Source organism: Musca autumnalis, unplaced genomic scaffold, assembly GCF_047663935.1.
Source record: "Musca autumnalis isolate F117 unplaced genomic scaffold, ASM4766393v1 scaffold_5, whole genome shotgun sequence".
In the NCBI taxonomy this organism is placed as follows: Eukaryota; Metazoa; Arthropoda; class Insecta; order Diptera; family Muscidae; genus Musca; species Musca autumnalis.
The window spans coordinates 29,090,584-29,141,588 of NW_027412088.1; the positions used below are offsets into that span (position 1 = coordinate 29,090,584).

General features: G+C 36.7%; 2 protein-coding genes across 2 annotated transcripts; both read right to left on the minus strand.

Annotated features, from left to right (window-relative positions):
- Positions 1-5,446: 5,446 nt before the first annotated feature.
- On the minus strand, positions 5,447-30,524 carry LOC141406270 (nose resistant to fluoxetine protein 6-like). The gene is made up of 10 exons (XM_073991508.1): positions 30,446-30,524; positions 29,943-30,383; positions 23,592-23,964; positions 23,311-23,476; positions 6,833-6,912; positions 6,660-6,773; positions 6,059-6,396; positions 5,767-5,915; positions 5,534-5,642; positions 5,447-5,478 (listed from the first exon to the last, which is right to left on the minus strand). Exons 1-10 carry the CDS (start codon positions 30,522-30,524, stop codon positions 5,447-5,449), a joined length of 1,881 nt encoding a protein of 626 aa, XP_073847609.1.
- A 5,703-nt stretch (positions 30,525-36,227) lies between these two features.
- Positions 36,228-50,774, minus strand: LOC141406271 (nose resistant to fluoxetine protein 6-like). The gene is made up of 11 exons (XM_073991509.1): positions 50,690-50,774; positions 50,193-50,633; positions 46,738-46,884; positions 46,301-46,673; positions 46,068-46,233; positions 37,789-37,868; positions 37,616-37,729; positions 36,983-37,320; positions 36,718-36,848; positions 36,489-36,597; positions 36,228-36,428 (listed from the first exon to the last, which is right to left on the minus strand). The coding sequence occupies exons 1-11, from the start codon at positions 50,766-50,768 to the stop codon at positions 36,400-36,402; spliced, it is 2,007 nt and encodes a 668-aa protein (XP_073847610.1). The 5' UTR covers positions 50,769-50,774; the 3' UTR covers positions 36,228-36,399.
- Between the last annotated feature and the right edge of the window lie 231 nt (positions 50,775-51,005).

Sequence of the window (51,005 nt, forward strand, 5' to 3'; positions counted from 1 at the left end):
TGTATTGGATGATATGGAATTTAGTTTTGCCAGATGTGCTACTTTTTGTATTATTTTGGGATTGGGCTTTTTTTAATGAGATTTTTAAAGTGATCGGATAGCTATTCTCTTTAAGGATTTTTCTTAATTTTTCAATGTTTTTATTAACGAAGCCGTCGTGGCTGATCACGAAAAAATAAAAGCAAACAAACCTTTTTTATACCCTCCACCATAGTATGGAGGGTATATTAAGTTTGTCATTCCGTTTGTAACACATCGAACTAATCATTTGCGACCCTATAAAGTATATATATTCTTGATCAGGATAAAATTCTAAGACGATCTGGCCATGTCCGTCTGTTGTAATCACTCTAGCGTCCGCAATAATTGAGATAGAGCGCTGAAGGTCTTTTTACCATAGGAAGGTCAAGTTCGAAGATGGGCTATATCGGTCCACTCTTTGGTATAGCCCCCATATAACGGTACCTCCGGATTTGAGGTATTTTGAGAATTTTAGCCAAAATTTGTAACCGAACTATCTGCAATTTGACATTTGAGGTTCTCAGTGGTCATGAAACATCTCCACCAAACATCGTCAACATACGTCCATGTTTTGGTATGGCCCCCTTATAACCGCAACTCCCGATTATGGGTATTTTGAGCAGTTTAGTTACAATTTTTAACCGAACTAGCTGCAATTTGACATTTGAGGTTCTCAGCGGTCATGAAACATCTCCATGAAACATCGTCAACATAGGTCCATGTTTTGGTATAGCCCCCATATATTCGTACCTCCCGATTTTCGGTATTTTCAGAAGTTTAGCTACAATTTTTAACCGAACTAGCTGTAACTTGCAATTTGAGGTTCTCAGCGGTCATGAAACATCTCCACCAAACATCGTCAACATACGTCCATGTTTTGGTATGGCCCCCTTATAACCGCAACTCCCGATTTTGGGTATTTTGAGCATTTTAGTTACAATTTTTAACCGAACTAGCTGCAATTTGACATTTGAGGTTCTCAGCGGTCATGAAACATCTCCACCATTTTAGTTACAATTTTTAACCGAACTAGCTGCAATTTGACATTTGAGGTTCTCAGCGGTCATGAAACATCTCCACGAAACATCGTCAACATAGGTCCATGTTTTGGTATAGCCCCCATATATTCGTACCTCCCGATTTTCGGTATTTTCAGAAGTTTAGCTACAATTTTTAACCGAACTAGCTGTAATTTGCAATTTGAGGTTCTCAGCGGTCATGAAACATATCCACCAAACATCGTCAACATACGTCCATGTTTTGGTATGGCCCCCTTATAACCGCAACTCCCGATTTTGGGTATTTTGAGCATTTTAGTTACAATTTTTAACCGAACTAGCTGCAATTTGACATTTGAGGTTCTCAGCGGTCATGAAACATCTCCACCAAACATCGCCAACATAGGTCCATGTTTTGGAATAGCTCCTATATAACGGTACCTCCCGATTTTCGGTATTTTGAGAATTTTAGCCACAATTTGTAACCGAACTCTCTGCAATTTGACATTTGAAGTTCACAGTGGTCATGAAACATCTCCACCAAACATAGCCAACATAGGTCCATGTTTTGGTATGGCCCCCTTATAACCGTACCTCCCGATTTTTGGTATTTTGAGCATTTTAGTTACAATTTTTAACGGAACTAGCTGCAATCTGACATTTGAGGTTCTCAGTGGTCATGAAACATATCCACGAAACATCGTCAACATAGGTCCATGTTTTGGAATTTTACCTACAATTTTTAACTGAACTAGCTGTAATTTGCCATTTGAGGTTCTCAGTGGTCATGAAACATCTCCACGAAACATCGTCAACATATGTCCCTGTTTTGGTATAGCCCCCATATATCGGTACCTCCCGATTTTCGGTATTTTGAGAATTTTAGCCACAATTTTTAACCGAACTATCTGTAATTTGACATTTGAAGTTCTCCGTGGTCAAAAAACATCTCCACGAAACATCGTCAACATATGTCCATGTTTTGGTATAGCCCCCATATATCGGTACCTCCCGATTTTCGGTATTTTGAGAATTTTAGCCACAATTTGTAGCCGAACTCTCTGCAATTTGACATTTGAGGTTCACAGTGGCCATGAAACATCTCCACCAAACATCGTCAACATAGGTCCATGTTTTGGTATGGCCCCCTTATAACCGTACCTCCCGATTTTTGGTATTTTGAGCATTTTAGTTATAATTTTTAACGGAACTAGCTGCAATTTGACATTTGAGGTTCTCAGTGGTCATGAAACATCTCCACCAAACATCGTCAACATAGGTCCATGTTTTGGTATGGCCCCCTTATAACCGTACCTCCCGATTTTTGGTATTTTGAGCATTTTAGTTACAATTTTTAACGGAACTAGCTGCAATTTGACATTTGAGGTTCTCAGTGGTCATGAAACATCTCCACCAAACATCGTCAACATAGGTCCATGTTTTGGTATGGCCCCCTTATAACCGCACCTCCCGATTTTCGGTATTTTGAGAATTTTAGCTACAATTTTTAACTGAACTAGCTGTAATTTGCAATTTGAGGTTCTCAGTGGCCATGAAACATCTCCACCAAATATCGTCAACATAGGCCCATGTTTTGGTATAGCCCCCATATATCGGTACCTCCCGATTTTCGGTATTTTGAGAATTTTAGCCACAATTTGTAGCCGAACTCTCTGCAATTTGACATTTGAGGTTCACAGTGGCCATGAAACATCTCCACCAAACATCGTCAACATAGGTCCATGTTTTGGTATGGCCCCCTTATAACCGTACCTCCCGATTTTTGGTATTTTGAGCATTTTAGTTACAATTTTTAACGGAACTAGCTGCAATTTGACATTTGAGGTTCTCAGTGGTCATGAAACATCTCCACCAAACATCGTCAACATAGGTCCATGTTTTGGTATGGCCCCCTTATAACCGTACCTCCCGATTTTTGGTATTTTGAGCATTTTAGTTACAATTTTTAACGGAACTAGCTGCAATTTGACATTTGAGGTTCTCAGTGGTCATGAAACATCTCCACCAAACATCGTCAACATAGGTCCATGTTTTGGTATGGCCCCCTTATAACCGCACCTTCCGATTTTCGGTATTTTGAGAATTTTAGCTACAATTTTTAACTGAACTAGCTGTAATTTGCAATTTGAGGTTCTCAGTGGCCATGAAACATCTCCACCAAATATCGTCAACATAGGCCCATGTTTTGGTATAGCCCCCATATATCGGTACCTCCCGATTTTCGGTATTTTGAGAATTTTAGCCACAATTTGTAGCCGAACTCTCTGCAATTTGACATTTGAGGTTCGCAGTGGCCATGAAACATCTCCACCAAACATCGTCAACATAGGTCCATGTTTTGGTATGGCCCCCTTATAACCGTACCTCCCGATTTTTGGTATTTTGAGCATTTTAGTTACAATTTTTAACGGAACTAGCTGCAATTTGACATTTGAGGTTCTCAGTGGTCATGAAACATCTCCACCAAACATCGTCAACATAGGTCCATGTTTTGGTATGGCCCCCTTATAACCGTACCTCCCGATTTTTGGTATTTTGAGCATTTTAGTTACAATTTTTAACGGAACTAGCTGCAATTTGACATTTGAGGTTCTCAGTGGTCATGAAACATCTCCACCAAACATCGTCAACATAGGTCCATGTTTTGGAATAGCCCCCATATAACGGTACATCCCGATTTTCGGTATTTTGAGAAGTTTAGCTACATTTTTTAACCGAACTACCTGTAATTTGCAATTTGAGGTTCTCAGTGGTCATGAAACATCTCCACCAAAAATCGTCATGTTTTGGTATAGCCCCCATATATCGGTACCTCCCGATTTTCGGTATTTTGAGAATTTTAGCTACAATTTTTAACTGAGCTAGCTTTAATTTGCAATTTGAGGTTCTCAAAGGTCATGAAACATCTCCACCAAACATCGTCAACATAGGTCCATGTTTTGGAATAGCCCCCATATAACGGTACCTCCCGATTTTCGGTATTTTGAGAATTTTAGCTACATTTTCTGACCGAAATAGCTGCAATTCAACATTTGAAGTTCTCAGTGGTCATAGAACATCTCCACGAAACATCGTCAACATAGGTCCATGTTTTGGTATAGCCCCCATATATCGGTACCTCCCGATTTTCGGTATTTTGAGAATTTTAGCTAAAATTTTTAACTGAACTAGCTGTAATTTGCAATTTGAGGTTCTCAAAGGTCGTGAAACATCTCCACCAAACATCGTCAACATAGGTCCATGTTTTGGAATAGCCCCCATATAACGGTACCTCCCGATTTTCGGTATTTTGAGAATTTTAGCTACAGTTTTTAACCGAAATAGCTGTAATTCAACATTTGAAGTTCTCAGTGGTCATAGAACATCTCCACGAAACATCGTCAACATAGGTCCATGTTTTGGTATAGCCCCCATATATCGGTGCCTCCCGATTTTCGGTGTTTTGAGAGTTTTAGCTAAAATTTTTAACCGAACTAGCTGTAATTTGCAATTTGAGGTTCTCAGTGGTCATGAAACATCTCCACCAAATATCGTCAACATAGGTCCATGTTTTGGTATAGCCCCCATATAACGGTACCTCCCGATTTTCGGTATTTTGAGAATTTTAGCTACAGTTTTTAACCAAAATAGCTGTAATTGGACATTTGAAGTTCTCAGCGGTCATAAAACAGCTCCAATGAAACATCGTCAACATAGGTCCATGTTTTGGTATAGCCCCCATATAACGGTATCTCCCGATTTTCGGTATTTTGAGAATTTTTGCTGCAATTTTTAACCGAACTAGATGTAATGATCGGTATTTTGAGAATTTTAGCTACAATTTTGTCTATTCAAAAATAATCGTCAATATACATATGTCCATGTTTTGGTATATCCACCCATATGACAGATCCGCCGTGAGTCGAACTTCCGCATTATGGCGTGATGAAATTTTTGTTAGAGACCCTGTGGGCCATCAGAATTAGCGTTATATCTTTGTTCACGGTTACTTAAGTGATCTACAAAAACAACAAACAAAGATATAATGCTAATTCATGATGGCTTACAGGGTCTCTTGCAAAAACTTCATCACGCCATAACGCGGAAGTTCGACTCACGGCGCATCTGTCCTTCGGGGTTTTATCTCTGCCCCAACATTTGTGTTCACAGTGTAATTTAAGCAATATTGGGAGGCAGTAGGAGTCTATCCATTGTCGAAAAGCTGTTTCACCTAAAATTGTGAAAGGACCCTAATTATTCCATTTTAATTAAGACTATTTTATGGTGGAGGGTATAAAAAGTTCGGCCCGGTCGAACTTAACGACTTTTTACTTGTTTAATTTTACACTATTTAATTAAAAAAAAAACACTGTAAAAATCATTTATTTTGGAATGTTTATATTATTTATTTACACGCTAAGGATAGGCTAGCTTGTCTTTTTCTCCAATTTTGATTTTTCTGAAAGTATGAAAGAACATTTAATTTTCGCTAATAAAAACCTTGTCTCACTTACTTTTCAGCTCGAATACGCTCAATAATTCAGCTATTGGATATTCCACCATAATGGCTATGAAAAATGATGCCATGGCCGCCAAGAAGTAAGTCTTCAGTAGTAATTTAGCCTTTAAAAAATGTGCATAAGAAATCGAAAAGCAGAAAATTAATAAATTCTCTACGTTTAGACAACATATTTTTGGAGAAATATCGGTGACTGTTTTCTAATATTTTTTTTTCAGTTTAAAACACAAATATTTTTGGACTTACCAGAAACATTATGGAAATCTTTAGGGGTTTATGAGAGCTGGTAAGTATTGAAAATAGTATGGGGAAATGCCACAGATAGACCTGATATGATATTCTTGCCAAGGGGCGAAATATAGGCCAGCTGAGAAATCCTGAAAGAAAATATTTTATTACCGTAAACCAGAAGACATATTAGATTACAAAAAGAATCTCGGAAAACAGTTTTGCTCAATACAAAGTCATGAATGATTTTTATTGTTTCAGTTTTCATATATAAAAATAAATTTTTACTTACCACCACCACAACACATGTTGTATACGATAACAATTGTGGCCACAATTGCCAACGATATGGGTTTATGAGGTATTGCATACAAGGCAGTCCATATCGATGCTTCCTTCAATACAAGACTTGAACCCAAATACCAAATAGCCAAAATAATCAACCATCCAAATGGTATGAAAAACTTAATACGATTTCCAACTATCTGCTTATAACGTTCATTTCTTAAATATTTCATATAGATTTCGCCACAGATTAGGCCAAAAAAGGAGCCACTCAAATTAGAATAGGGACTGGCATAAAGATGTTTAGTGGTTTTAAGATCTTTCAAATAAATATGACGATAATTTCTGCAAAAAAAAAAAAAAAAAAAAAAAAAAACATAGAATTGACAATAATCTAACTGTTTGAATACTTCACATGAAAGGATTGAAAATGAAGAACGAAACAAATCTGAACCTCATAGCATCCGATTGGAAAACAGTATTTAAATAAAAATTCTTTATTTTAAATAAAAATTCTTTATTTAATATTTATCTGAGATTAAACGAAGACTTGGATGTCATAAGTTGAGAGTAGTAACATTTTCAGACATAATTATAGTACAACTTACTCAGTTATAACGACACTTGTAGAATCCAGATTCAGGATATAACTGACTATACTTGGTAGAAGCGCTCCGACAGTTCCAATACCGGCATATATTGATATTTTATGTTGGGGATATCTAAAAGAACAGCGTACGAGATTAATTAAAAAATCAACAGGATTACATTTTGAACCTACTTGGCACATAGGATGAGTACGGCAAGAAATATTGCATATAGCTGGAAATCAGCTGCTATATACCAAGTATGGATCCAACACTAGAAGTAAACAAGTGAAGAAGAAGTAATTTAGTAATGGGTATCAGACGTATATAATGAGGAGGTTGATTCCCTAGAGCAAACAGTGGCTGGCCTAAAGGATGCTTTAGAGACGATCGTAAGGGTGTCTTTATACTTACTTAGCTGGCCCATTACAGAACATTTCGCTCATTTACTCAAAGAGTGACACATCTCAAAAAATCGAGTTTCGAGAAAAACTCGTTTTAAGTTGGCGATTGAAATTTGACTTCCCAACTTAAAAAGATTATTACACAACAAGTAAAAAGTCGTTAAGTTCGGCCGGGCCGAACTTTTTATACCCTCCACCATAAGATAGTCTTAAATAAAATGGAATAATTAGGGTCCTTTCACAATTTAAGGTGAAACAACTTTTCGACAATGGACGGAATCCTACTGCCTCCCACTATTGATTAAATTACACTGTGAACACAAATGTTGGGGCAGAGATATTTCCTTTGGAGTTGAAAGCCCTTGGTGACAGAAAAACCCCGAAGGACAGATGCGCCTGAGTCGAACTTCCGCGTTATGGGGTGATGAAGTTTTTGCAAGAGACCCTGTAAGCCATCATAAATTAGCATTATATCTTTGTTTGTTGTTTTTGTAGAGCACTTACGGAACAGTGAACGCTAATTCCTGATGGCCCACAGGGTCTCTAACAAAAATTTCATCACGCCATAACGCGGAAGTTCGACTCATGGCGCATCTGCCCTTCGGGGTTCATAATATACTCACCAAGGTCTTTTTTCCCCAAGAGGAATTTTCCGTGCCCCAGACTTTCACCTCCATTTTGTTGCACAGTGTTATCTAATCTAATCTAAAAAAATGTGTTCATCTAGGTGAAAGGTACCACCAACGGGGCTATATCAAAGAGTCAACCTTCTTTAAATTTATTGGCGGAAAAGTTTTAAAGCTGCAGGGAACTCCAAGAGTCAAATTGAGGGTAGTTTCATCAAAACAATGTAGACCCTCAAAAATGGACCCATGTTGACGAATTTTAGTGAAGAAATTTCGTGACCACTGAAAATTCCCGAAAATCGGGAGGTACAGTTATATGGGTGGATATACCAAAACATGGCTCTATATTGACGATTATTTTTGAATAGACAAAATTGTAGCTAAAATTCTCAAAATACCGATCATTACAGCTAGTACGGTTAAAAATTGCAGCTAAAGTTCTCAAAATACCGAAAATCGGGAGATACCGTTATATGGGGGCTATACCAAAACATGGACCTATGTGGACGATGTTCCTTTTGAGATGTTTTATGACCACTGAGAACTTTAAATGTCAAATTACAGCTAGTTCGGTTAAAAATTGCAGCTAAAATTCTCAAAATACCGAAAATCGGGATTTACTGTTATATGGTGGATATTCCAAAACATGGATCTATATTGACGATTATTTTTGAATAGACAAAATTGTAGCTAAAATTCTCAAAATACCGATCATTACAGCTAGTTCGGTTAAAAATTGCAGCTAAAATTCTCAAAATACCGAACATTGGAAGATACCGTTATATGGGGGCTATACCAAAACATGGACCTATGTGGACGATGTTCTTTTTGAGATGTTTTATGACCACTGAGAACTTCAAATGTCAAATGTCAAAAATTGCAGCTAAAATTCTCAAAATACCGAAAATCGGGAGGTACGGTTATATGGGGGCTATACCAAAATATGGACCTATGTTGACGATGTTTGGTGGAGATGTTTCATGACCACTGAGAACCTTAAATGGCAAATTACAGCTAGTTCGGTTAAAAAATGTAGCTAAAATTCTCAAAATACCGAAAATCGGGAGGTACCGATATATGGGGGCTATACCAAAACATGGACCTATGTTGACGATTATTATATATTATATTATGCGACCACTGAGAACCTCAAATGTCAAATTACAGCTAATTCGGTTAAAAATTGTAACTAAAATTCTCAAAATACCGAAAATCGGGAGGTACGGTTATAAGGGGGCCATACCAAAACATGGACCTATGTTGACGATGTTTGGTGGAGATGTTTCATGACCACTGAGAACCTCAAATGTCAAATTGCAGATAGTTCGGTCACAAATTGTGGCTAAAATTCTCAAAATACCGAAAATCGGGAGGTACCATTATATGGGGGCTATACCAAAACATGGACCTATGTTGACGATGTTTGGTGGAGATATTATGCGACCACTGAGAACCTCAAATGGCAAATTACAGCTAGTTCGGTTAAAAATTGTGGCTAAAATTCTCAAAATACCGAAAATCGGGAGGTACCGATATATGGGGGCTATACCAAAACATGGGCCTATGCCCATAGCCTTTGGGATATAAGTTTTTTGATCACTAGGAACCCTAAGTGCCAAATTATAGCTAATTCGGTCTGCAAATGTGGCGAAGAACGTCAAAATACCTAAAATCCGAGGTACCGTTATATGGGGGCTATACCAAAGGGTGGACCGATATAGCCCATCTTCGAACTTGACCTGCCTATGGAAAAAAGACCCTCGGGTGCTAAATTTCAGCACTCTATCTCAATTATTGCGGACGCTAGAGTGATTACAACAGACGGACAGACGGACATGGCTAGATCGCCTTAGAATTTTATCCTGATCAAGAATATATATACTTTATAGGGTCGCAAATGATTAGTTCGATGTGTTACAAACGGAATGACAAACTTAATATACCCTCCATACTATGGTGGAGGGTATAAAAACTAAAATCACTACTTGGACCATATTTTGCATACAGCTAGATAGATATCAGTGCTGAATTTCTGAGCAAGATCAATCATGATTTGAAGTGTTTTAGTGCTTCATAACCTCGAAAAACTTGTGTGTTGAATTATTGGAAACTCGTAGTAAATGAGCTGTAACTCGTCAAGTTTTAGAGATATCAGCATGAAAATTTGACACAAGATAAAGGAGAAGTCGCAGAAAAAATAGAAATTGCTAACTCAGAAAACACATTTTTTGAGTTATGCCACTCTTTGAGTAAATGAGCGATTTGTTCTATAGGCCGAACTAAGAAAAGATCTCCATTTCGTTCTGTCTATTGCTTCTCTTTCTGGAATACCGCGCCTTGTCGTCTCTTCATCCACTTGTTTGCGCCATCTATTCTTTGGCCTGCCAATTCTGCATGCACCGCCAAGCGGTTCGTATTTATACGTCTCTTTAGCGGGTTCATCTTCGCCCATTCTTATGATATGGCCTAGCCAACGCAACCGCTGCATCTCGATACGTTTAACTATATTGATGTCGTTGTACAGCAGATACAGCTCGTGGTTCATGCGACGTCGATATTCATCGTCAATGTAGATTCGTTCGTAGATCTTTCGAAGAATTTTTCTCTCAAACACACCAAGCACTGCCATGTCTGCTTGCGCAAGTACCCAGGCTTCGGAGCCATACATCAGCACGGGTAGTATCAGTGTTTTGTAAAGCGTTATTTTTGTTTGACGAGTTGTGTCTTTGCTTTTTAAAGTACTTACTTAAGCCAAAGTTGCATCTGTTGGTCAATACAATTCTTCTTTATACCCTCAGCCTTTAGGCTAAGGAGGGTATATACACTTTGATACGATGAAAATGTGCCTCATCGAAATAATAGTTTTAGACCCCAAGTATGTTCGGACGAAATGTGTTTCAGACAATTTGGAGTCGATCTAGCCATGTCCGTCCGTCTGTCTGTCTGTCCTGCTGGCTGGAGCGCACGATCACTCTCGAACGGATTAATCGATTCGGTCCAAAATTTGGCCTTCTTAATATTTTGTCCAAACTTAGTTTAAGTTCGAAGATGGGCGATATCGGTCCACTCCTTCAGGTACCTCCCCCACAAAAGTTCGAAAATTTTCGGAAAATTTGTGCGCACGATAACTCTTGAAGGGAGTAACCGATTTGGTCCATACTTTGTATATCGTAAATTTTCTAACAGGGTTAGATAAGGTTTCAATATGGACTCTATCGGTCCACTCCTTCGGGTACCTCCCACACAAAATTTGGGAAAAGTTCAGTTTAGGACCTGTTCACGAATCGGTTTGATTTTTGTTGTAGCAACTTGTATTCACCGCCCCCTATACGACGGTGCAAGTTTCATCTGGACAACATTCGTGTCGATATGCAGTTTAGGGTCTCTTCGAAGATGCTTTGGAATGAATGCCGATGCTGTTCATTGTGGTCCTGCTGTTTACAGTCATTTTATGTTTTCCGTGGACAAGTAAATGCTTCCTGGCATACTGGTCCAAAAGTTATAAGATGACCCACTGAAATGGCTAGTGTGCCAAATACATATCAAAAAGATATGACTCTCAAAATCACATCCACTTCATATGTCGTCTATTCCTTTAAGTAGCCCCTCCGCAAAACTTTAATCCTAATCCACATTATCGTCGGCAAGTTCAAAGGTACAAAATGGCCACAATATTCGGAAAAGACCCGAAATACATATATTCGATCTGTCCGTAGATTAATATTTCAATTCACATAGGCTGAGGGTATATCTCTGTCGGCAAAGCCGACTGATACTCTTTGTACTTGTTTTATATCACAACTGATGTCGTTTGTTGTGTTTACGGAGGTGCCGAGGTAGACGAAGTCTTTTACTACCTCAAAATGATAGGAACCAACGTCAACAGTTGGCCCGATCTGTATGGACGCATTGCGCGTCGACACCATCAACTTAGTCTTCCCGCCGTTTACCGCCAGACCCACTTTAGCAGATTCTCCTTCGACCTTAATAAAGGTATCGGTTACTTCTTTTACTGATCGTCCCCATGATGTCTATATCATCTGCATAAGCAAGAAACATGTGGCTATTGGTGTAGAGTGTACCACTTCTTTTGACGCTTGCCTCTCGTATAACCTTTTCTAGTAGGATGTTGAAAAGATCACACGAAAGGCTGTCTCCTTGTCTGAAACCTCTTTTGGTACAAAACTCTTTGGAGAGGTTCTTTCCTATTTTAACTGAGGATCTCGTGTCAGTTAATGTCATTTTACAAAGCCGAATGAGCTTTGCGGGGATACAAAATTCAGACATGACCTGGAATACCTTTGAACGTAGTGGGTTGTCGTAGGCTGCTTTATAATCGACATAAAGGTGGTAGGTGTCGATCTGCATCTCTTGGGTCTTTTCCAGGATTTGCCGCAGGGTAAATATCTGGTCAATGGTGGACTTGCCAGGTCTAAAGCCGCATTGGTATGACCCAATTATCTCGTTGACCATAGGCTTTAGTCGTTCGCACAATATCCCTGACACGATCTTATAGGAAATCGGGAGTAGACTTATGCCCCTATAGTTAGAGCATACAGTGTTATCTCCTTTCTTATGGACGGGGCACAGGATACTCAGGTTCCAATCGTCGGGTTCGCGTTCTTCCTTCCAAATGGAGCTAACCAGCTGATGCATACACCTTATCAGCGTGTCGCCTCCGGTTTTGAACAGCTCGGCTGGTAAGCCACCGGCTCCCGCTGCCTTATTATTCTCCAGCCGGTTTATTGCTGTCTTTACCTCATCTTGGCTGGGCGGTATACATTCAATACCAACTTCTGGGATTGGATCTGTGGTATCTTCGTCGTCTTCGCTGGATACCAACAGGTTTGAAAAATGCTCTTTCCATATCCTGAGCACACTATCTGTATCAGTTACCAAATTATCTTGCTGGTCTCTACAGGAGGAGGTGCCTGTACCAAAGTCATCAGTTTGATGCTTCACTCTTTGCTAGAATTTTCCGACTTCATTCTGGCTCCTGTACATCTCGATTTTTTCACACTCCCTCTTTTCCAACTCTCTCTTTTTCCTGCGAAAAAGACGTTTCTCCTCTCTCGTTTTCTCCCTGTATCTCTCTCGTGCGCTACGCGTTGCTATGGATTGTAAAGTAGCCCTATGTGCCGCATATTTCTCTTCGGTGGCAGCACGACACTCCTGATCATAGCATGGATTCCTTGGTGGAGGTCTCTGGTATCAAAGTATGGATTTTGCTGCTGTTTGCATGGAGTGGGCAATATTTTGCCATTGTGTTGTTATATTATAGGGACTAGCAAATGCCCGCTACTTCGTATGCGGAAAGGAACAAAATATATATAAAAATTTTTTAATACGGGATTGGTGAATACTGGAGATTCTGTTGTACTTAGACCTATTTTTATTACCAATATTTTTTTCGATTGTAGTCAGAATTTACTAAAAAAAAACTGCCGTATCGCATCCCTACACAACTACCATATTTTTTATTTCGAGTTTCCAAAACTACGTATCATATCACAATGGTCTCAAATCGAAATTTTCTGGCCAAAACTATTTCAACGTCCACTTTGTATTGAAATTAATTATTATTTATATTAAATGTGTACAAACAGCAATTATTATGTTTTATCAACCAAAATGACCAAAAACAGCCCAAATTTGTTGAACAGGGTGGTCCCGTTGTGTGGGGTCTAAACCAAAACATTGACCTATGTTTATAATTTTTGGTACGAAGGATTCATATCTTCCAAGAGGTCGTAATACCAAATTTCAGCCGAATCGGTCATAAAGTGTCGCTAAAATTCACAAAATATCTAAAATTGGACGGTACTTACATGTGGAGGCTATGACAAAAAATTGACCTATTTTCAAAAAACTTACACATACTTTTTGTCGACACTCTGAAACTCATAAATATGAATTTTAAGAAAAATCGGTTGATAGATGCGTGTATTATCGTTCAATTTCAATTGGATACTACGTACAGTCACAACAGGTATTTACAAAAAATTCTCCTACCTTAAAATAGAAAAATCCACTTTATTTTAACTATAGCAAATTTGAGCAAGAATTTATTTCTCAATTTATTAGTTAAGACCCTCAGCTATCTTCCAAAATCAATTTGGAGGTGGACAAACTTGGACATTTTTTTAAAAGTTTAAATATATTTTAAAAATATTTGTAAAAAATAATTTTTAATATACATACAAACAGGGATTTTACTACTCTAATTTTACAAAATTTGTAGTTCTTTTTTTAATATTATGAAAGTACTACCACCAGCTTCCCGGTTCATTATAACTTTGGTCTCACTTCTCTATATTTATGCAGCGACACAACACAACAAAAAAGTCTATTTTACACCATTTTTTTTTTTTTTTTTTTTTTTACAATTAAGTGCCGACTTTCACACTGCTCCAACTAACAGCATCTATCGGTATTTACAAAAACTAATTATTTTCAGATGACTTGATGTGTTTTTTATTATTCTGTGCAAAAAAAAATTAAAATTTCGAATCTTCAAAAATAGGGTTTTGGCCAAAAATTTCCTGATTGAAACCTATGTGCATATTGCAAAATTCAGATTTGGCTTTAACCCTTCATTAACACAGCATTCCCTTCCAGTGCGAATTTCCAGACACTAAACTTTATCTCACCCCTTCACAACAACAATCACGCACATTTACAATGCAAGGTTCTAGCTTCCGTTAAATTTTCGGCATTCAAAACGGTCATAAAAATCCACGTTTTCGTATATCCCCATATAACGGTACGGAACAACAAATCTATATTGTCCAATTCTCTTTAAATTTGGACCTTGAATACTCAGAGGATATAACAGTTTAATTTAAAAAATGTCCACTTCAATCCACGTTTATTAGAAGAGATATTTTGAAGATTTAGAGTATTTTGAAGATATTCTGCACATTTTCCAACCGAAAATCGGAATTTGTGGCATGAAAGGTTAGAAAAACTTTTTTTACAAAAAAATTGTACTGATGAGAGTATTGTTTGCCTGTTGTTTGTTGTTGAGTATTGTTTGGCTGTAGGCTTTTCATAAATAAAAATCCAATTTTCTGATTTTGAAGCTTTATTTTCCAATATTTCGATTGGACTCTCCAATCATCTTCAGGGAACTACAAATTATTTTTACAGGTTAACAACAATTTTATTTAAATATATTTCATAATTTATTTACTTGAAAGATAGTAAAATTGTACTTAATGTGCACGGGTATGTCAACCGTATATAACGGAAAATTAGTTTAGAGGCATTTCAATTTAGGTTTTTTTATTATCAGGGGGTAAACAAAACAGTTAACAAAATTGTCGCATTGGACCACGTTTTCAAATTAACATACCAAAGCGGTCAGAACAAAAAACATTTTTGAAAAGATACTCCACGTTTGACTACTTAATTTCAGTACATTATTTAGAAACGCCTTGGCGTTAACATCAAATCAATGGAACAATATTCAGTACAATTTTTCAAACTCAGAACTTTGTCTCAAATTTTTAAGTAATCTTTTTGTACAAATAGCGCATTTCCAAATTATATAATCCCAGCTTTAGTACCTTAACCGCTTACACAATACCAAAATGGTTTTGGTACCAACATGTTACCCATCTCTTCGTATACATAGGTAACGTTTAAAAAATTACTTCCTTATATCCTAATCCCAATTCACTTCTCCAGCTTTATATGTTGCCCTGAAACCCATAAGAGTACTATTTAGTACTTTTTGTATAAATAAGTACGAATGTTCAAAACCTCCTCCCTACCTCCACTCTAAACACCAATTGCTAATCTAATACCGAATTTCACAATTCTAGTTCTACCCTTTACAAAATCACAAATTGTACAAAATTCTATACCATATAGCAAATACCAAAAGGTACCATTTAGCACTTTTGGTACACGATTTTCCAAAATGTACTTTCATATCTCAGCTCTATCCGTTCACCTAAACCCAATTTATAGCCAATGTAGTTCCATTTAGCACTTTTCCATAAGTACGAATTTCCAAAACTACCTCAATCCTACACTCACGGAAATAAAAATTGTAGCGAATTCCGTACCATTTAGTACTGCTTCGTGCACATTAGTACGATTTTCCAAAGCTAACTCCATATCTCAATTCTATATTCCAACAGTAATCTTAATTCCAAATTTCAGGATTCCAGTTCTTCAAATGCAAATCTAAATCATACTAAACTCACTACTATTTAGGACTTTTCGACCTTTGGTACATCTTTCTTACTCTTCATCAGTGACCCCCAATCCAAATTTCAGGATTCTGGCCCTATTCGTTAACCCATATCCAAATTGTACTATATTTAGTACTTTTCGTATACTTTTAATTCGAATTTCCAAAAACCTTTCTTTTTTTTACTCTCCATCAGTGACCTTCATTCCAAATTTCAGGATTCCAGCTCTATCTGTTCACCCAAATCCAAACTGTACTAAATTTAGTACAATTTAGTACTTTTCGTACTCTTATAGTTCGAATTCCAGAAACCTTTCATTTTTACTCTTCATCAGTGATTCTCATTCCAAATTTCAGGATTCCAGCTCTATCCGTTCACCCAAATCCAAATTGTACTAAATTTAGTACCAATTAGAACTTTTCGTGCACTTATAGTTCGAATTTCCAAAAACCTTTCTTTGTTACTCTCCACCAGCTCTATCCATTCACCCAAATCCAAATTGTACTAAATTTAGTACCATTTAGTACTTTTCGTACCCTTATAGTTCGAATTTACAAAAACCTTTCATTGTTACTCTTCATCAGTGATCCTCATTCCAAATGTTTGTATTCCAGCTCAATCCATTCACCCAAATCCAAATTGTACTAAATTTAGTACCATTTAGTACATTTCGTACCCTTATAGTTCGAATTTCCAAAAACCTTTCATTGTTACTCTTCATTAGTGACCCTCATTCCAAATGTTTGTATTCCAGCTCTATCCGTTCACCCAAATTCAAATTGTACTAAATTTAGTACCATTTAGTACTATTCGTGCACGTATAGTTTGAATTTCCAAAAACCTTTCTTTGTTATTTTCCACAATTGACCCTAATTTTAAATTTCAGGATTCCAGCTCTATTCGTTCACACAAATCCAAATTGTACTAAATTTAGTACCATTTAGTACTTTTCGTACCCTTATAGTTCGAATTTACAAAAACCTTTCATTGTTACTCTTCATCAGTGATCCTCATTCCAAATGTTTGTATTCCAGCTCAATCCGTTCACCCAAATCAAAATTGTGCTAAATTTAGTACCATTTAGTACTTTTCGTACCCTTATAGTTCGAATTTACAAAAACCTTTTATTGTTACTCTTCATCAGTGATCCTCATTCCAAATGTTTGTATTCCAGCTCTATCCATTCACCCAAATCCAAATTGTACTAAATTTAGTACCATTTAGTACATTTCGTACCCTTATAGTTCGAATTTCTAAAAACCTTTCATTGTTACTCTTCATTAGTGACCCTCATTCCAAATGTTTGTATTCCAGCTCTATCCGTTCACCCAAATCCAAATTGTACTAAATTTAGTACCATTTAGTACTATTCGTGCACTTATAGTTTGAATTTCCAAAAACCTTTCTTTGTTATTCTCCACAATTGACCCTAATTTTAAATTTCAGGATTCCAGCTCTATTCGTTCACACAAATACAAATTGTACTAAATTTAGTACCATTTAGTACTTTTCGTGCCCTTGTAGTTCGAATTTCCAAAAACCCTTTGGTACATCTTTCTAACTTTCCATCAGCTACCCTCATTCCACATTTCAGTTCCAAAGTTCTAGCTCTACGCGTTCGCGTAATACAAAGGGTACCATATTTAGTACCTTTTGGTACTTTTCGTACCCATCCAGTTCGAATTTCGAAAAATTCAGCCTTATCTCACCCCTACACACCAACAGCAACCCACACTAAAAATTTCAAGTTTCTAGCTTCAGCCGTTTCGTCTGGGCGTTGATGAATCAGTCAATCAGTCAGTCAGTCACTCACCTCACTACTCTTTTATATATATCGATAAGGAGTGCTCTCATTAAGCAATTGGGCTAGTTGAGTGGAATATGCTGTGGCTATCTGTTGTGTTTGCAGCCTATCGATGTCTAACTTCCGCGTTGTGTCTGTTCGTGCTTTATTTGCAACGTTTAGACGGGTACGTACCTTTGCTGCAACAAGGTAGTGGTCCGAATTAATGTTTGCGCCTCGGAACGATCGTACATCCAACACGCTCGATGAATGTCTTCCATCTATCACAACGTGATCAATTTGATTTCTTGTTCTTTGATCTGGCGACAGCCAGGTGCCCTTATAAATATCGAGATGATTAAATCTGGTACTGCTAACTACCATGTTTTTTGCAGCTGCAAAGTCTATCAGCCTCATACCATTGTCAGATGTTTCACTGTGGAGACTGAATTTCCCGACTGTTGGGCCAAAGATATTCTCCTTTCCAATTTTGGTATTAAAATCGCCTAGAATAATTTTAATGCCATGGGTAGGGCAACGGTCATATGTTTCTTCTAAGCGCTCGTAAAATATATATTTGGCCTGTTCGTCCTTTTCTTCAGTGGGAGCATGAGCGCAAATAAAGCTGATGTTGAAGAATTTAGCTTTTATCCGAATTGCAGCATGTCTTTCATTCACTTGGGTGAAGCTGGAGACCAGGTGTTTTAACCTCCGACCAACTACAAATCCGCAACCAAACTCATGCTTTATGTCATGGCAGCTATAATACAGTGCGTCACCTTTAGGTGTTGTTGTGACGCCTTTCCCATTCCATCGTATTTCCTGTATGGCAGTAATGCCGGCCTTGTACTTTTCAAGTACGTCTGCCAATGCGAAGACTGCACCTTCTCTATAAAGAGTGTGAACATTCCAGGTGCAGATTTGCAGATTATGGTCCTTAAAACGTTTGCGGCGTTCGTCAACTTTAGAGGGGTTTGTTGTTCTTTTCTTTCGTTTTTCCATAGTAGGCTGTTTTTTCTAGGGGAGGGTTACTAACCCGACGCCCAAACCCAAGTTTTTTAACGTTCTTGTGGATGAATGCGCGGCTCATGTTAGCTCACTATCTTTAACGGGTGTTAAAGGCAGTTCCCCAGGTAACACCACGGGGAGGTCAGTGTCCACTTGAGATGAAAGAGGGACCAAGATAAATCCTACGCTTTGCCATGTTAAAACCGGTCAGGACCGTTCCTTGGTATCTTCCATCCCCTACATCATATATAAGTTTAATTTAGGAAATTGCAGTCATGACCTTCTTTTATAAGGAGACGATACAGTCAATGCATTGTCCCAATTTGAACTTCTATGTCTGAATAACGGTAAAACCTACGAAATTATCATTTTTATACCCTCCACCATATTATGGAGGGTATATTAAGTTTGTCATTCCGTTTGTAACACATCGAACTAATCATTTGCGACCCTATAAAGTATATATATTCTTGATCAGGATAAAATTCAAAGACGATCTAGCCATGTCCGTCTGTCCGTCTGTTGTAATCACTCTACCGTCCGCAATAATTGAGATAGAGTACTGAAATTTTGCACCCGAGGGTCTTTTTACCATAGACAGGTCAAGTTCGAAGATGGGCTATATCGGTCCACTCTTTGGTATAGCCCCCTTATAACGGTACCTCCGGATTTGAGGTATTTTGACGTTCTTCGCCACATTTGCAGACCGAATTAGCTATAATTTAGCACTTAGGTTTCCTAGTGATCAACAAACTTATATTTCAAAGGATATGGGCATAGGTCCATGTTTAGGTATAGCCCCCATATATCGGTACCTCCCGATTTTCGGTATTTTGAGAATTTTAGCCACAATTTTTAACCGAACTATCTGCAAATTGACATTTGAGGTTCTCAGTGGTCATGAAATATCTCCACGAAACATCGTCAACATAGGTCCATGTTTTGGTATAGCTCCCATATATCGGTACCTCCCGATTTTCGGTATTTTGAGAATTTTAGCTACAATTTTTAACTGAACTAGCTGTAATTTGCCATTTGAGGTTCTCAGTGGTCATGAAATATCTCCACCAAACATCGTCAACAAAGGTCAATGTTTTGGAATAGCCCCCATATAACCGTACCTCCCGATTTTCGGTATTTTGAGAATTTTAGCCAAAATTTGTAGCCGAACTATCTGCAATTTGACATTTGAGGTTCTCAGTGGTTATGAAACATCTCCACGAAACATCGTCAACATAGGTCCATGTTTTGGTATGGCCCCCTTATAACCGCTCCTCCCGATTTTGGGTATTTTGAGCATTTTAGTTACAATTTTTTACCGAACTATCTGCAATTTGATATTTGAGGTTCTCAGTGGTCATAAAACATCTCCACGAAACATCGTCAACATAGGTCCATGTTTTGGTATGGCCCCCTTATAACCGCACCTCCCGATTTTGGGTATTTTGAGCATTTTAGTTACAATTTTTTACCGAACTAGCTGCAATTTGACATTTGAGGTTCTCAGTGGTCATGAAACATCTCCACGAAACATCGTCAACATAGGTCCATGTTTTGGTATAGACCCCATATATCGGTACCTCCCGATTTTCGGTATTTTGAGAATTTTAGCTACAAGTTTTAACCGAACTAGCTGTAATTTGCAATTTGAGGTTCTCAGTGGTCATAAAACATCTCCACCAAACATCGTCAACTTACGTCCTTGTTTTGGTATAGCCCCCATATAACGGTATCTCCGGATTGTCGGTATTATTAGAATTTTTGCTGCAATTTTGAACCGAACTAGATGTAATGATCGGTAGTTTGAGAATTTTAGCTACAAGTTTGTCCATTCAAAAATAATCGTCAATATACATACATATGTCCTTGTTTTGGTATATCCACCCATATAACTGTACCTCCCGATTTTCGGGAATTTTCAGTGATCACGAAATTTCTTCACTAAAATTCGTCAACATGGGTCCATTTTTGAGGGTCTACATTGTTTTGATGGAACTACCCTCAATTTGACTCTTGAAGTTCCCTGCTGCTATAAAACTTTTCCGCCAAAAATTTAAAGATAGGTTGACTCTTTGATATAGCTCCGTAGGTGGTACCTTTGACCTAGCTGAACACATTTTTTAGATTAGATTAGATTAGATTAGATTAGATTAGATTAGATTAGATTAGATTAGATTAGATTAGATTAGATTAGATTAGATTAGATTAGATTAGATTAGATTAGATTAGATTAGATTAGATTAGATTAGATTAGATTAGATTAGATTAGATTAGATTAGATTAGATTAGATTAGATTAGATTAGATTAGATTAGATTAGATTAGATTAGATTAGATTAGATTAGATTAGATTAGATTAGATTAGATTAGATTAGATTAGATTAGATTAGATTAGATTAGATTAGATTAGATTAGATTAGATTAGATTAGATTAGATTAGATTAGATTAGATTAGATTAGATTAGATTAGATTAGATTAGATTAGATTAGATTAGATTAGATTAGATTAGATTAGATTAGATTAGATTAGATTAGATTAGATTAGATTAGATTAGATTAGATTAGATTAGATTAGATTAGATTAGATTAGATTAGATTAGATTAGATTAGATTAGATTAGATTAGATTAGATTAGATTAGATTAGATTAGATTAGATTAGATTAGATTAGATTAGATTAGATTAGATTAGATTAGATTAGATTAGATTAGATTAGATTAGATTAGATTAGATTAGATTAGATTAGATTAGATTAGATTAGATTAGATTAGATTAGATTAGATTAGATTAGATTAGATTAGATTAGATTAGATTAGATTAGATTAGATTAGATTAGATTAGATTAGATTAGATTAGATTAGATTAGATTAGATTAGATTAGATTAGATTAGATTAGATTAGATTAGATTAGATTAGATTAGATTAGATTAGATTAGATTAGATTAGATTAGATTAGATTAGATTAGATTAGATTAGATTAGATTAGATTAGATTAGATTAGATTAGATTAGATTAGATTAGATTAGATTAGATTAGATTAGATTAGATTAGATTAGATTAGATTAGATTAGATTAGATTAGATTAGATTAGATTAGATTAGATTAGATTAGATTAGATAACACTGTGCAACAAAATGGAGGTGAAAGTCGCGGCACGGAAAATTCCTCTTGGAGAAAAAAGGCTTTGGTGAGTATATTATGAACCCCGAAGGACTGATCCGCCGTGAGTCAAACTTCCGCGTTATGGCGTGATGAAATTTTTGTTAGAGACCCTGTGGGCCATCAGGAATTAGCGTTATATCTTTTTTCACTATTGCTTAAGTGCTCTACAAAAACAACAATCAAAGATATAATGCTAATTCATGATGGCTTACCGGGTCTCTTGCGGAAGTTCGACTCACGGCGCATCTGTCCTTCGGGGTTTTTAATATAAACACACCAAAGGCTTTCATCTCCACAAAAGTAATTATCTCTGCCCCAACATTTGTGTTCACAGTGTAATTTAAGCAATAGTGGGAGGCAGTAGGTGTCTATCCATTGTCGAAAAGTTGTTAAACCTAAAATTGTGAAAGGACCCTAATTATTCCATTTTAATTAAGACTATTGTATGGTGGAGGGTAAAAAAGTTCGGCCCGGCCGAACTTAACGACTTTTCACTTGTTATAGCTACAACATTCTATTTAAAACAATTTATTTAAAAAGCGCTCCCGCGATTTTTTTGTTTTCTTTTGGTTTTTCTCATCTATGAACATTGTGTAAGGTGTAAGCACCTTCCATTTAAAGTTGCTTCAAGAGCACCGTGAGAACCGTTTAGGTGGTCTTCTATGTATAGTAGAACCCTTTAGGTGGGTTTGTATATATAGAAAAACCTTTTATGAGATTTCCTATCTGCAGACGTGCTCTTCAGGAAGTTTTCAGTCAATAGAAGATCCATTTTGGAGGTCTTCTAACTATAGAAGACGAGCTGAACATAAGCCCCTGTTGGAGGTCCTCTGTGCATAGGGTTCCTCTTTAGGATGAATTCTATGTATAGAATACCCCTTTAGGAGGTAATCTATGCATAGGCCTCTTGTGGCGATCTTATGCCTATAGAAGACCATTTCTGGAGATTTTCTATTTACAGAATATACTTTTAGAACGTTTTCCACCAATAGAAGATCCATTTGGAAGGTCTTCTATGTATGAATACCCTCCCATTTGCATGTCTAGTATGTATAGAAGACCCCTTTAGGAAGTCTTCCCTGAATAGAAATCCCTTTAGGAGATTTTCTATCCACAAATTACTCTTTTATGTAGAAAATACCATTCATGAGGTCCTCTAGTCTAGATAAGGCAATGTTTATATTATAGCCTTTTGCAGGGTTAACCTTCTTAATGAGAATTTATTTGACGTATACGCAAAGGAATTAACATCTGAAACCCAGTGGGTTTGTTAAATCCGGTTATATATAAACGTACTATAAAGGCCTTTAGGAGGCCATATATCTACAGAATACCTTTTACGAGGTCTTCTATCTATTGATGGACTTTATATAGAAGGACTTTTTGTGATATCTTCTGTCTATATAACCCCCTTTAGGAGGTAATATGGTTTTATTCGCTGATATTCCCCGAGCCCTTGGAATTTGTAATTCATGATTGAAAATACTTACACAATTATTAAAACTTAAGTTAGCTGTCATAAGAAGATTTGACCACCACGCAGTTCGACATAAAATAACATTGGGTTCCATTATGTACCTCCAGAATGGAGCATTCTGAAGATATATCAAAATATTTGATGAGAACAAAATCAGCAGCAATAAAGATGGAATATATCTGCAAAAAAATACAATAATAATTATGTTAAGATTCGCACCAGCCGTTCTCGGACTCATTCGAATCCCAACCAGAAATCATAATTTTTATCCGTTATGAATTGTTTGGAATTTACCTTAAATATCTTGAGAACAATAGTCGCCCATAAACCCTAAAACACTCCCAGAGGGTACTTTGCGGCGTAATATATCCACCCTTTGTAAACTTCAAATACAACATTAGGCCACTTAGCATAAAGAATAGCTCAATGCATACCAGAACATGCATCAGTGTAAGTATAAGCTTGCCGGAGTACAGTTTTTCGAAAAACTCAGGATTTTCCATTGGCATAAATTGTGGACAGATTAAATGTTCAACAACGATGGTAATGGAGAGTAGGGTGCGAAAACCATCCACGAATTGTAGATCTTTACCCATGGGACTCGTATTGGGTGTAATCAGGCGACGATAGTTGCGATAAATGGAAAAGGAACAGAGGTATTTGTGAGCTGCAACAACATCAATAAATTAAATTGTAAATAGTACAACTATTAGAAACCAGAAATAAAACAATTGCTTTGACCTTATTTAGTTACACCATGGTCAAAACATACCAACAGATTGTTGCATTATTACATATGTATGTATGTATGTACATACCAGAATTTTCGTGTTGTTTATCATAATAACAGGCAGATTTCTTGGATTGGTAACTTGGGGTAGATTTCAAGTATGCATCATAAATTGTAGAAAGTAAATTCAGAATGACAATGCCCATCAAAATGAATACCGAAATATAATAAGATGAACCTATGCAGGATTAGAAGAAAACAAATCAATTACACTGTACGATACAAAAAATAATTACAAGATAATTTGGCCAGATTATGAAAGAGGACCGAAAAAAAGAAGACACGTGTATCGGCGTTTTGAAAGTTTACGTCGAGAAGTAACCTAATTAGGCGTGGCAAGTTCCGCCCATTTCTACAGGTTTTGAAATATTCGACATCAGATTCCTTGGAATCCTTGCATTTTAGGTATAAAGTGTCTTTGGCAATATTACTGACAACAATGCGGGGTATCTTTTTATGAAAAAATTAATTTTGGTCCCTTTTTTCAAAAACGTTTAAAAACTCCTTTAAAATGTGATCGTATCAGTTCAAAATATTCTACAAAATTATTTTGTTATTAATTTTGTCAGAGCAGTAGTAGCTGCCACCATTATACTATTTAGGACCATGCCAAAATCATGGATGTTAGGACTCGTATGTCAGATATATATTCACTGGACACTTTCCGTAGACTATCCCCGCATTTTCACATACAATATCTGGAAACTTTGACTTACCCTGATGACATTATTTTAGTTTATAGTACTTACTTACTTAGCTGGCCCATTACAGAATATTTGTTCCATAGACCGAACTAAGAAAAGATCTCCAATTCTCTCTGTTTCGTGCTTCGCTTTTTGGAATACCGCGCCTTGTCATCTCATCATCCACTTGTTTGCGCCATCTATTCTTTGGCCTGCCAATTCTGCGTGCACCGAATTTATACGTCTTTTTAGCGGGTTCATCATCGCTCATTCTTATTATATGGCCTAGCCAACGCAATCGCTGCGTCTCGATACGTTTAACTATATTGATGTCGTTGTATATCAGATACAGCTCGTGGTTCATACGACGTCGATATTCACCGTTAACGCAGATTGGTCCGTAGATATTTCGAAGAATTTTCCTCTCAAACACACCAATCACTGCCTTATCTGCTTGCGCAAGTACCCATGCTTCGGAGCCATGCATTAGCACGGGTAGTATCAGCGGTTTGTATAGTGTTATTTTTGTTTGACGGGATGTGGCTTTGTTTTTAAATTGCTTACTTAAACCATAGTAGCATCTGTTGGCCAATACAATTCGTCTTCTTATTTCACAACTGATGTTGTTTGTTGTGTTTATGGCAGTGCCGAGGTAGACGAAGTCTTTAACTACCTCAAAATTGTAGGTACCAACTTCCACAGTTGGTCCGAGCTCTATGGACGCTTTGCGCGTCGACACCATCAATTTGGTCTTTTCGCCGTTTACCGCCAGACCCACTTTCGCAGATTCTGCTTCGACCTTCCTAAAGGTATCAGTTACTTCCTTTACTGATCGTCCCATGATGTCTATGTCATCAGCATAGGCTATTGGTGTAAATTGTGCCATTTCTTTTGACATTTGCATCTCGTATTACCTTTTCCAGCAAAATGTTGAAAAGATCACACGAAAGGCTGTCTGCTTGTCTGAAACCTCTTTTGGAACAAAATTCTTCGGAGAGGTTCTTTCCAATTTTAACTGAGGACCTAGTATCAGTTAATGTCATCTTACAAAGCCGAATGAGCTTTGCGGGGATACCAAATTCAAACATTGCGTGGAATACCTTTGATCGGAGGAGACTGTCGAATGCTGCTTTATAATCGACAAAAAGATGAAATGTGTCGATCTGCATCTCTTGGGTCTTCTCTAGGATTTGCCGCAGGGTAAATATCTGGTCAATGATGGACTTGTCAGGTCTAAAGCCACATTGATATGGTCCAATTATTTCGTTGACCATTGGCTTTATTCGTTCGCACAATATCCCTTACACTATCTTATAGGCAATAGGGAGAAGACTTATGTCCCTATAGTTTGAGCATAGAGTCTTATCTCCTTTCTTGTGGACGGGACATAGGATACTCAGGTTCCAATCGTCGGGTACGCGTTCTTTCTGCCAGATGGTGCTAACTAGCTGATGCATACACCTTATCAGCGCGTCGCCTCCGGTTTTAAACAGCTCGGCTGGTAAGCCATCGGCTCCTGCTGCTTTATTATTCTTCAGCCGGTTGATTGCTGTTTTTACCTCATCTTGGCCGGGCGGTATACATTCTATACCATCTTCTGGGATTGGATCTGTGGTATCATCGTCTTCGCTACTATTGGATACCAGCAGATTGGAGAAATGTTCCTTCCATATCCTGAGCACGCTATCTCTATCTGTTACCAGATTACCTTGCTGGTCTCTACAGGAGGATGTGCCTGTGCCAAAGCCATCTGTTTGATGTTTCACTCTTTGGTAGAATTTTCGGACTTCATTCTGGCTCCTGTCTTTTTTTGCGGAAAAGACGTTTTTCTTCTCTCCTTTTCTCCCGATATCTCTCTCGCGCGCTACGCGTTGCTACTGATTGTAAATTAGCTCTATATGCCGCATTTTTCTCTTCGGTAGCAGCACGACGCTCCTGGTCATACCATGAATTCCTTTGTGGGGGTCTCTGGAATCCAAGTATGGATTTTGCGACTGTTTGCATGGAGTGGGCAATATTTTGCCACTGTATTGTTATGTTATCGGGCTGTTATTGGGCTAGTTGAGTGGAATATGCTGTGGCTATCTGTTGTGTTTGCAGCCTATCGATGTCCAACTTCCGCGTTGAGTCTGTTCGTGCTTTATTTGCAACGTTTAGACGGGTACGTACCTTTGCTGCAACAAGGTAGTGGTCCGAATCAATGTTTGCGCCTCGGAACGATCGTACATCCAACACGCTGGTTGAATGTCTTCCATCTATTACAACATGATCAATTTGATTTCTTGTTTTCTGATCTGGAGACAGCCAGGTGCTCTTATAAATATCGAGATGATTAAATCTGGTACTGATAACTACCATGTTTTTTGCAACTGCAAAGACTATCAGCCTCATACCATTGTCAGATGTTTCACTGTGGAGACTGAATTTCCCGACTGTTGGGCCAAAGATATTCTCCTTTCCAATTTTGGCATTAATATCGCCTAGAATGATTTTATTGTCATGGGCAGGGCAACGGTCATATGTTTCTTCTTCAAGACCGTTGCTTGGTATCATTCATCCCCTACGTCACCCGAAGAAGTTTCATTGCAATAATGAAAAAGTTTTATTGCATTAATTAACAAAGTCGTATTAATGAACAAATTAAGCTCTACGTTGGTTCAAAATCAATGAAAAATTTCATTGATGGAACGTAAGATTTCGTTTATATCATGAAGCTTTTTCTTTCAGTGTATAAATCAGCATGGGCTCATTGATATGAGAGAAGTCCCTGCGGGAATGTTTCGGGAACATATGTTCCCAAACGGTATTCTATACATAGAAGAACTCCTAAAGGGGTCTGCTGTACATAGAAGTCCTCCTAAAGGGAAAGAATATCTCCTAAAGGGCTCCTCTAAATAAAGGGGTCTTATATAGATAGGTTACCTCATAAAAGGGGTCTTCTATAGATAGACAAGCTCATATAGGGATCTTCTATAGATAGAAGACCTCATAAAGGAGTCTTCTATAGATAGAAGACCTCATAAAGAAGTCCATAGATGGAAGACGTTCTAAAGGGAATATCTCCTAAAGGGATTCTCTATAGATACTAGACCTGTCAAAAGGGGTCTTCTACAGATAGAAGATTTCATAAAGGGGTCTTATATAGATAAAAGACCTCATAAAGGGGTCTTATATATATAGAAGACCTTCTAGAGTGGTATTCTATAGATTTAAGGCTCCTTAAAGGAGACTTCTATGGAGAGAAGACCTCATAAAGTGGCCTTCTGTAGATTGAAGACCTCCTAAAGGGGTCTTCTATAGATAGAAAACCTCCTAATAGGGTCTTCTATAGATAAAAGATCTACTAAGGGGTCTTCTATACATAGAAGACCTCCTAAAGTGGTATTCCATAGAGAGAAGACCTCCCAAAAGGGTTTCTATGGATAAAAGACCTCCTTTCTTTCATAGACAAGAGACCTCATAAAGTGGTCTTTCTATAAATAGAAGACTTCCTATATGTGTTTCTATGGATAGACGAACTCCTAAAGGGGTCTTCTATAGACAGAAGACCTGATAAAAGGGGTCTTTCTATAAATAGAAGACTTCCTAAAGGGGACTTCTGTAGATAGGGTATGGTCTTCTATCTATAGAATACCGCTAGACCAGATCCGTCAGCGTAAATAAAAGAAAGAAAGAAAGAAAGAAAGAAAGAAAGAAAGAAAGAAAGAAAGAAAGAAAGAAAGAAAGAAAGAAAGAAAGAAAGAAAGAAAGAAAGAAAGAAAGAAAGAAAGAAAGAAAGAAAGAAAGAAAGAAAGAAATAAAAGAAAGCCTTTCTCATTTCTTAACCAGTAAGGAAAGGATCAAAGTCAGGCGGGGCCGACTATATAATACCCTACGCCACTGTGAATATGTAAAATATAAATCGGAGCTATATCCAGATCTTAACCGATTTTGATATAATTTGGCACATTTATTTCCAGACCGAATTCAGTCACACATTCCAAATATCATTGAAATCGGACTTATATATCGTGTTTGGAGCTGAAAATACACGAAATCGGCCGATAATATATATGGGTGCTATATCCAAATCTGAACCGATTTCGATATAATTTGGCACATTTATTTCTAGACTGAATTCGGTCACACATTCCAAATTTCATCGAAATCGGAAATATATAGCGTGTTTGGTACCGAAAATACGTGAAATCGGCCGAAAGTATATATGGGAGCTATATCCAAATCGGAACCGATTTCGATATAATTTGGCACACTTATTTCTAGACCGAATTCAGTCAAACATTCCAAATTTCATCAAAATCGGACGTATATAGCGTGTTTGCTGCAGCAAATACGTGAAATCGGGCGAACATATATATGGGAGCTATATCCAAATCTGAACCGATTTCGATATAATTTGGCTCAATTTAAGTGGCGAAATTTCGTGGCCACTGGGAACCACATATGTAAAATTGCAGCTAGTTCAAGCAAAAAATGTGGCTAAGATCCCTAAAATACCTTAAATCGGGAGGTATCGTTATATGGGGACTATACCGAACCGTGGACCTATCTTGACAATTTTAGTGGAGCAATTTCGCGGCCATTGAGAACCTCAAATATCAAATTTCAGCTAGTTTGGGCAAAAAATGTGGCTAAGATCCATAAAATACCTTAAATCGGGAGGTATCGTTATATGGGGACTATACCGAAACGTGGAGCAATTTCGCGGCCATTGGGAACCTCAAATGTAAAATTTCAGCTGGTTTGGGCAACAACTGCGGCTAAGATCCTTAAAATACCTTAAATCGGGAGGTACCGTTATATGGGGACTATACCGAACCGTGGACCTATCTTGACAATTTTTAGTGGAGCAATTTCGCGGCCATTGGGTACCGTTATATGGGGGCTATACCAAAACTTGGACCGATATAGCCCATCTTCGAACTTGATCTTCCGACGGCTAAAAAAATGGTATTCCCCAATTTTCAGCGAAATCGGTCAACAAATGCGACCTGTATGTTGCGAACGGACGGACGGACATGCATAAATCGACTCAGAAAGTGATTCTATGTATATCCCTAGAAGGAACTATGGGTCTATCTCGCTTCCTTTTGTATGTTACATACAAATGCACTAACACATAATACACCTTACCACATAGTGGTGTAGGGTATAAAAATATGATTTTCTTACCTTTTTCAATTGGCTCTTGTGGATTATCACAGTAAGTGACATAAGTCTTTACACTTAGATTGTATTTTTCCCGAAACTCCTCAGCAATGCATTGATGTAGTTTATCTTCATTATTCGCTAGGGTTTGTTGGTCTCTGGAAATTTTATGAAGCTTGTTTGCCATTCGAACATTTTCATTCCATAGATGTTTGTCACTTTTGTTTTGATTCACTGGAGGAGACACATTCTCGCATTGCGTTGTACAAATTCCGCGATACAGCTGATCGTGACGATAATGATAACGATAAGAATTTGTGAAATTCCAAATATTATGCCACAATTCGGAGTTGTTATCCTCCTGAATTTCGACATAAGCCATACAATAGGAAGCCGATAATTGTTTTAGGCAACTATTGTAATCCGCGGTGTCATATAATGGTGGCATTTGGTTATAATAAAACTCTGAAAAAAAGAAAAGAGGAAATTCAAAAATGGGAATATAATTGAAGGAATAATCTACGTACCCTCTACATTTCGATAGGCTATTGTATTTGTAGTGCCCATCAAAATAATACAAATTATAAAACTTTTCACACCGAACATTGTTGGTTATTTGTTATTCTATGTGCAGTATTCGCAAATTTTCGAAATTATGTACTAACAGTACGAAAAGTCAGTCGTTACTGTTCAACAATTCATGCACCGAGTAGTAAAAAAGTTTAATATTTTTTGTTGTGAATAGTTGACCTGACAAGATTCACTTTTTGGTTTTATATTGTTTGGCTTAAGGTAATTAAAAAACGAAGTTTTTTATTTTGTTTTAATTCTTTATTTATCCGATTATTAAGTTACAAATGAGTTAAACAATAAATATAACATAATAAACTACATGTTTTAGTAAGAAATACGGCTATTCAGTTCTAATGTCACGTTCAAACTGAGCTTTGTTATGTCTGAGTTTATGAACTATGTTTCTTATAAATATGCGCACAATGCACTACAGGTAATTTGGCCTGTTTTTGGGGCAAAAGTTAATAGCGGTGGACTTATGGACTTTTTATAGATTTTTTAATGCTTGATATGCAAAAGTAAGCTAAATCAAAGAATGAAACAGTAAAATTCGGATATAGCGACCATCGGTTATAAGAAACTAAGTTTATAGCGAACACAGTTTCGTGTTTCCACAGAATTTTTCTTAACATTTGTACACACATTCAACTTCTTAAAACGACCACGATTATAACGAACAAAAATTGCTACCCCGCGAGTAGAATTTTTTACAATTTGTTTGGATTTGCAAGCCCTCTTTAAAGCACAAGCGGATAGCGACGAATTTAAGCACTGTTTCAAATATTTTAACATATGATATTTAAAAGTAAGCTTTAGTAAGAATTTTACAGGTGAACACGTTTATAACGAACGCCGGATATAACGAACAAATTTTCTTTTTCCCACCCCCTATTCTCATGTTACCTATTTTATTCGTTCCAACCCAATGAACGCGGTTAAAACAAAAGAAAAACGGTTATAATGAACTAAAATACTGATCCGCCAAAAGATTTTTATAAACATTGATATGCTGAAAATATTGATTCGCGAAGAGATCTTTATAAAGGACCAAATAAATCACGCCATTAAAATCATTCTAGGCAACTTTAATGCCAAAATTGGAAAGGAGAATATCTTTGGCCCAACAGTCGGGAAATTCAGTCTCCACAGTGAAACATCTGACAATAGTATGAGGCTGATAAACTTTGCAGCTGCAAGAATCATGGTAGTTAGCAGTACCAGATTTAATCATCTCGATATTCATAATGTCACCTGGCTGTCTCCAGATCAAAGAACCAGTAATCAAATTGATCGTGTTCTGATAGATGGAAGACATTCATCGAGCGTGTTGGATGTACGATCGTTCCGAGGTGCAAACATTGATTCGGACCACTACCTTATTACAGCAAAGGTACGTACCCGTCTAAACGTCGCAAATAAAGCACGAACAGACACAACGCGGAAGTTGGACATCGATAGGCTGCAAACACAACAGATAGCCACAGCATATTCCACTCAACTAGCCCAATTGCTTAATGCGAGCACTCCTTGTCCCGATAACATAACAACACAATGGCAACATATTGCCCACTCCATGCAAACAGCCACAAAAATCATACTTGGATTCCGGAGACCTCCACAAAGGAATTAATGGTATGACCAGGAGTGTCGTGCTGCTACCGAAGAGAAAAATTCGGCATATAGAGCTACTTTACAATCAGTAGCAACGCGTAGCGCACGAGAGATATCGGGAGAAAAGGAGAGAAGAGTAACGTCTTTTCCGCAAGAAAAAGAGAGAAATGGAAAAGCGGGAGTGTGAAAAAATCGAGATGTACAGGAGCCAGAATGAAGTTCGAAAATTCTACCAAAGAGTGAAACATCAAACAGATGGCTTTGGTACAGGCACATCCTCCTCTAGAGACCAGCAAGGTAATCTGGTTACAGATACAGATAGCGTGCTCAGGATATGGAAGGAACATTTCTCCAATCTGCTGGTATCCAATAGTAGCGAAGACGATGATACCACAGATCCAATCCCAGAAGATGGTATTGAATGTATACCGCCCGGCCAAGATGAGGTAAAAACTGCAATCAACCGGCTGAAGAATAATAAAGCAGCAGGAGCCGATGGCTTACCAGCCGAGCTGTTTAAAACCGGAGGCGACGAGCTGATAAGGTGTATGCATCAGCTAGTTGGCACCATCTGGCAGGAAGAACGAGTACCCGACGATTGGAACCTGAGCATCATATGTCCCGTCCACAAGAAAGGAGATAAGACTGTATGCTCCAACTATAGGGGCATAAGTCTTCTCCCTATTGCCTACAAGATCGTGTCAGGGATATTGTGCGAACGACTAAAGCCTATGGTCAACGAGATAACTGATCCATACCAATGCGGCTTTAGACCTGGCAAGTCCACCATTGACCAGATATTTACCCTGCGGCAAATCCTGGAGAAGACCCAAGAGATGCAGATTGACACCTACCACCTTTATGTCGATTATAAAGCAGCCTTCGACAGCCCGCTGCGTTCAAAGGTATTCCAAGCTATGTCTGAATTTGGTATGCCCGCAAAGCTCATCCGGCTTTGTAAAATTACTGTAGCTGGCGCGAAATCCTCAGTTAAAATAGGAAAGAACATATCCGAAGAGTTTTGTACATAAAGAGGTTTCAGACAAGGAGATAGCCTTTCGTGTGATCTCTTCAACATCCTGCTGGAAAAGGTTATACGAGAGGCAAACGTCAAAAGAAGTGGCACAATCTACACCAATAGCCACATGTTACTTGGTTATGCTGATGACATAGACATCATGGGACGATCAGTAAAGGAAGTAACTGATACCTTTAGGAAGGTCGAAGCAGAATCTGCGAAAGTGGGTCTGGCGGTAAACGGCGAAAAGACCAAATTGATGGTGTCGACGCGCAAAGCGTCCATAGAGCTCGGACCAACTGTGGAAGTTGGTACCTATAATTTTGAGGTAGTTAAAGACTTCGTCTACCTTGGGCACCTCCGTAAACACAATAAACGACATCAGTTGTGAAATAAAAAGAAGGACTGCATTGGCCAGCAGATGCTACTTTGGTTTAAGTAAGCAGTTTGAAAACAAAGCCACATCTCGTCAAACAAAAATAACGCTCTACAAAACACTGATACTACCCGTGCTGATGTATGGCTCTGTAGTCTGGGTACTTGCGCAAGCAAATAAGGCAGTGCTTGGTGTGTTTGAGAGAAAAATTCATCGAAAGATCTACGAACCAATCTGCGTTGACGGTGAATATCGACGTCGCATGAACCACGAGCTGTATCTGCTGTACAACGACATCGATATTGTTAAACGTATTGAGATGCAACAATGGCGTTGGCTAGGCCATATCATAAGAATGAGCGATGATGAACCCGCTAAAAAGGCGTATAAATATGAGCCGCTTGGCAGTGCACGCAGAATTGGCAGGCCAAAGAATAGATGGCGCAAACAAGTGGATGAAGAGATGACAAGGCGCGGTATTTCAGAAAGTGAAGCAAGAGACAGAGAGAAATGGAGATCTTTTCTTAGTTTGGCCTATAGAACAAATGTTCTGTAATGGGCCAGCTAAGTAAGTAATTAAGTAAGTATTCTTTCCATAGAAGACCCCTTTAGGAGATCTTCTACCTATAGAATACCACTTTAGGAGGCCTTCAGTCTACAGAAGACCCCTTTAGGTGACATTCTTTATATAGAAGAATTAGGAGATCTTCTATTTATAGAAGACCCCTTTAGGAGAATTTTTTCTATAGAAGACCCTTTAAAAAAAGTCTTCAATCTATATGATATCACCTTAGAAGGTCTTCTATCTAGAGAATACCCCTTTGAGAGGCCTCTATCTACAGGATACCCCTATTAGAAAGTCTTCTATCCTTAGGAGACCCCATAAGGAGATATTCTATTTATAGACGACCCCTTTATAGGGTCTTCTATCAATAGATGATCCCTTTAGCAGATATTCTTTCTACAGAAGACTCCTTTAGTGCATATTTTATCTATAGAATACAACTTTAGGAGGTCTTCTATTTATAGAAGACCCCTTCAGAAGGTCTTCTATTTATAGAAGACCCCTTCAGAAGGTCTTCTACTTGTAGAAGACCCCTTTAAGAAGTCTTCAATCTGTAGAATAACACTTTAGGAGTTCTTTTATCTATAAAAGACTCCTTTAGGGGGCCTTTGTCTTAAGATGATCCCTTTAAGTGATTTTCTTTCTTTATAGAAGACCTCTATTTATAGAAGACCTCTTTAGGAAGCATTCTTTCTATAGAAGACCACTTTAAGAAGTCAAAAACCTATAGAATAGGAGGTCTTCTATATAGAGAAGACCCCTTTAGGAGGTTGTCTATTTTTAGAAGACTCCTTTAGGAGGTCTTTTATCTATAGAATACTCCTTTTGGAGGACTTCTATCTATAGAAGACCTCTTTAGGAGATTTTCTATATAGAAGACCTCTTTAAGACTTCTTCAATCTATAGGTATTCTGTAGATTTCTATTAGATTTATTAGGAGCTCTTCTATGTATAGAACATCTATTGAAGGCCCTTTTAGGAGGCCTTCGATCTATAGAAGACCCCTTTAGAAGTTTTCAATCTATAGAATACCACTTAAGAGGTCCTCTATATACAAAACACCCTTTTAGGGATCCCTTTAGGAGATATTCTTTCTATAGAAGACCACTTTAAGAGATCTTCTATTTATAGAAGACCCCGTTAGGAGATATTTTTCTATAGAAGTCCCCTTTAGGAGGTCTTCTATCCATAGACGACAACTTTAGGAAGTCGTATGTGTTGTTTTAGAGAAACAAGTTAAAAAATCATCACCCTAATACATATACATATGTATATACTTTCATGAAAAGATACCCTGTAGGAAGCATGGGGTCATGTGTCGACATGTCACCACTTTGCCTACTATTATGGTGACAATGTCAACACTTTGTCAACTGTTGATACTTTTATCGTAATAAGAAGAAGCATTGTATATTTTGACAGCTGATAGCCCAACGAAGCATCTTCTTTTTGTTCTTGATTTTCTTAATCGTTTGGTGCAAAATAATTTCGGCGGTTCGTGAAAAAAGTGTTTTTGTGAAAAATCAATAAAATATCGTGAATTTAACGAGTGATTAAACTTAAGGTATACAATTTTAATATCCATAAGTATGAGCAAAAGACATTATAAAAGTATGAGCAAAAGACATTATACCTCCAATGTTAACACATGGTCCCTCAGCAACTACTGACTTACTACCATGGCACAATTACCCAGGTAGTGGCATCGTAAAATTTTGAATATGTTATGTCAAAACTTTCTTTATGTTGTTGGAGAAATTACAACAAAAACAATTTTTTATAAAGTGATTTGACTTTTCATATTCGATCAGCTGGTGTGATACCACTACCTGAGTAATTGTGCCATGCTTACTACTGACATACTAGTTCCAATATCACTACTGACTTTCGAATGACACGTTCATACAAAATGTTTATAGGAAATTACATGAGTTGCCTACAGTTTGTCAGTTGTACTGTTGACAATGTCAGTAGTAAGTCATTATAGATTCACTATTGACATTTCCTACAGGGTAAAAAAAACAAACAAAACTCTTTTGATTTCAAATTTGCCTGTAAGAGCGAAGATAATTTTAATGTTAATTTTTATTAATTTTCGCCTTGGAGTTGAGTTTAATGATCGACAATTTTTTACAAGTCACCAAATTATGTAACCGGTTTCGCTGTTAGTTACCCAGCTCATCAGACATATCGGCTGTGGGAGTGGCTTCTCTGTCATCGAAATTTGGTTTCTCAAATGCAATGTGTTTAATATGATTTAACATTTTTTTATTTTAATAATTCTATTAATTTGGAATGTTTAAATTATTTATATACACTCTACGGAGAGGTTGGCTTGTCATGACTTTTTCAGCAATTTTGATTTTTCTGAAAGTAAGAAGGAACAATTAATTTTCACTAATAAATAAAAAAACGTTTCGTATTTACTTTTTAGTTCGAATACGCTCAACACTACAGCTATTGGATATTCCACCATAATGGCTATGAAAAATGATGCCATGGCCGCTAAGAGGTAAGTTTTCAGCAGCAATGAAACCTATAGAGAAATTTGCATAAGAAATCAAAGAGCGAAATAATACATGAATTATCCTTTTATGTACATTTAAAAAGAGAGAAAAGTAGAATTTTGGCATGGAACACAAATATTTTGACTTACCGGAAACAGTTGGGAAACATTTAGGGGCTTATGAGAGCTAGCAAATATTGAAAATAGTATGGGGAAATGCCAAAGATAGACCTGATAGGATATTCTTGCTAAAGGTAGAAATATAGGCCAGTTAAGGAATCCTAAAAGAAAATATTTAATTACTATAACATATAATACAAATTAGATTTCAGAAAAAATCTCGAAGAACAGTTTTGATAAATAAAATGTCGATTGTAAACGTTTTCGTTCCTATATAAATACATATTTTACTTACCACCACCACGACACATTTTGTATATAATAACAATTGTGGCCACAATTGCCAACGATATGGGTCTATTAGGTATTGCATACAAGGCAGTCCATATCGATGCTTCCTTCAATACGAGACTTGAACCCAAATACCAAATAGCCAAAATAGTCAACCATCCCAAAGGAATGAGAAACTTAATACGATTTCCAACTAGCTGCTTATAACGATCATTTCGTAAATATTTCATATAGATTTCACCACAGATTAGGCCAATGAAGAAGCCATTCAAACTCGAATAGGGCCTGAGATAAAGATGTTCACCGGATTTGATATCTTTCAAATAAATATGACGATAATTTCTGAAAAAAGTTTAATGTTTGAAAATGACGAACGAAACAAAAGTGAAGATCATTATTTCCGATTTGAAAATAGTATTTGACAAATAAACTTTACTCATCTGAGATCAATAGTCTGTTCCAGAACTACAAGAATCTACTAATTTGTACGATTTTTTTCGATAACATAGAGGAACAATTTTTAGCGTAGTAAGATTTTGTAGATTCTTACAGGTTCTGGAACAGACCACAAATGTTGAATTAAATCTGATCAGTTTTAAGTAGTCACATTTTCAAATTTAGTGTAAGATCTACTTACTCAATGAAAAGGGTAGGTATAGAATCCAGCTTCAGCATATAACTGATTAAACTTGGTAGAAGGGCTGCGACAGTTCCAACACCGGCATATATTGATTTTTTATGTTGGGGATACCTAAAAGCCAGGATGATGATATTATTTAAAAATTTGAAAGGATCACATTTCGAACCTACTTGGCGCATAGGATGAGTACGATAAGAAATAATGCATATAGCTGGAAATCAGCGGCTATGTACCAAGTATGGACCCAACACTAGAAGTAAACAAGTAAAGAAGAAGAAGTATTTTAGTAATGGGTTTCACGCATGTATAATGAGGAGGACGACTCCACAGAGAAAGGAGTTGATTTTGGTTTCAATTAAAAGTAGCCCCGAAAAGTTTTCATAGACGAGTTGAAAGGAAGTTTTATAGGCGATCTTAAGTGAGTCTTTATAGACAACATTTAAGGAATCTTTATAGACGGAATAAAGGTAGTATTTATAGCCTAAAGCCTATACCTAAGCGCATCTTTAAAGAAAATCTTTACAGACCACCTAAATGGAGTCTTGGAAGTTCCTGTATCTGTAGCAGAGATCCCTTTAGGAGGACTTCTATCTATAGATCACTTTAGGGGGTCATCTATGTATAGAAAAGAAAACCCCCTTAAGAGGTCTTTCTTCTATAGAAAGCCACTTTAAGAGGTTTTCGGTCTAAATAATATCCCTGCACTATAGGTTAAATAGCCCATTTTACTGGCCAAAAGTCAGATTTCTAACCATTTAATTTCATCTGTTTGGTATTACTTTTTTGTAAGAAACATGTCAAAGCAACCGAAAATTAATTTTGTTTTTGTATTTGTCATTTTACCGTTACATGTATCATTAAAAATGTGCTGAAGAAATATGTTTATTTCTAACCAATACCAAATTCAAAATATTTATATGAGTAACGAGTTGAAAAATAAGTATTCGATGTCGGTTTATCAAAAATATGTATGTATGTATGTAGGTATATTCATGTTTGTTTATAAATAGTCATTCAATGAGCGTTGACTTAGAACTAACGCAGAAACATAAAAATTGAGGTTATATAGGCTTTTAAAGTTTCGGCAATGTTTGAAAAATTGAAATGGGTTCCCCGATTCGTGCCAAACACCGAAAATTATATGTGATATTGCTTAAATTTGCTGGATCCGAGTTATGTAACTTTTGTCAGATAACCCAATTTTCTCAAGTATTGATTTATTTGACGTCAGAAGTAAACCTCGTGCCTAATAATGCTAGCCAAATTAGAGCTTACAGAAGTATGATGCTTTAAAATCAAAAAAATTACAACTCTTTTGTAAATCTTTTTAGTAAAAGTGCAAAACATATCAGAAAATATAATCGGGGTACCAAGGTAAAGGTACATAATAGTTTAAGGGCCTCCTTGCATTAAAATTACAACGAAACACAACTGAAAATGCGTTTACGATTACGGGACATCGATGCCTTCAATTTTGTTGACAAACAACAGGTTTTTCAATTTTGGTCCCCAATGGGTTAAGGTACCTGTTATGTATTAGGTCCATAAAGGGTTAATTTTTTTGCCAAAATGGTGTCGTTTTCCTTTCCAAAGCTAAGAAAGCTATTCTGATTTGAACCAAATATTTTTTCAACTGTATGACTTTTGGCCAGTAAAATGGGCTATTTAACCTATAGTGCCTTGTAGAAGGCCCTGTAACAATCGAAGAGCTCTTTAGAAGCTCATCTATGTATTGTGGAAGATTTCGTATATCAATAGAAACCTCTAGGTGGTCTTCTATGTATAGAAAACCCCCTTAGGCGGTCTTCTATGTACAGAAGACGCCGTTAGGTGTCTAAAGGGGTCTTCTATGTATAGAAGACACTTAACGTGTTCTTCTCAGTATACAAAGCCCCTTTAGGTGGTCTTCTCAGTATAGAAGAACCCTCTAGGTGGCCTTCTATGTATAGAAACCCCCTTTAGGAGGCCTTCTATAAATAGAAGATCCCTTTCGTTGGTCTTCTATGTATAGAAGACCCCTTTAGGTGGTCTTCTATGTACAGTATACCTCGTTAGGCGCTCTTCTATGTACTGAAAACCTTGTTAGGTGGTCTTCAATGTACAGAAACCCCCTTTAGGTGGTCTTTTATGTATAGAAGACCTTCTAGGTGGTCTTCTAAGTAAAGAAGACCCCTTTAGGTGGTCTTCGATGTATAGACGAACCCTTTAGGTGGTCTTCTAAGTATAGAAGCCTCCTTTATGTGGTTTTCTAAGCATAGAAGACCCCGTTAGGTGTTCTTCTATGTACTAAAAACCTTGTTAGGTGGTCTTCAATGTACAGAAACATCCTTTAGGTGGTCTTTTATGTATAGAAGACCTTCTAGGTGGTCTTCTAAGTAAAGAAGACCCCTTTAGGTGGTCTTTTAAGTATAGAAGACCCCGTTAGGTAGTCTTCTAAATATAGAAGACCCCGTTAGGTGGTCTTCTATGTACAGTAGACCCCGTTAGGCGTTCTTCTATGTACTGAAAACCTTGTTAGGTGGTCTTCAATGTACAGAAACCCCCTTTAGGTGGTCTTTTATGTATAGAAGACCTTCTAGGTGGTCTTCTAAGTAAAGAAGACCCCTTTAGGTGGTCTTTTAAGTATAGAAGACCCTTTTAAGTGGTCTTCTAAGTATGTATAAAGACCTTCTAGGATGTCTTCTAAGTATAGAAGATCTCTTTAGATGGTCTTCTATGTACAGAAGACCCCGTTAGGTAGTCTTCGATGTATAGACGAACCCTTTAGGTGGTCTTCTAAGTATAGAAGCCTCCTTTATGTGGTTTTCTAAGCATAGAAGACCCCGTTAGGTGTTCTTCTATGTACTGAAAACCTTGTTAGGTGGTCTTCAATGTACAGAAACATCCTTTAGGTGGTCTTCTATGTACAGAAGACCCCGTTAGGTGGTCTTCTAAGTATAGAAGCCTCCTTTATGTGGTTTTCTAAGCATAGAAGACACCGTTAGGTGGTCTTCTATGTACAGAAGACCCCTTTAAGTGGTCTTCTAGGTATTGAAGACACCTTTATGTGGTCTTATAAGTTAGAAGGCCTATTTGGGTGGTCTTCTATGTACAGAAGACGCCGTTAGGTGGCCTTCTATGTACAGAAGACCCCGCTAGGTGGTCTTCTATGTACAGATGACCCCGTTAGGTGGTCTTCTATGTACAGAAGACCCCGTTAGGTGGTCTTCTATATATAGAAGATCCCGTTAGGACGCCCTCTATATATTGAATATATTGAAAGGTGGTCTTCTAAGTATAGAAGACCCCTTTAAGTGGTCTTCTATGTACAGAAGTCCCTGTTAGGTGGTCTTCTATATATAGAAGATTCCGTTAGGAAGCCCTCTATATATTGAAAGGTGGACTTCTAAGTATAGAAGACCCCTTTAAGTGGTCTTCTATGTACAGAAAACCTAAGTATAGAAGACCCCGTTGGGTGGTCTTCTATGTACAGAAGACCCCGTTAGATGATCTTCTATGTACAGAAGACCTCGTTAGGTGGTGTTCTATATAGAGAAGACCCCGTTAGGTGGTATTCTAAATATAGAAGATGAAGTTAGGTGGTCTTCTAAGTATAGAAGGCCCCGTTAGTTGGTCTTCTATGTACAGAAGACCCCTTTAGGTGGTCTTCTATGCACAGGTGGTCTTCTGTTAGGTGGTCTTCTATATATAGAAGATCCCGTTAGGAAGCCCTCTATATATTGAAAGGTGGACTTCTAAGTATAGAAGACCCCTTTAAGTGGTCTTCTATTTACAGAAAACCTAAGTAAGAAGACCCCGTTGGGTGGTCTTCTATGTACAGAAGACCTCGTTAGGTGGTGTTCTATATACAGAAGACCCCGTTAGGTGGTATTCTAAATATAGAAGATCCAGTTAGGTGGTCTTCTAAGTATAGCAGGCCCCGTTAGGTGGTCTTCTAAGTATAGAAGACCCCGTTAAGTTGTCTTCTATGCACAGAAGACCCCTTTAGGTCTAAAGGTAGTCTACTATGTACATAAGACCACCTTAGGTGGTCTTCTACAGATATTTTATCTAAATAAGACCACTTAAGATGTATTTATACCCTACACCTGCGATATGTGGGAAGGGTATTATAAGTTTGTTTTGGTAAAAATTCATGTAACACCGCGAAATATTTTTCGGAGACCCCCAACGTGGTATACCAAAATTCATATCTCGACGAGATAAAGCGATTTTGAGATGTGTGCTCCGTCCGTCCGTCTGTCTGTTATAAATTGTAATAAACCGATCGTCATGCAATTTTGCATGGAGGTTGGGTTTAGACCAGAATAGACACCTATTGTTATTGGCGATAATCGTGAAATATTTAGCGGGTGAAATGGACCAGAAACAAAATTTTTAAACGATTTTGAAGCTCTGAAGGTCGCAATAATAGTCCAATCGCCTCGAAATTTTAAATAAGGTAAGAGTATATGACAAAGAAGAAGGTTGCGTTTTGAGATGATGATCAGATAATATTTAGAGGGTTAAATGGACCACAACTTTTGTGTGAAAATGGTGAAAACTTTTAATATACAGCTTATATCTTTATTCCTGGAAGAGACATTCCGGGCAAGTAAGCTATACTTGAAACAGGAACGTTTGACCTTTTTATTGATGCCAATTGTGTTGGGGTACATGATAAGATTACAGAGTTACAGCCTAGGGTAATCATAAACACGCTAGAGGTCGCAATTATAGCTCAATAATCACGAAATTTTGCCCGAGGTAAGAGTTTAGGTAGAAGAAGATGCCTACAATTTTGGATGATGATCTGATATTATTTTGCGGGTGAAATAAACCATTACTTTTGTATGAAAAATAAAAAAATATTTTTGGTCTATATTCTATTTCCTGGAGGGCATATACCGGCAAAGTAGCCTACATATTGAAAAAAGAACTACTGACCATCCTGATGCTCTACAAGTGGTGTCTTAGGACACGACGTTCGGACTCGGAGATAGGCTGTGGGTTCATATAATTGAGCGAATAAGAATCGGGGTAAACTCACTCATTGAAAAGAAGAAGTGTGATACGGTGCCAGAATCCACAAAGTTATTTCTCACAATAAGTTTATTTATTCCAGAAATTTTGATTTGTGGAAAGCTAATTCCCAGGGATAGTCCCGATTTACATTAGGCGAGTTTACTTGCGGCAATTTTTCTCGTTCCTTTTTAAACTTGCCTCTTACGTTTATAAAAGGCAATTCTGTTCCGACAAGTTTTGTTTTCAAAGCAATGAAAATAATGTCAAATACAAAAAAAATATAAAAGGAATTGCCTGAAAATTGCCGGTACGAGCAATTTTTTCCACTTCCACTCCCCTTACGTGTCTCTCCTACAAACAGGGACTTGCCGCAAGTAAACTTGCCTAATGTAAATTGGGACATAGTGGTGTAGGGTATCACATGTTCGGCCCCGTCCGACTATAGCCTTGGATTACTTGTTTATTATATGGTGCTAGCCAGCACGCAGAGAAAAAATATTTTTCGCTTTTGTTGGAACAAAAATATCAATTTTTGCTCCAAAATTGTATTTGTTTTGTTCAAGCATTGTATTGCAAATCCATTGCTCCAAACATAAAAAAAAACAACTTTCGAAATTCCGCAATATTGTAAAAATAATTAACAACACCGATTGGTAGGAACTATCATAATCTAGAATTTTTACAAAAAATATTGTCATTTAAAAAAATCGCTTTTGTTGTAGTTTTAAATACGTATTCTTATTTTGTTTTTTAAGTAGATACACAATTTAGGATTGAACATTTCTATTATTAGTTCAAAAATAGATATTTTTGACTATACTCTCTCCCGTTAACTTGTTGAGTATTTTCTCTGGATTCTAGTAGCTGCATTCGTTTGGTTTTGCTCTCTTTAGTATATGTGTGGCAGCCGGTGAAGTTATTTGTGTTTGTGCATTCTTTGTGCCTAATCAGTTTTTGTTTGGCATTCAAAGAAAGTGGAAAGTGAAAGTAAAACATTAGTGATTATAAACTTAGAAAAACAACATTCCAAAAATGCAAAAAATCTAATAATAAAAGTGTTATACGTTATTAAATCTATTGAATTCTTTGTTATTTTAAAATTGTCGGTGTTTTCTTTTTTATGGCGTTATCTACTTTTAAAATGCCATGTACTCGTAGTTTTTTTGTTTTTGGTTTTCTCATGTGTTTTTGTGAAGCGGTAAATATAAAAGTGGTGGTTGAAGCAGAATTTGCGTTGCAAGGAGATATTAAAGAAGAATTCCGATAATTCATACATTTTTCACACAATAAATTAAATTTTCTTGAAAACGTCGATCTATTTTGTTTTCTTTTTGTACTGAATAATGTTTATGACACGCGTTTGTAGTTTTTACCAAAACTATTGTAAATATAGTTAATTTTACCGCAACTGTTCTGAATTCTAAAAATATTTATTGTCCATTTTTACCAATACTATTTTTCATTGTTGTTTGACACCACCTCTTTTGAATCTCTTCTTCTACTATCGTATGTAAGTTGTTATGTGTGTGTGTGTTTTGTGGAAAGCTAAAAACAAAAAGGTGGTTGAAACTTATTTATTATACGAAGAGAAAATATAAATAGTTTTTTTTTTAAATTTGTGTTTTTGTGAACGAATTGTCGGAATTCTATTTTAATTTAAAATATAAAGAGCGCGTTGCAACAGTCTAATAATTTTTTCAATGCATGCTCAATGAAAGCCAAAGAAACGACTACTGCTGACACTTGTATTTTATTGCGTAGTTTTGTGTGTCTGTTTTTAACTAACTTTTTTTATTTAGCGGGTTAAGGATTGTTTTGCTGCAGACTTTTTAAATGTAGTTAAGAAAACATAAAACTTGTCACCGACAGTTATATTCAGCAATTTGGTGCATCAATACATTTCTTCAACCGATTTTGTTTTGGGCATTAAATTAATTAGTAAGTATCTTCTTTTTGTACTTTTACTAAGCGTTATTTCTAACATATTTTCTTTTTTAATTTAGCTTCAAATTCTACTAACGACTTGGATTCACAATTTTTTCTGACCGAGTAAATCACAAGAAATAGTTTACCAACATGCTTTATTTGCATATCAAGAGAAGAATCTTTGTTAAAATAAATAAAATTAGCGTCAATCGAAATTAAAATTATCTCAAATCAGTGTCACATAAATGTTTTAAAAATCATATATGAAATAAATAATACAATGAAACTTTTTATATATTTTTTTAAATGTAACACATTAAAAAGGTAGGTGTACAATTTTTATTCCAACCATTCCGCATTGCAACAATAAATATTGTTACTTCTGACCAAAACTATTGTGAATTGCAAAAATAAATATTGTTATTTGTGACCGAAACTATTGTAAGTTCTAACAATATTTATTGTCCATTTTGACTAAAACTGTTGTGAATTGCAAAAATAAATATTGTTACTTCTGACCAAAACTTTTGTAAGTTCTAACAACATTTATGGTCTATTTTGACCAAAACTATTGTGAATTGCAACAATAAATATTGTTACTTCTGACAAAAACTATTGTAAGTTCTAACAATATTTATGGTCTATTTTGACCAAAACTATTGTGAATTGCAACAATAAATATTGTTACTTCTGACCAAATCTATTGTAATTTCTAACAATATTTATTGTCTATTTGGACCAAAACTATTGTGAATTGTAACAACATATATTGTTACCTCTAACCAAAACTATCGTACTTACATGTTTGGTCCAAAGCGTTATAGTGTCAAAGTGACAATACATATTTATATTTAGAACACATAATATAGTCCAGTGTGACAATAACGATTGTTGGATTGACAATACTACATAAGGAATCTAACAATATGTTAACAATATATATTTTGCTCTTGGAATATTGTTGGATCAAACATATTTTTTTCTCTGCGTGTAGAAGATCGCTTTAGGGGATCTTCTATATTTAGAAGTCTTCTTTGGGAGGTATTTTATGTATAGAAAATCCATTTGTAAGACATTCTAATATAGAAAACCTTTTTGGAATGTCTTCAATGTATAGTAATCCTCATTGGGATGTCTAGTATGTATAGAATACCCCTTTAAGAAGTCTACCATCAACAGAAAATCTCCTTAGGAGATTTTCACTCTACACATGACCTCTTTATGAGGTCCTCTATGCAGAAAATACATTTCAGGGGATCTTCTAGTCTAGATAAAACCCTTTAGAGGACCTTCTAACTACAGAACACTCCTTTACGATATCTTTTTATGACATCTTCCATCTATAGAACCCCCTTTAGAAGGTTTTCTTTCTTTGCTTATTACATTGTACAGACATGGATAGAATAATGGTATATATATATACATACATATGTATGTAGATTGGGAAGTGGTTTTGCTTGTGGATATTCGAATTGCCCTTGGAATTTGTAATATATGATACAAAATATAAAATACTTACACAATTATTTATACCTAAATTAGCTGTCATAAAAAGGTTCGACCACCACTCTGTGCGACATAAAATAACATTTGGTTCTATTAAGTGCCTCCAGAATGGAGCATTGTGCAGATATATCAAAATATTTGATGAGAACAAAATCAGCAACAATAACGATGGAATGTATCTGCAATGAATACGAATCCCAACTAAAAATTATAAATTTAATCCTTCATGAATTATGGTGAATTTACCTTAAATATCTTGAGAACAAAAGCCGCAAATAAACTCCAAGACACTCCTTGAGAGTACTCTGTGGCGTAATATATTCACCCTTCGTAAATTTCAAATACAACATTAGGCCACTTAGCATAAAGAATAGCTCAATGCATACAAGAATATGAATGAGAGTAAGGGTAAATGTGGTGGAAAATTGTTGTTCGAAAAAGTCAGGATTTTCCACTGGCATAAATTGTGTAATGAGTAGATGTTCAAAAACTATGGTAATCGAGAGTAGGGTGCGAAAACCATCCACAAATTGAAGATCTTTACCCATGGGACTTGCATTGGGTGCAATCAGGCGACGATAGTTGCGATAAATGGAAAAGGAACAGAGGTATTTGTGGGCTCAAATTAAAAAAAAAATAATAATAATAATAAAAAACGCATTAAAATCGAAAGTCATGCGTACCTGAATTTTCGTGCTGTTTATCAAAATAACAGGTAGAAAGCTTAGATTGATTTTGCGTTGATTTCAAGTAGCCATCATAAATTGTTGACAATAAATTCAGGATGAGAATGCCCACCAAAATTAATACCGCATTATAATACGAAGAACCTATGGAGGATTAGAAAAAAATATTTTTTGACCATTAAATTCAAAGATATAGAAGACCTCTTTAGGATATGTTATATCTATAGAATATCCCGTTTGGACTTCATTTATCTATAGCAAAATCTTTTAGGCTTTCTTTTATCTATAGAAGATCCCATTAGGTCTTTTTCTATCTATAGGAGACCACTTTAAGACGTTTCAATGTAAGGCCACATTAGGCAATGTTTGCTCCAGCGAACGGCAGTGTGCCCTTACAGAGAGCAAGTGAGCATAAATTTCAATGCATTATTCACACTCACGTGCTGTCAGTAAGCGCACTCTGACGGTCACTGAAGCAAATATTTGCCTAATGTGATTTTAGCCTTAGTATTCTATCTATCTATCTATCTATCTATCTATCTATCTATCTATCTATCTATCTATCTATCTATCTATCTATCTATCTATCTATCTATCTATCTATCTATCTATCTATCTATCTATCTATCTATCCATCTATCTATCTATCTATCTATCTATCTATCTATCTATCTATCTATCTATCTATCTATCTATCTATCTATCTATCTATCTATCTATCTATCTATCTATCTATCTATCTATCTTTTTTTTTTTTTTTAAATGGGCGTAATGATAGCGCGCTATCAATAGTGGCCCTACACTGGAACAACCACTCCGGGACCGCTTTCGCATTACTTCGGAGTGGAGTTCATAGACTGGGTTTATCAGCTTCGTCGTTGTATCTACTCCCCCATCCATTGTATGTTGTGATTAGGGGTTCGACTGTATTCTTAGGCAATATTTGTTTTTCTCCGCCATAATTGTTTGTACAAATGTTGTGTATGTCGTCCATACACTCTTTGACTTCAACATTTCATCGAAAAATTTATCGATGGTTATATGATATCTATTATATCTATCTATCTATCTATCTATCTATCTATCTATCTATCTATCTATCTATCTATCTATCTATCTATCTATCTATCTATCTATCTATCTATCTATCTATCTATCTATCTATCTATCTATCTATCTATCTATCTATCTATCTATCTATCTATCTATCTATCTATCTATCTATCTATCTATCTATCTATCTATCTATCTATCTATCTATCTATCTATCTATCTATCTATCTATCTATCTATCTATCTATCTATCTATCTATCTATCTATCTATCTATCTATCTATCTATCTATCTATCTATCTATCTATCTACAAAGGAAGATGACCCATTAGGAGGTTTTCTATCCATATAAGACACATTTTGGAGGACATCGGTCCACATAATGCACCTGTATGAGGTCTTCTTCCTTCTGCACATAGAAGGTCCCTTTAAAGGGTCTTCCATCTACAGAAGGCCACTTTAGGAGGTCTTCTTGAAAGAACCTGACGAAATGCTTGTACGGCGGTACCGCAGGGATAGTGGATCAGAGTAAAGGGGGTTATAGGTCTTCTATCTATAGAAGACCCCTTTAAGATATCTTCTTGCTATAGGAGGTCCCGTTTAAGGGTCTTCTATCTATAGAGGGCCACTTTAGGGGGTCTTCTATCTATAGAATGCCCTTGTAGGAAGTCTTCTATCTATAGAAGGTCCCCCCTTAAATGGTCTTCTACTTATAGAAGTCCTTTGAATGAGGTCTTCTCTCTATAGAATGCTCCTTTAAGGTATCTTCTAGCTATAGAAGGTCCCTTTATAGGGTCTTCTATCTATAGATGGCCACTTTAGGAAGTCTTCTATCTATAAATAGGCCCCTTTAAGATATCTTCTAGCTATAGGAGGTCCCTTTAAAGGGTCTTCTATCTATTGATGGCTTCTTTAGGAGGTCTTTTGTCTATAGAAAGCCCCTGAATGAGGTCTTCTATCTATAGAAGGTCTCTTTAAAGGGTTTTCTATCTATAGAAGGTCTCTTTAAAGGGTTTTCTATCTATAGAAGGCCACTTTAGGAGGTAGTCTATCTATAGAAGGCCCTTGTAGGAAGTCGTCTGTATACAGAAGACCTTTAAGAGATCTCTTATCTATAGAAGGCCTCTTTATGTGGTCTACTATCAATCTCTCTATAGAATACGTTCAAAAGGACTCTTCTATCTTTAGAAGATCTCTTTGGGAAATCTTAAATCCCCAGAAAAACCCCTGGGGAGGTTTTCCGTCAACAGAAGACCCCATTAGAAGGTCTTCTATTTACTTCACACCCCTTTAGGAAGTCTTCTATCTATAGAAGAGCCCTATAGGAAGGCGCCTATTTAAAGGAAGTTTTCGATCTGTAGAAGGCTCTTTAGAAGTCTGCTATCTATAGAAAATCCCTTTAGAAGATCTCCTAATTATAGAAGATCTCTTAAGGAGGTGTTCTGCCTACAGAATATCCCTTTAGAATGTCTTATATCTATAGAAAACCAATTTACGAAGTAGGCCTCTTTAGGGTCTTCTGTCTATGGAAGGCCCCTTTAAGAGATCTTCTAGGAGGTATTCTACCTAGAAAAGTCTCCTTTAAGATATCTTCTATTTATATAAGGCTCCTTTAGGGGGTCTTCTATGTATAGAAGGCTCATTTAGTGTGTCTTATATCTATAGAAGCCCACCTTAAGAGGACTTCTATCTATAGGAGGCACCATTAGAAGGTCTTTTACCTATAGAAATCAACTCTAGGAGGTCTTCTGTCCATAGAAGGTCCTTCAAGAAATCTCCTTTGGGTGGTCTTCTTTGTACAGAAGACTCCTTTGGAAGATCTTGTACTTACAGAAAATTCCTCTAGATCTTCTATCTATAGAAGATCCTTTTCGGAGGTCTTCTATCTACAGAAGACCGTTTATGAGGTCTTCTATCTACAGAAGACCTTTATGAGGCCTTCCATCTATTGAAGACCCTTTTAGGAGGTAATCTGTCTACATGAGGCCCGTGTTGAAGTTCTCCTCCCTTTGTGCGATCTTCTATCCATAAAAGGCCTCTTTAAGGGGTGTTCTTTCTATAGAAGGTCACTTTAGAGGTCTTCTATCTATAGAAGGCCTCTTAGGGAGGTATTCTATCTATAGAAGGCCACTTTGGGAGAGGTCTTCTACCTATAGAACAAGTCTCCTATCTATAGAAGATCCCTTTAGGAGGTCTCCTATCTATAAAAAATCTCTTTGGGGGTCGTCAATCTACAGAAGACCCGTTTAGGAAGTCTTCTACCTACAGAATACCCGTTTAGGAAGCATTTTATATATGGATGACCCCTTAGGAAGTCCTCTATTTATAGAATTTCATTTAGGAAGTCTACTATCTATAGAAGACCCCCTATTGACTTCTTAAAAATTTGATTATCTTACCTTTTTCAATTGGCTCCTGGGGATTATCACAGTAGGTCACAAAAGTCTTTACACTTAGATTGTATTTACCCCGAAATTCTTCAGCAATGCATTGATGTATTTTATCTTCATTCTTTGCAAGAGTTTGTTGGTCTCTAGAAATTTTATGAAGCTTTTGGGCCATTCGAACATTTTCATTCCATAAATAATTGGCACTTTTGTTCTGATCCACCGGGGAAGAGACACTGTCACATTGTGTTGTACAAATTCCACGATACAGCTGATCGTGACGATAATGAAAACGATAAGAATTTGTGAAATTCCAAATATTATGCCACAATACGGAGTTGTTATCCTCCTGAATTTCCACGTAAACCATACAATATGAACCTGATAGTTTTTCCAGGCAACTATTGTAATCCGCGGTGTCATATAAAGGTGGCATTTGGTTATAAGAAAAATCTGAAAAAATGGAAATTCAAATGTGGGTATATAAACGAAAGAAAATCTCTCCTTACCCTCTACATTTCCAGTGACTATCGTATTTGTAGTGGCCATAAAAATAATACAAATTATTACACTTTTCGCACCGAACATTGCTGGTTTTTTATTCTTCTGTGTTGTGACTGTTCGATGCGTTTGGTGAACTGCTTTTCATCCAAATTAAACAAACTAACAAATCTAATTATTCAAAATAACAGTAATTTTTAAATTAACTATTTGTTAGAAAAAATCATATATTTTATGTTCGGTACATATGGTGAAATTCAAATGTGGGGTCTTCTATACATAGAAGACCTGCTAAAGGGATCTTCTTTAGATAGAAGACCTTAT

Excerpts from the sequence above, each read along its gene's own strand:
- LOC141406270 (XM_073991508.1), bottom strand. The coding sequence starts at position 30,524 with ATGTTCGGTGTGAAAAGTTTTATAATTTGTATTATTTTGATGGGCACT. Across the intron at positions 6,913-23,310 it reads ACTTAAGTTTTAATAATTGT|TGTTGGATCCATACTTGGTA; the intron begins GTAAGTATTTTC and ends GTTTACTTCTAG. Across the intron at positions 5,479-5,533 it reads GAGCGTATTCGAGCTGAAAA|AAAAATCAAAATTGGAGAAA; the intron begins GTAAGTGAGACA and ends TCATACTTTCAG.
- LOC141406271 (XM_073991509.1), bottom strand. The coding sequence starts at position 50,768 with ATGTTCGGTGCGAAAAGTGTAATAATTTGTATTATTTTTATGGCCACT. Across the intron at positions 46,885-50,192 it reads CCAGGAGCCAATTGAAAAAG|GTTCTTCGTATTATAATGCG; the intron begins GTAAGATAATCA and ends AATCCTCCATAG. Across the intron at positions 37,869-46,067 it reads ATTTAGGTATAAATAATTGT|TGTTGGGTCCATACTTGGTA; the intron begins GTAAGTATTTTA and ends GTTTACTTCTAG.